At 37.9% G+C, this 72,089-nt stretch overlaps 3 protein-coding genes across 5 annotated transcripts in view; 1 reads left to right on the forward strand and 2 right to left on the reverse strand.

Moving 5' to 3' along the window:
• Positions 1-2,029: 2,029 nt before the first annotated feature.
• Positions 2,030-41,272, reverse strand: UEVLD (UEV and lactate/malate dehyrogenase domains). 3 transcript variants are annotated; one of them, XM_069469678.1, is made up of 12 exons: positions 41,212-41,272; positions 37,216-37,300; positions 34,069-34,134; positions 28,357-28,520; positions 24,514-24,649; positions 23,304-23,422; positions 19,789-19,891; positions 14,579-14,749; positions 13,422-13,595; positions 6,110-6,170; positions 3,968-4,091; positions 2,030-2,972 (listed from the first exon to the last, which is right to left on the reverse strand). In XM_069469678.1, exons 1-12 carry the CDS (start codon positions 41,251-41,253, stop codon positions 2,805-2,807), a joined length of 1,413 nt encoding a protein of 470 aa, XP_069325779.1. In that variant the 5' UTR covers positions 41,254-41,272; the 3' UTR covers positions 2,030-2,804. The 3 variants fall into 3 exon arrangements, with proteins under 3 accessions (XP_069325779.1, XP_069325780.1, XP_069325781.1); XM_069469679.1 differs by lacking the exon at positions 34,069-34,134; XM_069469680.1 differs by lacking the exons at positions 2,030-2,972; positions 3,968-4,091; positions 6,110-6,170; positions 13,422-13,595 and having other exon boundaries at positions 14,620-14,723.
• Positions 41,273-41,408: 136 nt separating this feature from the next.
• On the forward strand, positions 41,409-50,174 carry MISFA (mitochondrial sheath formation associated). The gene is made up of 6 exons (XM_069469681.1): positions 41,409-41,655; positions 45,518-45,600; positions 46,043-46,131; positions 46,511-46,599; positions 48,409-48,446; positions 49,129-50,174. Exons 3-5 carry the CDS (start codon positions 46,063-46,065, stop codon positions 48,428-48,430), a joined length of 180 nt encoding a protein of 59 aa, XP_069325782.1. The 5' UTR covers positions 41,409-41,655; positions 45,518-45,600; positions 46,043-46,062; the 3' UTR covers positions 48,431-48,446; positions 49,129-50,174.
• Positions 50,175-53,935: 3,761 nt separating this feature from the next.
• The window catches only part of SPTY2D1 (SPT2 chromatin protein domain containing 1), an 18,933-nt gene continuing 779 nt past the window's right edge, over positions 53,936-72,089 (reverse strand). The window contains exons 2-6 of the mRNA XM_069471193.1: positions 60,922-61,036; positions 58,641-60,176; positions 56,653-56,824; positions 55,460-55,537; positions 53,936-54,748 (exon numbers count right to left, since the gene is read on the reverse strand). Of these exons, the coding sequence (XP_069327294.1) occupies positions 54,655-54,748; positions 55,460-55,537; positions 56,653-56,824; positions 58,641-60,176; positions 60,922-61,036 (1,995 nt within the window). The 3' untranslated portion in view covers positions 53,936-54,654. The remainder of the gene's footprint in view (positions 54,749-55,459; positions 55,538-56,652; positions 56,825-58,640; positions 60,177-60,921; positions 61,037-72,089) is intronic.

The following is a 72,089-nucleotide window of genomic DNA, read 5'->3' on the forward strand; positions in this document are numbered from 1 at the left end:
AAGCCCCACTAAAAACCGTAACAAGAACAGGCACTACATGATTTTGGAAAAATGAAAATGTGAAAGTTAATAGAAGCATTGTGAATGTCAAATTGTCACCAAATCATAATGTGGTGGTTGTGGTGTGCTTAACTTATACATAGGACTTACAACATGATTGCTAATACTTAACACCCAAGGAAATATCGGATATAGGGAATTACTTCTATATGTGGCCTTCCAGAGGCCAAGGATGATCTTTGAATACTCAGATTCTAACACAATATGTGGAATAACAGTAGGTGCTCAATAAGTATTTATTATATTGACACGTTCCTTTTGTAATTAATGTAGTGAATTCTTGGTAGTTCTAGTACACAATATTTTCTGGTTATTGTTGAAGAGTATATTAAAAATGAGGTATTAGGTATTATCTAATTTCTAATTCATTATCAGACATAAGAAAAAGCTAGTTTAAAAAACACAATAAATTGTTCTTTCAGTTTTTTGGTTTTTTTTTTTTTTTTTGAGATGGAATCTCACTCTGTTGCCCTGGCTAGAGTGCAGTGGCGTCATCATAGCTCACTGCAACCTCAAACTCCTGGGCTCAAGCAGTCCTCCCAGAGTGCTAGGATTACAGGTGTAAACCATCACACCCATCCTGTTCTTTCAGTTTTGCTTTCTTATTTCATACAAAAGGACAGTAAGGATACAATGTTAGAGTAACACCACAATAATCTACCTATGTACTGAAATTACATAGAACTAATGCTAACTCTTCAAATGTCCAAAGTTTTTATCCAGTTAATTCTGGTGGGAATCTTTCCAAGCATATTAAAAACTGTTTATTATTTTTTTTTACAGTACTTTGAGTTGCTTTTTTATAAAAACTTTTCTACTTTCTTCAACATGGGATACTGAGTATAATTTGACCTTTATGACTAAAGTTCCTCATTATAAGCATCCGTTATTATACTAAATCAGCATTAATTTGACTATTTCCTCTCTACGTAGGACATATCTGCCCTTATAAACCATCTGCTTCCTATCTCCCTGACCAAGTTTGGATTCACCTGTTATATGCTTTCAAAGCACCTTGGACTTCTTCACAGTACTTATTACACTTGGAATTGTACATTTATTTGTGAGATTTGATTACTGTATCTCCCACAGTAGATTGTAAGGACCACGAGGGCTTGTATGTAGTACAGACTTGTTTACCATTAATGCCTGGTATATAATAGGCTCCTAACAACTAATAGCTGAATGGTTAAATAGATCCCTAACTCAGTGCGTATCCCCTCTACAACTTGCTGAGGGCAAGTCTTGGAATGCAGAGAATCAATCTTTCTAAAAACTATGTTAAAAAAAAAAAAAGGAAGCCCCTACAGGAGAATGGAAGTAATCCTTTCGTAGTGTACAGGACCCCAACTTTAGGGTTTTGTGATAACTATTTTGGTTGTTAGGCCTCTTCCCCCTTTTAATGCCTAGAAAAAGTAGAAATTGTATGGATAAGTGCCCCTTCATAGCCATGAGTTCTTGGGCACTAAACCTCAATTTCCTTTTATAAAATAATGATAATACTCCCTACCTCTATGGGTTGTTGTGAGGATTCAGTAAAATAATAAAGTGCTCATCACACTGCCTGGTATATAGGAAGTGTTGATGTTAGCTGTTACTATTACCATATTATTACTATTGTGACACACAACTCTCTTTCACATACGAAAATATTGCTCTTGAACCATCACCAAAGTGTATGTACTCAATCATTTCTTTAGGAGAGGTTAAAGGATTTGCTCAGAACCATCAGTTCATCCAGCCTCTCCCCCTTAAGACCAGTAGTTTTCATCAGTCTCATATTTTGGCTTTAAAGTAAACTGCTTGGCTTTCATTCATAATCTATTTCCACTAAAAATACACATTTCTCTGTGGTTCTACTAATATCACACTAAGTTCATGAGATGTTGGAGATTCTTATATAGTCCAAGAAAAGGTTACAGAAAATTTCAGAAAGGAAGTCCCACTGGAAATTAAAGTATACTTTTTCTACATATATTAAAAAAATTCCTTTCCCTTTTACCATTTTAAAGTGCAGATAAAATTTTTCTCCATTTTTTGGTAGCTAAGGAATTTGAAGAAGGAAAATAAAATGCTTTACCATTACTACCAACTATATTTTGTAAAAGAAACATTAATACTTTAAAAGCTTGGATCTTTGAGTATATACCTGACACAGATTTTGTAAATCCATATTGGGCCTTGAGATTATCATGTTTATTATAAAAGTCAAAGAGTAATTTTATTTTAAAGACGTATTACTTTCAAAATATTCCCAAGGTGCTAAAAGTTCTTTTTAGTTAAGGATATACTGTGTGTGTGTGTTTGTTTGTTTGTTTAAGAGACAGAGTCTTGCTCTGTTGCACCCAGGCTGGAGTGTAGTGGCACCATCATAGCTCACTATAACCAACTCTTGGGCTCAAGAGATCCTCCCACCTCAGCCTCCTGAGTATCTGGGACTACGGGCCATGCACCACCATGCCTGGCTAATTAGGATATACAATTTAAAATGATGCATGTTGCAGATGAATGTTTACCCTGCTGTAGGTTTAAAGAACTGTACAGATATCTCAAGAACACCAAAGAAAATTAGATTTTCCCCTCCTTATCCAACTCCTTAAGGATTGAAATCACAAAGCTAACCAAGAAACATCTACTTTAACCAAGCAGTTTGTAAGAATAAGTAGTAAGATACAGAGGTTCTCAAATCTATATATGTGGGCAAAATTAAATGACCTTTTCTTTCAGGCAAATGCACTTGAGAATCAAAGTTTTAACTGTTGTTGGAGACCATGGATTGAGGATGCACTGTTTTGGAGTTTCTCAGTCACTGTATCTTCTTTCACTGTGGTTTTGATGACTTCAGATACCCCATTGCTTCCCAGGATGCAAGGCAAACTTAGAAACACTTCATTATTTATATCATAATATCCCTGAAATGAGAAAAATATGGATTATAATAAAGATAAATCACTGAAAAGTTGATATCATAAAAATCCATATTTTCTTGCTTTTCTAGTTCTAGTACAAAGTAATACAAGTTGAATTTTTCAAAAAATTTGTTCATTTATTTTTGTAAACTGAAGTTATTGTTTCAGAAAATTTTTGAAAGATGAGAACTTGGTCAAAGATATGCCCTCTGTGGGGAGGTAAGCTAGCCCCCTGCAATATGGATAGCAGGTCGGGAGCTAAGAAAAAAGATGGTCAGAGTAGATTTCCTGGGGAGGGGCATAACATGGTCTCTGGGCACAAATACAGTAATTTCTGTTTCTTAAATTGATACATAATAACTATACGTATTTATGGGGTACATGTGATATTTTGATACATGCATATGATGCATAAGGATCAGATCAAGGTAATTGGGATATTGCCACCTCAAACACCATTCCTTTGTGTGAGAACATTCCAAATTGTCTCTTCTAGCTATTTTGAAATACACAATAACTTATTTATAACACTGGAACTCATTCCTTCTATCTAACTGTATTTTTGTATCCATTAACCAACCTCTCTTCATCCTCCACGCCCCCTTTCCAGCCTCTGGTAACCACCATTCTACTCTCTACCTCCATGAGATCAACTTTTTTTTTTTTAAGCTCCCACATATGAGTGAGAACATGCAGTATTTGTCTTTCTGGCACATCAGTCTGGGGTGACTTGGCTGGCTGAGGTGATAAATGACTACCAGAAGTAGTTTATGGCTATATAAACACTATTTGGAGATTCCCAAAAATCACGAGCGTGAGAAGGCAACCTGGTAGAAATCCAGACTTCCCACAGCCAAGCACAGTAGGGCTTAGACCAGATTGCCTATTCCCACGTTACTCTAAAAGCTGGTGACATTGAAAACACCTGGGGTTAGAGTGTGAACAGCAATTTTGCTGGTTTTGTATTTATAATATGTGAGAATGAGAAGAACAATTACCTTTGCTAAAATTGATACAGAATGCATTTTCTTTTTATTATTTACAATACTGTCAACCAGGTCAGCTACTGATAGTCCAACAGACCAGGATCTTTGGCCTTTTACCCTTAACAGTTCCATGGCTCTAGGTAACAAAAAAATATGATTTCAGAAAATGCACAAAATATGCACATTTAATTTTACATTCTGTTTAAGGTATTAATTGGATATTTTTATGACAGAAATAAGAGTTATACAGCAATTGTTAGGAAAGCCTACAGATAATCTAATGATTAAACTTTTCTTAAGATGTCAGGCAAGTTCACAGAGAGAAAATACAAATGGCCTAATAAACATATTAATTTTATTTAACTATTAATTAAAACAAAAACCAGTTTTGCCTATAAAAATTAGCAAAGATTAAAAAGACTGATAACTAATTTTGGAGAAACTATAAACAGGCATTCCCATAACTGCTGTTGAGAGTGTAAAATGATCTTCTAGGGAAAAGATATGCCAACATTTCATCTAGAAATTCCTCTTTTAGGAATTTATCCTATAGCAGTATGCTCAAGTATGCAGAGATAAACATAATAAGCATGTTTGCTGTATTTGGAAACAATTCATCAAATAGAGGAATGGTTAAATAAATCACTACCAAATGTAGTATCATGTAGCTCTTAAGAATAAGATAGATTTATGTACAATATAGAAAGATGTCCAAGATTTATCATTAAGGAAACAAATCAAGTTACAAGATAGTATGCATAGCATAAGTCTATTAGAAAAATAATAATGATACATTAGAAGCATTGAAATTTTATTAAAAGACAGGGTCTTGCTATGTTGCCCAGGCTGGCCTCAAACTTCTGGGCTCAAGCAATGCTCCTGCCTCAGCCTCCCTAGTAGGAAAAAAGATTTTTGGAAATATACATGTGGACACTGAACTGTTAACAGTGGTTATCTCTAGAAGATGGAATTATCTCCATTTTTTACTTTCTACTTTATAGATATCTGTAGTATTTGAAGTTTTATAATAAGCATATATTACTTTTGTAAAGAATTATATAAACATTTAAATTTCTTCCTGGCCGGGCGCGGTGGCTCACGCCTGTAATCCTAGCACTCTGGGAGGCCGAGGCGGGTGGATCGCTCAAGGTCAGGAGTTCGAGACCAGCCTGAGCAATGAGCGAGACCTCGTCTCTACTAAAAATAGAAAGAAATTATCTGGCCAACTAAAATATATATAGAAAAAAAAATTAGCCGGGCATGGTGGCGCATGCCTGTAGTCCCAGCTACTCGGGAGGCTGAGGCAGTAGGATTGCTTAAGCCCAGGCGTTTGAGGTTGCTGTGAGCCAGGCTGACGCCACGGCACTCACTCTAGCCTGGGCAACAAAGCGACACTCTGTCTCAAAAAAATAAATAAATAAATAAATTTCTTCCTTTTAAAAACTATAAATGCAAGATTATATAATCAGATTAGAATGAATTATACCACACACTACTCTTCTCGGTAAGAAAAAGAGTACTCTTTTTAGTTGGTATATTCCACAAACCATAAGCTGAAGGTTTAAAAAGCTAAAAATCACCACCACTCCGACTTCAAGAAGATCTGTTATTATGTGGTGGTGAAACAACAAATGACATGAAAATACATAATTTGTAGATTCCAACTTATGGGGCACAGTGCCCTGGAAAGCCTCTGAATAATACAAAGATCTCTTCATTACATTTTCCCCCCTGAACATATAATATGGCTTATCCATTCACATTAGACTGATTTCCAAATGTATTTATGTGTGATTAATACATACTCATTTTTAAGTGGTATGGACAAATTCTCTTCCACTTTAAGAAAACTGTTAATATCCTTACATGTTTAGATACAGGAGCAGTAAATCAAGTCTACAAATAAGGAACATGTTCTACCCTTTAAATGTCAACTATGTTATCTGAAAAAGTCTGCAAAGTGCTCTTAGATCTACCTTCAGATAAGAAATCAAAGAATATAAAACACTGCTCCCTTATACTTTTGGATCTGTCCATAATAGCTAGTTTTGTTTACAGAAGCCTGGTAAGTATTTGCTGCGTATGTAGCTATTACGTTAGCTATGAAATATATGATTTTTAGTTGGATAAATGCAAATTTACACTCAGTGTTACCTGTTGAATAGCTGCACCTGAGAGTTATGACTCATTACTTCTTGGCCACCCCATGTGGGCACTAAAAATTAAATGAAGAATTAGTTATATTTTGTGAATGACTCTGTTAGGATTAGGATGTGATAAATGGTCTTTAGCAGTCACGGGTGCTTTCTGGCAACAGTTATAGTTTTCCACTGAAGGTCCTGAAATGTGCTGTACCAATTGCCTTGGGTGAAAAAGACTTTCAAACCACAATCCCCAAAAAACATGATCCCTAAAGTCTACTTACAGCCTTTTTATCTGTTCTCTCTTGTCAATAACAATTCTATAAGGGCCATTTCACTGTTTAAACAGAAAGCTTTCTTTCCTTACCAGAGCACATGTAATGCAAGCACTTGGCCTTTGTTCTGCTGTGAACTGCACTGAGACTCATTTCAGGTGAGGAATAATTTGGTCACCTGTTTTGGGCTAGAATTTCCATAGCTCTGAGAGAGGCAGGATCCTGTCTTCTAAAAGCATCATCTGGGTTACCCATTTCCTCTCACCACACCATTTATTAAAAAAAAAAAAAAAAAAAAATTCAAAGCTGTATGCACAAACTGGATATCTGTACCACACTTAAATTGACGTTTCTCAATTTATGTGTTTGGGTAGCAAAGCAAAAATACATTTGGCTACATAAGAATATCTTATGTTTAAGATACAAGAATTCTATGCTACATTCAAAATCAGGCCATTTAGTGATGTGTCAGCAACAAAAGATATCATATGTATCCAGAAGCCTCCTCTCCCCAAACTGAGTACCAGCTTCCAGGGTGCAGGGACCATGTATTCTTTTGTGTCCTCTTGCACATATTCTGTACCATGGTGTTGGGTACACAGAAGATAATACAGAACTAACCTCACACACAATTTATAATTATATTTGGTAACAAAGAGAAAACATACAGCATTAAGTTGAAAACATAGGAAAGTTTTAAAAGTTTTTATGTTAAGTAAAAAAATAGCAAAATCAAAAACAGTTACATGAAAAATATAAATACATGTGGACAAATTGAGGATTTTTAAAATGTTTTATGTGGATAGAAGGGTGACACATAGATTAGTTTCTTTAAAAATCTGCTATTAGCATATTTACAATAAATAAAAAAACTGGGGGAAATGTCTGCTACTGAAATACAGCATTTATAGACCTTGGAAAGATGAATAAAAGCAAGGTTCGTATAAGAAAAGACAAAAGATGCCAAAAAATCTGATAATTATGAGTACTGCTGCCATTTTATACATATATATGTACATATATGGAGAGAGAGCACTCACATTATCTTTCCTCTATGAGTACTGACTTAAAAGAGCCATAAGAAAAGACTGTTCAGAGAAAGAGAGAGAAAGCTTCACTGTATTCAAATTTGTTTGTGACACAGTCATTAGAATTTTAATCCTCAAAACTTTTTTGCACTTTTATTTTTAATTGACATATAGTAGTTGTACATATATATGGGGTACAGTGTGATATTCCGATACATGTATACATTGTGTAATGATCAAATCAGGGTAATTAGCATATCCATCATCTCACTTATTTCTTTGTGTTGGAAACATTCAAAATCCACTCTTCCAACTACTTGAAAATATACAATAAATTGCTGTTAATTATAGTCACTGTACAGTGCTATAGAACACTAGGATAGAATTTTCAAAAAAGTTTAGATGGACTTAATTATTTCATTTTTTGTTTGTTTACTGCCCAGCCCTTCAAACTTGCTAAATGTATATCCATCTTACTTTAGCCATTTCAATATTATACCTAATCAATCCTGATCCTTGGTTTCACTAAATAACAGCAATCCTCTGGCCCCAAAAATTTTAATGAAAAATCCCATTTAATAGCTCTTTTCTACTACATATAATACCCCCCCACCCCCATGCCCAAAGCAGATGATCTAACACTCTGTTCTGAGGTCCAGCCCTTGGATTTCTAAAACACCTCTTGAAGGGGTTACCTGTAGTTTATATATGATTGCAGTATCACAGCTGAAAATAGCAACTTCAAAGCTTATGTTCTGCTAACCATCTAATTTGGTGTGGCATAATGAATGATCTTTGGTTACAACAAGATGGTGTCAGGATCATTTGTTCATGCCAAAACACATTTACTGAGGCCATTGCAAGCTCTAAGAGCTTACTGTCTGGTGGGGCAGACAGGTAATTATAACAGTGTAATAATGGTTATAACAGATGCATAAATTTGCTTAACCTGGAAAATTACGGAAGGCTTCCCAGGAAAGGTGGCACTCAAGCCCGGTCCTGAGAGTAAGCAGCAGTTAGCCAAGTGAATGAGTGTTCAGGAAAGGAAGCAACAGGTGCTAGGGCAAGGAAGCCTAAGAAGAGTACATAAACCATTCAGGAAACTGCAGATCAACCATCTGACTAACACAGGATGCCTGGTAGTATGGCAGAAGATGAAGCCGGGGTGGGAAGCAGGAAATAGATTCTAAAGGTGTTGGCCGGGCGCGGTGGCTCACGCCTGTAATCCTAGCACTCTGGAAGGCCGAGGTGGGTGGATCGCTGGAGGTCAGGAGTTCAAGACCAGCCTGAGCAAGAGCGAGACCCTGTCTCTACTAAAAATAGAAAGAAATTATCTGGCCAACTAAAAAAATATATAGAAAAAATTAGCTGGGCATGGTGGCGCATGCTTGTAGTCCCAGCTACTCGGGAGGCTGAGGCAGGAGGATCGCTTAAGCCCAGGAGTTTGAGGTTGCCGTGAGCTAGGCTGATGCCATGGCACTTACTCTAGCCTGGGCAACAAAGCGAGACTCTGTCTCAAAAAAAAAAAAAATCTTATATGCTATGTGATTCCTCCCCAGGCTGTAGTTGTCATTTGTCTCTGAAATACCTGAAGAGAGTAATTTCACATACACAACTGCTATTCTTATAACTGTTTCCAAATCCTAATGTTGCTTTACTTCAAAGCATAGTTTCACACGTCCTTCTGCCAATTTTCTATTCATCACCATCTTGCTGATCACTATAATAACAGCTACCATTTGCTGAATGTTTACTCTGTGTCAGACACTGTACTAAATGCCTTAGATAAATTAAGTGACAGCAAGAAAGAGCACAGATTTAGGGTTAGACCAACGTTCAAATCTCAATTCTGCCCTTATTAGATAGGTAACCTTGGGCAAATTACTTAATTTCATTGAGCCTTAAGTTCCCGTATCTATAAATTTGGAAAACTACCATCTCCCTCACAGGGTGTTTGTAAAATTTAAATGAGACATGCAAAGTATTTAATATATAGAGTAGGTGCTCAATAAAAAAATTATAATTACTGTGATGGTGTCACTTATGAAAAAATATAACCAGTTGGTGTCTACAATGAAACCAGCAGAGGGAGCTTATAATCCATTTCTGGTTTCAAGGCCAAGGTAAGTAAGTATACCTACCTAACCATGGATATAATTTGTCTTTGCAGCAAGAGTAGAAGACAGGATAAAAAGTAATCTGATGGTACCTCTAGATGGCAGACAGGGAGATGGACTGGGGGAAGTACATAGGTAGCTTCAGTGGTATTGAGAATGTTCTTGATTGAGTATGGATTCATGAATATTTGTCCAATTACTATGTTTTAAAACTTGCACACACATTACCTATGTCAAATATTACATAACAGTATAGTTAAGTGATCCCAGTTCACACGTACCTGCATCTCTCTATCTTTAGTGCCCGTTTCAGACCTCAAGACAAAATTACACATCTCTTCCCTGTGCTTTTATTCTACTTCCCTTGGACCTCTTTCATAATAAGATACTGTCTTCTAGTCATTTCCTATATCAAGTTTTTACACATCTATATAGTTCCAACAGCAGTCAGCACAGTGTTTATTGAACAAAGCAGGTGCCCAATTAATGTTTCTGAAAACAAATTCCTACATTTGAGATAAAAGGTCATTTAATCAAACACAAACTGCTTTTTGGTAGCTTTAAAAGTATTCCTGTCTGAAGAGCTCACAATTAAATGCTATCAAATTGTTTTCTTCCTTCACCCAGATATATACTAGGTTAGGGTAAGGGACATATTTATCAAGTCACACTATATTTTCTCTTTATGATTTGCAAAACAACCATATTTCAAAATGTTCCTATTCATTCAATATTTAGTATATATCAACTATTCCTCAAAATTTGTAACTTATTAGAGGGACTAGTTAAATAAATTATCGTATGTCCAGTAGTTAAAATGAATGAATGAAATCTGTATATATTATTATGCATTCATTTCCAAGTCAGAATGGTAAGTAAAAGGGAAGGTACATGATGTCTCTTTCACACATGCGCTTGCCTAGGCACAGAATATTTCTGGAAGATTATATTATACAAGAAACTGGTAACCGTGATTGCCCCTAGGGAAAGGGATAGAGCATCTGGCGTAGAAGGGAGACTTTTTTTTTTTGTACTATTTAATTTTTTTCAATGTGAAAGTACTACTTTTTCAGCTCAAAGAACAGCTTAATAATTTATACTTTCTTTTTTTTTTTTAGACAGAGTCTCACTCTGTTGCCCCGGCTAGAGTGAGTGCCGTGGTGTCAGCCTAGCTCACAGCAACCTCAAACTCCTGGGCTCAAGCGATCCTCCCACCTCAGCCTCCCGAGTAGCTGGGACTACAGGCATGCACCACCATGCCCGGCTAATTTTTTCTATATATATTTTTAGCTGTCCATATAATTTCTTTCTATTTTTAGTAGAGATGGGGTCTCGCTCTTGCTCAGGCTGGTCTCGAACTCCTGAGCTCAAACGATCCGCCCACCTCGGCCTCCCAGAGTGCTAGGATTACAGGCGTGAGCCACCGTGCCCGGCCTATACTTTCAATAAGGAGAAGGTGCACACACAAAAATCTGGTTGGGTATGAACAAGCAGCAGTACAACAAAAGAAAAAACAATATAAGACAGTATGTAGTTAATTATCATATAGATTGAAATAGCTTTTAGCCCAAAGAAATGAAGAAATCACTATGGAGTGATATGATCAGGAAAACCTTCATTGCATAAGGGGGCTTGACTTAGACCTTGAAGGATGAAATTTAAATATGATGGCAGAGAGGAGGAAGGGTATATAGGGGAGGTACATGCAGTGGGTAAAGGTCCCTGTGGGGTGAGCTTGGGAGGCACAAGATCTGGGTTCCAGTCCTCTTTGACCCTAAAAGCTATAGTCTCCTGCACAGGTCACTCTGACCATCCCTGCATCCACTGCTTGCTCCCTAAAGCAAAATGTAATAGATGGTCCTTTCCAGCTCTCTAATAACACAGCTACCTCCATAACCATAATGGAGAAGGAAGATCCAGGCTTTATTTTGGGGCTCCCTGAGTGCCAAGCAACGAAATTTCATGGTTTGGTCAGAGGAAGCTCCTGAAAGATTTTGAAAAGAGGAATACGTTTTAGGAAGATGGAGTTGATAAGTGAGAGCATACAGTAAACACTATGCAAGTTTTGGCTAATATTACTTTCACATCATTTACAAGGTAGACTAGAGGGGAAAGAGCAAACTGGGAGATTTACAATAACCAGGCAAGCAACAGATCAACATGGACCAGAGGGTTAGGTCCATGTTGGGTCTAGGGTTTGTTTAAAACCCTAGATATTCCTTACTCTAATATATCTGCTACAAGTTCTTGTTTTCTACCCTTGCCTAGGGTCCTATTAATTAGTGTTTAGTGTCAAGGAGCATTTGAAGACTGAAAAGTATTTCTGCTCAGTCACACTTTCAGGTTTTTTAAGGGTTTATACTATAGCTTGACTCATTCTAACACTTGAAATTTCTAGGTAGCCAGGGCAGATTTATACAGATTTAAAATACTGCTGTATTTTATTAAAATAATTTTCTTAAAAATTACATAAATACTACGTATTTTATATTACAAAGTACAAATTTTTAAGAACTACCTCTAATCCAGACATCACCACTATTATTAATATTTTGTTTGTTTTAATGGCATCAAAGCATATACAAAGCTTTAAATTCCAAGAAAATTGTTTTGAGAACACAATTTGCTTTGTGGCAGTATGGTGTGACATCTATTTAACTTTTTAATGTGCATGGTCTTTCTCCAATTCTCCAATTAAATTATCACCCCTATCACAGGCAGAGAGATTATTTTCTGCATCATGCTCTACCTCATAGCACTACATACTGAATAAAGTAATGTACTTCAAATGATGAAGTAGTGATTAATTTCTCCCAAATTACCCTTTCAACATATCATTCTCATGTTTCCCCTGTGCCTGAGAATCACTTTTCAACTCTTGGATCAGGTATTCAAGGGATCTCAAAAATGTGATTTCAATCAAGCTTATCTGGTTGAAACCCTTTGCAACAGCTAGTATATATTTTTTTATCCCATGAACATGCCATATTTAGCTATGTGCCTTTGCCTGTTTCTGATTTCCTATTCCTAGAATGTCTTTCCCACTCTTAACTATCTATTCAAATCCTATTCATTCTTCCAAATTCCAGTTCAAAGGTGGCCTTTATAGAATATTCTCTAGTCATTTCAACCCATGTTAAACGCTCACTCATAAATGTCTCAGTACTGTAATCTATAATACTCACTTTGGCACTTAAATAATATCCTATACCTTTATTGTAGATCATATATTAATACTTGTTTAAATGAACAAAAATGAATAAAATGAGGGTAAACAGCACTTTTATCACCTGACCAACCTGGCTTTATAGCAACGGAGAAACAAAGGAATAAAGGAAGAGATTCTCAAGTCAAATAGGGAAAGTATTCTTTTGAAACAGGAAAAGGAGCTTTCTAATACAGAGAACCAAATGCTTTTTGTGGTAGGAAGAGAGCAAGTGGCTGGTAAAAAAGGTCATAAAGAGAAACAAAGAGTGAAAATTCTGTTTAAATAGGTGAGAGACAGGAAGCATGTATCTAGGGAGAAAGTCTGAACTTAGGTTAGCAAGGTTGAAGGGCAGGGAGAGTAAAGGAGAGAGTTCTGTGTATGTTTTAGGGTTTAATTCAATGTTATTTTTCTGGAAAATTAAACTTTTCAATTAATCCTGGACTCTGAAATTCAATTAAAAAATATAAAACCTGACTAGGGGGTCTTGTCTAATCTTGAAATTTATAGAAAAATAATTGCAATGAAAATGACACTTATGAAGAATCTACTCACAATTTGGGACCTATTATATGGAAGGTACTCAAATGTGCAAAAAAGCCAACAGGGCCCACAATTCTGGAGTCCCCAGATATGTCTGAATGCCATGACCACTGTTGACTTAGGTTATCAATACAACTAATAGAAATGTAATTCTTACCTTTGTCTTCTCCCTGCTCACCAATAACCCATACTTCTTTGCCTGAAGTCTGTGCCTTCAAAACATTTGTAATAATATATTGTAATCTCTGTGAATCCAGATTGCATCCAATTCCAATCACTTGATTTACAGGAAATGCACTCAGCTTCCATGTCACATAGGTCATGATTTCCACTAAATATTGCATATAAGGTGAAAATGTAAAGATTAAAAAATATATTTCTAGCCCAGCTCACAAAATATTTATAATAAGTAAAGTACATTAGAGCTTCTATATACTTTTCTTAGGTCCTAAATGCACTGAAGCATAACATTTTTAATGTATATTAGCCAGGCTTCAACAAGATTTTATATAACTTCGTCAAATATAAATTGTTAGAGGTGGAAAATAGATAATTTTCTAGAATAGTTAAGCAAGAAGGATAAAACCTGGGTATAGAAGGCCAGAAAATAATTTCTTTTCATTGATCAAGTTCTCTTTTATATTTATCTTAAGCTAAATTTCTACCTTTAAATTAAAATATTGATTCATATACCACTATTATGCAGTACAGCATTATGAATGAAAACACGACGACTTTTTTCTTATATGCCAAAAGAACGTCAGGAATTAAAGAGACCAATGTTCCTCAACTAATTACTACAGAAAAAACAAATGAAATGCATACCATACTCCTATACTGGGAACATTTAAAAAAATCCGTTCACCAATTTGAGTTCAGTACCAACTAACTCTTTGAAAATATTTCTTTTCAAAGTAAAACAGTTCCAAAACAATTTGCAAATTACAAAATGTTAAAAATGTACTCACTAACATTTTATGATACTTCAGAGTTAACAAAATATATTTCATATAAGTCGTTGCATTTTTCTCTTAGGGGTTTAAACATTTTCTCACTGAGGAAGATATGGCTAACAACTTGGAACATAATATCACATTTCATAAAAAATTTTAAGTTGTAACCTTCTAGTTAATGCCAGTCATAAGAAGTAACTGGTTGAGAGGATATGGAGATGCTACATTGTTCATTATAAGGGCAATTTTACTGAATATTCTAGCCATCCTTTTATAATCTAAAGTTTTATGCCTTTTATCAATAATGGCAATTCTACTGATGCACCAGACCATCAAATTAATTTAAAATAAAGCCTTTTACCTGGTTGAGATGCAACGAGCAGGACACTGTGTTGACTATAATGTCCCAGAACTGGGACAAGGGCTCTGAACATATCCACATTGCTCTGTACTGCATCAAGGTAGGACTGAGAACTACCCAAAGAGTTGACTGTGAAGATCACCACCTTGGAATGAGCAGAGGCAGACAAATCTAATGAATAAAAAGAAACAGTCTGAGCTCAAGACGTAGGCTTTAATCAAGTTCTAGTTCACGTTATAAAGGTTTTTCTCTTCTACAAGGCTTTTAGACATACTTGCCCCTAGATCAATCCTATATGCACAAAAGTATACAAAAATTGCTGAGGTTTGCCTTTAGAAAGAGAGATAAGAGCAAGAGTGTATCCTAAGGGGGAAAGATAGCAATAAAGATAAAATAAATTACAAGAACCAGAACCTATAAACAAAAATTGAGTTTTTTAATATAATTCACAATTTTTTTTTTTTTTTTTTTTGAGACAGGGTCTTGCCCTGTCACCCAGGCTAGAGTACAGTGGCATCATCACAGCTCACTGCAACCTGAAACTCCTGGGCTCAAGCAATTCTCCTTCCTCAGCCTCCCAAGTAGCTGGGACTACAGGCAAACACCACTATGCCTGGCTAATTTAAAAAAAAATTTTTTTGTAGAGACAGAGGTCTCTCTGTGTTGTTCAGGCTGGTCTCAATCTCCTGGTCTCAAGTTATCTTCCCACCTGAGCCTCCCAAAGTGCTAGGATTATGGGCGTGAGCCACCGCGTCCGGCCTTCTTTTCCTCCTTTAGCTTCCTCTACTTTGAATGATAGAAATGCCCTCAACCTCAAGTTTCACTTAGGAGTAATCAGAGCAGTATATGTCTAATATGATTTCAAAAGTACAAGAAAGGCTTCCTACTCCATAAGATATTCCTATCAAGTTCCCAAGCCTTTTAATCTCTTCCTTTGAGTTTAGAAGCCAGTATGTCTTAATAGTCTCCTACATAAACCTGCAGCTCAAGCTGAATTGGTCTATATTCATTCCCTAGGATATTTTTCTCATTTTCTTGATACTGGCTCTTGCTCAAAGTCTTTCCATCTGTAATGTTTCTCACTGCACTTACCACATTTGATAAATAGCTGCTTAACTGTCTACTGCATCAAACATACTATGTGTTAGGTTTGTTCCAGGTGGGAACCCGAAAAGTATGTATAGGACAGAATGTGGTTAATGCAAAACTTAGGCTTGTAAAACAATAGCCCCAGGAGTCTGGAGCATCCCTGGAATTTGTCTAACAGACAGCTGCAGCTGGCATTCCTCTCCCCCTCCCTCCCTGATAGAGACAAGTTTATCCAATCCTAGCTATCCTGACAAGGACAAACGCCAGAGCTGAAGAATGGATGTGACTGGGGCAAGGGTCCTAGGAGCTGGTTGTTTGAAAAAGAATTAATTAAAAACAGCTGTTCTGGCCAACTTACTCCCCCCAGAAAAACCCTCTATAAAACCCAAGGCTCTCCCCTTTTCTCTCGTGGACACTTTTTCACCTCCACCCATCTGCACCCAGATGCTCAAAATAAACAACATTTTGCTACACATGAGCCTTCGTGTGTCTGTCTCTTGGCTCCGGACCTAACACTATGAGCTCCGTGAGAGCCAGGATTGTTTGTGCCTTACTCATCTTTCCACCTCTAAGATCTAGTCACTTAGCAATTGGTACATTTCCCCCACCTTTCTGCCAGTCCAAATTTCCCCAATCCCAAAAGATGCAGCATCTCAATCTTATTTGGCTAAAAGTATTCTATCTCCACTCAACTCCAAGACTCTTCACTGTCTGAACCATTCTCTTGGCAATTAATCATATACTTCTTCCTTACTCTCTGGTCATGAATTTTACTGTTCACATCTTGTGTGTGTGTCTTTTCATCTAAACTTTAAGCTGCTTGTGACCAAGTAGAGTCTTCTGTTTCTATCAATCCCCTGTAGCAGTTCTTAAATGCTAGACTGGGTACTTAAGGATAAAAGTGCAGATTATCCCCAGTTCAGAGATTTAATTTAAATAGATAACAGGAAATAGCTCCCAGAAGTGCAACCCCTCAGATAATTCTGATGCACAGCCAAGTTTGGTAAGCACTGCCCCACAGGTAACTAAGTTCTTTGTACCTGGAAGGCACTCAAAATTTTTATCTGACTCTTCCTTTTCAAGTCTTCCCTTAGAAGTTGGTGATTTAATAAAGGAAGAAGCTTATACAGTTATAAAGAGAATTAGGAAGAACCTTAAGCATGATTATGTGAAGTTATGGTATAAATTACAAGATTAAGGATCATAATAAAAGTTCATTCATTAATAATTCAATAAAACCCTACTAAAGTCCTGTTCATGTCACAGGTAATTGTGTTACGCCCTAAGAAATAAAAAATGAACAAGATATTGTCACTATCTTATATATTGCATAGTATAGTAAAAGGGTTAGAATTGAGGGCTTCAGAATGAGACTAGCTAGTTCAAATCTGAACTTCCCCACTTATTAGCATAGTAATGAAATGTTCTGGAAATTAGATAGTGGTGATGACTGCACAACACTGTGAATGTATTAAATATACACAGTACACTGTGAATTAGAACTTAAAGTCACTAATGGTAAATTTTATGTGTATTCGAGCACAATAAAAAAAGGATTTATATACACACACACACACACACACACACACACTATTGTGTATAAAAAACAAGTGCAGAACCAGTTGCCCAAGTCTGACTCCTGAAGCAACTACTGTTTCTTAGTATTTCTCCAGATCCAGTCTATTCATACACAAGCATAACTGTTCATGCATGCATGTATGTATATGTCTGTATATTTGCATGCTTATATGCATGTATGTATATCCCTACCCAAAATGTCATAGTAGCTATTTAAGAAAATTCAGATGGGGCAAAGTACAACTCTAGGATAATCAGTCAGCTGTAATCAGCTAGGCATGTCATGATGAGGCATTACAAAAATTTCCAAATAAGCTTTAATTCCCAAAATCATTAATGTACTTCTCCATATCACAGAATATATTTATGAGAAGTTAGTTAACATTATATTTAAGATTACTTCACGTAATAGTAATTAAATGCTATCAGAAATGTACAACCAAAATTAATAAGAGGTTAAAATAAAAATTTTTTAAAAATTAAAATTGAAAAAAATAAGGAGAACAAGAATGTTGCCCCAAGATAATACACACTCATTCAACATTCAGCAGATTATTACAGAGTCTCTACTTGGTGGCAAGCACCATGCACTATAAATCTATTTCAAGGATTCCATTCTTTCAATTATCTAAAGCAATAATTATTGATGGTTAATGAGGCACATAAGAAGAAATAATTTCCTCAGGTCCTAAATGGCCTCACAACCTCTAGGGTCCATGTACTAAAGAGTCTCCTAAAGTGATTTGGAAGATTTATGAGGTCCCTTAAGAACTTCAGTACCCGAAAATGACAGGCACAAGAGAATATCCAGTTCCCCAAGGAATCCTCTACAGGAGGCCTACAAAAGGTTTATTAAAGCAACTACGGTACTCTTTCCATAGAAGGAAAATGAACTCATGGTATCCTACAGGGATCCAGAGGCTTACTAAAACTATTATACCCAATTTGCGTAACTGATAGGTGTGATTTCAACTTTTCTGGCCACTGTTCCTTAGTACATTCAGGCTTGTGAGACTGTATGTCTTTATATATTATTTGGAAAATATGGTCAAGGAATACAGGGGACCTAAGGCAAAGGAGAGCCAAACAACTATAGCATGTTATAAATCTGACCTTACCTATAACCTGGTAAAAAGGCTTTAGAAAATATGTTTACTCTAGGTCAATGGCCTCCCATTTTGTTATTTTCTTGCATCATACATCCCTTGTAAAATATTTTTTATATTTAGATGGGGTCTTGCTCTGCCACCCAGGCTGGAGTACAGTGGCCCGATCATGGGTCACTGCAGCTTTGGACTCCTGGGCTCAAGCGATCCTCCTGCCTCAGCCTCCCAAGTAACTGAGACTACAGGCATGTGCCACTATATCCAGGTAGTCTCACCACGTGGCCCAGGCTGGTCTTGAACTTCTGGCCTCAAGTGATCCTCCTGCCTTGGCCTCCAAAAGCGCTGGGATTATAGGCATGAGCCACCACATCCGGCCAGCTGGTAAAATATTTTCAACCCTATATTCTCAAATATGGCATTTACCTACATAAATATGTCTACTAATATATTATGTATATTATAAAGTATATGTAAATTTTTTTTTTTTTTTTTTTTTTTTTGAGACAAAGTCTCGCTCTATTGCCCGGGCTAGAGTGAGTGCCATGGCGTCAGCCTAGCTCACGGCAACCTCAAACTCCTGGGCTTAAGCGATCCCACTGCCTCAGCCTCCCGAGTAGCTGGGACTACAGGCATGCGCCACCATGCCCGGCTAATTTTTTCTACATATACTTTTAGTTGGCCAGACAATTTCTTTCTATTTTTAGTAGAGACAGGGTCTCACTCTTGCTCAGGCTGGTCTTGAACTCCTGACCTCGAGCGATCCACCCGCCTTGCCCTCCCAGAGTGCCAGGATTACAGGCGTAAGCCACCACGCCCATCCTAAATTTTTAATTAAAATTGAGATAGAAAAATAACATTTCAAATTTTATTTATTGATATAAAAACCTTTTTGTTCTTATTAAAACTTATTTTAACAATATATTTTTAGTGAAATCAATGTGAATTGAATATATTTTTTTCTTAATCTTGGCTTAGCACTTTGCTATATACCAAGAGGTAGGTACTGTTCTCATTTTAGATGAGACAACTGAACTTTGAGACATTATATAATCTGACAAATGTCAGAGCTATAATGTGGCAGAGCTAAGATGCAAACTTCCATCTTTTGAACTCTGAAACCAGTGCTTTTAACCAATATATTCTGAGAAAGGAAGCAATCAGACAAAACAAATTTATCTTGAAGTGTCAATCAAAGACAAAGAATAACTTCTTCTGACCCATACATATGAATCTGAATGACATTTGCTTATTTAATCTCATTGATATAATCAGTTGCAATCTCTGTATGACTTTGGGAAAGTCATTTAACTTATTTGAATCTTAGTTTCCCAATACGTAAAATGAGGGACTTCAACTTCAGGGTGCTTTTCAGCATTAAAATTCTGGGACTCAAAAACAAGAGCAAATAAGGCAAACACCTAAGCAGAATAAGCAGACCTTTGCTGATCTCCACATTAGGCAGGTTGAAGATGTCAAGGTCCATCGTTCCTCCTTTAGTTCCTTCTGAAAGGTCTAAGAGGACCAGCCTGTCTGCTATTCCCTGTATAGTACAATAAGAAAAACAACAGCATTACACTGGGCATAGCCAGTTACTCAGTTTAAATTCATTAAAAAATGAGGGCTGAAGGAGAATACACAGGCCTCATGTGCTGTCTTAAGAAGGAAAAGTAACACAATAGAAACAAAGGTCACATGCAAGCAAGAAATTATTATGAACTTGAATAATGTGATCCTTTAGCCCTGACTACTGAAAACTGACATCTAATAGGGCTTAACTCAGAACTCACAGATTGCAGGTTTCTATTGATAGGATGACTAAGAAAGATGGCTTGGTGCACTCAGTAAATTTGCTATTGCTGTTAAGTTCATGTGTCCATTTTGATGTCATAATTTTCATTCTGAAAGAGTTTACAGTGATCTTTGGGTCTATCTTAGCACCTTATTTCTAGCATGGAAGTCAAAACTAATGCAGCTCTTTAAAAAAAAAAAAGGATACTATTATAGTTATAAATCTAAACACAAATCCTATTATCATGTGGGACCCTCCCCAGAGGTCTCATGAAAAATATTCTAAATGTCTACAAATGGCTCCCTGGGTGGCATGATGGGCTGACTGTAAATAGTATTAATAGCATGGAAACTCCTAACAGTCTGTTTTGCTTTGTGGAAAGTCTTTCTCCAAAGTAGTAGGAGAGCTAAGGATCTCTCTTAGGATGCAGGGGCAAAAGTACCCAGGGATCTATCAGATGATTGGGCAGAAATGGAAACAGCTAAGAAAACAACCCTGCTATACTATTTATTGGCTATGTAACACTGGGAAAGTCACTGAACTCAGCCTTATTTGATGTGGTTGGGAGGATTAATTAGGTGACACAGGGCTGGCGTATAGTCCTCTCTAAATCATAGCTAATAATTTTATTATTGTTAACCACACTCATAAGGAAAATACAAAGAAAACTATGAGTTATCACTTACATTTATAACACACAAAGATCCAAGAGTATAACAGTAGTTGTGGGGAAACAGGTATTCTCATACAATATGGGTGTGAGAATAAACTGGCATAATTGATATAAGGAATAATTTGATAATTTCTATCAAAATTTTAAAACATTATTAAATTTAAAAACTCCTTTAATCCAGTCTCGTTCATAAAAATTATCCTACATATTTATTAGTACATGGGTAAATTGATACAATATGTACAAGGATATTCATTAAAAATATTAAAATGACTAGAAATGCCAAAATGTTCATCAATAATAACAATAATAATTAGTATAACACAGTGGTTTAGAGCAGAACTTTCAAGCTTTAATGGATCACCACTTAATGGGTCAGTGAAGCATATGGATCACCAGAGATTTTATTAAAATCCATATTTTGCTTCAGTAGGTGTGGGATGAGGCCTGGAATTACGTATTGCTAACAAGATCTCAGGTGATGGCAATGCTGTTGATCTGAAGGCCACACTTTGAGGAGCACGGATCTACAATACAGACTCTGGTAAACACATTACCTGTCTTCAAATCCTGGCTTCACCATTTATTAACAGTGTGACTTTAGGCCAGCTGGGTAACTTCCCTATGCCTTGCTGGCTTCATTTGTAAAATGGCGATAATAAGAGTGCCTAAGCAACAGGGTTGTTGTAAAAATGAGTAAAGTGTTTAGACAAGGGCCTGGCACCTAGCAAGCATTCAGTAAAGGTTAGTTATTGCTGCTACTATCACCACCACTACTTTTACCACTATTATCACTGTTATTATTGTTGCATAATTTGAATACTGTACCTTTTATTAAAATATTAACGTTTAAAAAGAAAAATGTAAAAAATTTTCCACCCAGACAGTTCACAAATAATGACAGACTCGTCTAACAGTGACAGAACATGACTTTAAGGTGCCTTCCTGTGCTTACCAAAAATTGACAAATAATTATAAATAAAATTAATAAAACTCAGTACTGCTAGGGATGTCAAAAATCAGGTTGACGTGCCTGTTATTATTTTTCTTTTTTGAGATAGAGTCTCACTCTGTTGCCCAGGTTAGAGTGCCATGGCATCAGCCTAGCTCACAGCAACCTCAAACTCCTGGGCTCAAGCAGTCCTTCTGCCTCAGCCTCCCGAGTAACTGGGACTACAGGCATGTGCCACCAGGCCTGGCTAATTTTTTCTATATAGTTTTAGTTGTCCAGCTAATTTCTTTCTATTTTTAGTAGAGACGGGGTCTCGCTCTTGCTCAGGCTGGTCTTGAACTTCTGAGCTCAAATGATCCACCCACCTCGGCCTCCCAGAATGCTAGGATTACAGGCGTGAGCCAATGTGCCCAGCCTTGCATGTTATTATTGGCAGCATAAATGAGTTCTGCGTTTCTAAGGAGCAATCTAGCAATATGTAATAAGTACCATAAAAACCTTTCATGCCCTCTGACTCATTAGTACTATTTTTGAGATTATGTACAACTCCCCCAAAAACTTCAGATGAGAAAATAAGCAACTTATAAAGTAATATTATACTACCATTTTATTTAGTAACAAAAGAACTGAAAATAACTCAAATTCCAATTAAGAGGTAATAGTGTATTCAGATTGAGGGTGAAGAAAATAGAATTATAATATGCCAAAAGTTAGCATATAAAGTTCTAAACAGCCAGCTTTAAAAATTTTCTAGCTCCCTGGATATAATTTAATTATCTGCTGATGCAGAACCTACCTCTAAAATATACGTGAGTCTTCAATGGGAGAGGAAGAATTTGAATGGCAAAACAATCAAATTTAAATAGAAAAGAAAAACTAATACGAGCCACCAAATAAACTTACAGAGAGACAGCTATTCTATTCTGGGCTACATTTCTCAAATGATACAAGACATGCTGATACTGGGCTGTGGAGGGAGGTGGGCAGGTCTTTTGAACCTCTCTAGAAGGAGATTTAAGACTTTCTGTAAACAATTTATGTAGAGAAGATCTAGTAAAAAGGACAAAAAAAAATCCTAAACTAGTGTAAAATATCAACTCAGAAATTATGATCCTAAAAGAAAGTAATTATATAAGAAAAGTAATCCTTAAAATAAAAAGCTAATTTTAGAAGGAGCTAAAATTAAGTAATATATTAAATAAGAGTTTAATTAAAGTGGCGTGACTCAGAACACATAAAAGAATTCATTTGTGACTAAGTCAGATGAATGTAAAGTTGAGGTTTCCCTTGGATCAGCATGAGCTCATTGTTCAAATCACTTTTTCAAAGATTATTCCATGACTAACTACTAATTAAGAGGCAACATCACTGATGAGAGCTTTCAGCTATGTTTCTGTCAACTTGCTAAATATATTTTGAGGCAAAATGAGGTTTTCCTTAAACGACAAAATGAAGCCATTATTTATGTATGTTAAACACAAACTGCCTAAAAATGTAGCACTATGATAAATGTATTTATAACCACTATGGTTACGTACCTTTGCTGAAATTGCTAATGTGCAGGCAATACCCAACTCTCCACCTCCAACCACAGTAATTTTATTGACTGTTTTATTCTCATGATTTGCCCAGCTCTTTGAATTTATGTCAGAGACACCTAGAAAGAAAAGTGGATTATTCTGAGAACTAAAAATAATATCAAAAATCTTTTTAGCATCTTTTAAAAAATACACCAGGCTTCAATAGCTCAGATAGAAAACATGGTGCTAGTTCATAATGAGCCTCGAAAAATACTTATTGAACAAATGAATGCAAGAAAGACAGGAGTCTCATATTAAATATTCTACTAAATAGAGGTTATCCTTTTAAAAAGAAAGTATGTTTCCCAACATTTTAAAAGTATAAGACTCTAAAACAGTAGGATTTCCATAATTCTGAAAAACATTCTGACTCTTATTGCTGTGGTCTACAATACAAAAAAAAGTCTAACACCTCCCTAAACTTTTCCAAGCATGAGTATTTGGCTTTATCCTCAATGAGAAGCAATGAGAATCATAGACCTTCTAGTCCTATATACTGAATAAGCCAAAAAGCTAAATAAAGATATAATGAAAAAGGTTTGGGATCATTAAAACATATTAGGTGGTTTTGGAAAAACATAGGATTTTATCTGTCCCAGTAAAAGCCTAATTTTTTACATTTTAAGAAACCATATTTATGGGAACCATATGTAATACCTTATGATAAATGTATGGGAATTTTGTATTCAAAACATATATATACACACACACACACACACATATACATATATGTATATATACACACCCACACCCACTTTTTGTTGTTGTTGTTGAGACAGGGTCCCCTTCTGTCACCCAAGCTGGACTGCAGTGTCACTAATGTAGTAGCTCACTGTAACCTCAACCTCCCGGGCTTGAGCAATTCTCCCGCCTCAGCCTCCTGAGTAGCTGGAACTACAGGCATGTGCCACATGCCTGGCTTATTTTTTAAATCATTTTTTTTTGTTTTGTAGAGACAGAGTCTTGCTCTGTTGCCCAGGCCAGTCTCAAACCCTTGGCCTCAAGTGGTCCTCCTGCCTCAGTCTCTCAAAGTGCTGGGATTATAGGCATGAACCACCGTACCTGGCCAACACACACAATTTATAAAAATCAAGTAGCAGAGAGTAAGGATTTCAGTGAGAAATCGAAAACACATAACTCTCAAGGCAATCGGACAAAAAATACAAACCTTCAGTGATTTTTGCAATATAGGCTAGCAAGTCTACCTGCCGTGCCTCATCAGATGATGGCAGAGAATATAGAGGAAGTTCCTCTTGAAACTTGGCAATCATTTCTTTAATTAATCCAACAATGACAGATTTAGGCTGCAGAATTCACAGAAAAGGAAAAGTTACATCAATATTTTGCTAAAGAATACTAGCTTTTTAATCAATACAGTGTTATAGAATTAGCCAAAAGGAATACTCGATCATGTTATCATTTTTTGAAAACTACACTAAAAATTACATGATACTTTTAACTGAAAAATAAAGGGAGAAAAAATGCTAAATCAACACCTCTCAAAAGTAGGACAATAGCATGAACGTACTTAGTAGCAGAATACCTAGGTTTGGGAACTATCTCCTTTTTTTTTTTTTTTTAACTTTTAATTTTGAAATCATTTCAGACTTATAGAAAAGTTGCAAAAATAGTACATATACTTTTCATCCAGATTACTCAAATGTTAACATTTTGTAACATTTGCTTTTTTAGTTTCTTTCTATTTATAGCTTTTCTGAAACAATTGAGAATAAATTGCAGACATGATACCCCACTACCCCTAAATATTTTAGTGTATATTTCCTAAAAGAAAAAAAAAAAGACATTTCTCCTACATAGCTATTAATGTTATCAAATCAGAAAATTAACACTGATAAAATATGATCTAATCTAGTACTGCTTTCTTTAATTTAACTGGTTAAGCAACGTTGGTGAAATTCACTTAACCTTTCTGAGCTTCGGTGTCATCAGCAATACAATGTGAATAATGAATCCCAAATGGCTGGTATTTGAAACAAATGAGCTAATAATGCATGCAAACTTAAACTGAGTGTAAAATAGATTTTTATTAGGAATATTGAGTAGAATGCTCATTTAAAAAGTAATTAATTTCTCAGAGTCTGGGTTTCATTATTTATAAAGTAAGAAGATGAGGCCACTAGAGTCAAAAATTAAAATACCTTGAGGAACCAAGAGGATAACATTAACTGTGTGAAGCGTCTAAGTATAAGAAAATCTGGAGAGGTGGTTACTGTGGCAAATTGGAAAGAGCATGCCTATAAGGCATTCAAATTCATATTAAGAACAAAACAAAACAAAACAAAACAAGGTAAAACAAAATCGCTGTGCTGTTCAAAAAAAATTCTGTAGGCCTAATACAGCCCTCTGAACCTCTTGAGGAAATTACAATCCTTGGCCTGGATGACCTCTAGATTCCTTCTAGCTCCAAAATTCCATATAATTATACCACAAAATTATAATTCCAACTGCATGTGGAACTTAAAGGTACTGTGGCACTTTTAAATAGGGCAATTTAAATAATGTAGTGTCTTTTTAGAACTAGTTTTAGCTTTTAATAAAGACGCTCAGAATAATAAAATGAAATAAATACTGTCTAAACTGAAATCAAGCACAAATGCAACTAAATTATAAGACTATCTCTGAGCATTTATTAAACAAACAAACAAAATTATCAATTTGCCAATGAAAACCAGAGAGAAGAAACAGGATACATGAATTCCCATAACAGGGCACAGATGTCAAAATACTGCTTGAGGATAAAGAAAAAAAAGGTAACAATGGCTGAAGGAGATAAACAGACAATTCAAAAAGGAAGAAATATACATGATTGATAAATATATGAAAAAGATTTCAATTTCTCAACCAAAATGAAAATTAAGAGTAAGACACCATTTTTGTCCTTTTCAATTGACAAATTTTTATTATGTCCCTTTATCACATTTAACTGGCAATCTTATTTAAATTATCAAGTTATGAAAATAATGCACAAGTTAATAAAGTAAAAATTCAACCCCCACTACTGACAATTTGGTGTGTGTCTCTTATTTTTTTATTTCCTTTTTTCTTCTTTTTAAAGATTTTATATATGAAAAATATAGAAAATCATAAAAGCAAAGCAAAATGCATTCATAATTACACATTTTTATGAGATTCTATAAAGAAGTGATAATCCTAATTGCATCCTTTACTCCAACCTCACTCAACTCTGATATATCCGTGTCCTTCAGTCTTATAATCTTCTGGGCACATATACATATATTACAAATTATTGTTTAATAAAGTTTTTAATTAGTTACAAAAATGAGAGCATACTGTATATTTGTCTAAGTCAAATGTATAAGCAAAATGTGTAAGCAAAGGTTTGTTTTGTTTTAATGATACTACATTCAATTAGAGCAAGGGTATTGTAAAACACATACCCTATGACACTGATTTCTTTTCTTTCTTTTTTTTTTTTTTTTTTTGAGACAGAGTCTCGCTCTGTTGCCCAGGCTAGAGTGAGTGCCGTGGCGTCAGCCTAGCTCACAGCAACCTCAAACTCCTGGGCTTAAGCGATCCTACTGCCTCAGCCTCCCAAGTAGCTGGGACTACAGGCATGCGCCACCATGCCCGGCTCATTTTTTCTATATATATTTTTAGTTGTCCATATAATTTCTTTCTATTTTTAGTAGAGACAGGGGTCTCGCTCTTGCTCAGGCTGGTCTCGAACTCCTGACCTCCAGCGATCCACCCGCCTCACCCTCCCAGAGTGCTAGGATTACAGGCGTGAGCCACCACGCCCGGCCTGATTTCTTTTCTTTTTGAGACAGAGTCTCACTCTGTCTCACTCTGTTGCCAGGGCTGTAGTGTGCTGCAGCATCAGCCTAGCTCACAGCAACCTCAAACTCCTGGGCTCAAGCAATCCAACTGCCTCAGCCTCTCGAGCAGCCGGGACTACAGGCGCACGCTACCATGCCCAACTAATTTTTTCTGTTTTTTTAGTCACCCAGCTAATTTTTTCTATTTTTAGTATAAATAGGGTCTCACTCTTGCTCAGGCTGGTCTCAAACTCCTGAGCTCAAGGGATCCTCCCACCTCAGCCTCCTAGACTGCTAGGATTGATTTCTATTGATGGTAGAAATACAACATTTTGTCGACCTTTTTAGAGGCCAATTTGACAATATATAAGAAAACTTTTAAAATTTTGAAAATCTTTGATCTAAGCGTTCTATTTCTAGAGATTTATTATTAGGATATTATTATTAGGATATTGTTAAAGATACATAAGATATACACAAACATTTACATTTAAAGATGTTCATCATTAAATTTTTTATAATAGAGCAATTTGTAAATACATTATGTAATATCCTTAGGCTGGATCATCAGGCAACCATTAAAAACTACATATTTTGAAAACAGTTTAACATGGAGAAGTGCTCAATATAATGGCAGATGAAAAATGCAGGATATAAAATTGTACAACGTGAGGACTCATAAAACAAACTATTGTTATATACATCAATGTAGATGAATTTTAAAAACTTAATGTCAGTTAAAATAAAGCATGTCACAGAAGATTACATACAGTATGATTCAACTTACATAAAGGCCAAAAACAGCTAACACTACTATATATATACATTATTTTAGTATTTTTATATATATATGCATATATAAAAATGAAACATAGGAATCTTTAGTAGGGAGGGACTAAGAAATAATGCCCTTATCTCTTGTTAGTAGCTTTTCATGTACTTTCTCAAGCACCAGGTGACTATAAAAAGAGAGCAAGGAAACAAGAGTTGGCTCCCAAATCTGGAAAAAGCAGCTTTGTACAGGCTGTTGTCATTAGGGTTCTGGGACCCGGATGACCCTAGAGAGCTCAATTTCAAATTATTTTCAAAGACCATATGAAGAGTATCATTGAAAGAAAATGCAGTATTATACTTATTTGTACCATCAGAATCAAAGATAAATATTCAGAAAAATACAGTAAAAGCTTTTTGAAGAAAATTGAAATTGGTCTTACATGGCTCCAGTTTTGGAGATAGGGCAAGTATATTCTGCCTTGAGCATCCACATGTTTTCCAACCGAGATTCCCATATTTGCAGTCGGCTTCAAGAAGCAAATGGGGGGAGCAAAAGGGTGAGAATCCAAAATCCAGAAACGAATTGGTATGTTGTATGTATTACCTATGTGAGATAAAATAAACACATCTTCAAACAATAATGAAGGATATAAATTGTATTTATGATATGGCTTGGTGGCATTTTAAGAAACATGTAGTCAAGTTTATATGTAAAGGATTGATGTAAAACAAAGCCTATTTCTCCCATTTCATCCATACTGACATTGGAAATATGTTCCTATTAGAGTATCAGTAAAACACTTAAGTAAGGTTAATTAAGACAATCACCAACGTATCCAATTCAATTCAATATATATTTACAGTATCTACTGTGCCAGAAGTTTGGGACACAGCATTTTCTCTATGTAGTTTTTTTGCCCTACACAAGCAATGTACCTTCCTTGAAAGGTAGTTGATACCTACATTTTTTTTACTTACTCTACACTGAAGTTATGTTCTTACAGATCTATTTTCCTTTTAACACTGTAAACTTCTAGATAGGATTATGTCTAATTCATTTCTATATCCCCAGCATCAAGTATAGTGCCTAACATACTAGGTGCTTAATAAACATTTCTTATATAAATAAGAAGGAGCAAACAAATGAAAAATGAGAGAATGAACAAAACTGAGTTTTATACCTGCCCTAAAGAAGATCAATAATTACAGATACTATAACACACAGAGACACTGAACTTAGAGCTGAAAATAACCTTAACAATCACCTGTCCAGTGATTCTTAAATTTTAGTGTATATCAGAATTACCTGAAGAACCTAAACATATGCCGATCCTGAGACTCATCTCCAGAGATTGAGACTTAGTAGATGTTGGATGGGGCCCAAAAATTTGCATTTTAAACAATCTTACACATACCTACACCCACACATACACACTCCAAAAGATTTTAGTGCAAATGATCTATATATCCTTTTAAACACTAAAAGAAACACCACTTTCTAGAAGCACTCAGTATCCTCATTTTATAGAAAAGGAAGTAGGCTCTGCACATGATAACTTCAAGGTCAAAAAACTATTACACTTAAGAACAGAGCTAAGATAGGAACTTGAGTGCATGCTCCTTCAATTGTAACCATGTATGTCATGCCTACCAGAGCCAAAATCTTTGACTGCCGCGGTTGCCAGGAAGCCCAAAGCTAAACCTAATATAAACCTAGGGGCCCGGTGCAGTGGCTCACACCTGTAATCCTAGCACTTTGGGAGGCCAAGGGGGAAGGATCGCTTGAGGCCAGGAGTTTGAGACCAGCCTGAACAACACAGCAAGACCCCGTCTCTATGAAAAATAGAAAAAATAACCAGGCATGGTGGTACCCTTGTAGTTCCAGCTACTTGGGAGGCTGAGGCAGGAGGATCTCTTGAACCCAAGAACTCAAGGATGCAGTGAGCTATGATGACCCCCACTGCACTTTAGCCTGGGTGACAGAGCGAGGCCCTGTCTTAAAAAGAAATAAATTAAAAAACCTAAACAAATAAAGAAACAAAAACACCTAACCTTAAACTAGAAATATGATAGGTTATCTTAGCTGTTCTATTATAGCTCTTGATATTTATTCCTGCTTTCATAGTCTTATTGCATGTCTTTCACTGTGCTTAAGGACATGGCTGCTCAGGAGCAAGAATGCCCAGGTTCAAATCCCAGTTCCACACATTGCCAGCTATATGACTTTGGGCAAGTTACTTACCTACCCTGTGCCTCAATTCCTTCCATTATAAAATGAGGATAATAGTTCCTAATCTCATATAGTTGTGATGAAATTAATGTATATAAAATGCTTGGAACAGTGCAAGACATGGTAAGTACATACTACAAAGGGTAATTTTTATCTCACACCTATTTTGGAAATAAGCCAGATATAAAAAATAAATAGTTCTCCTTTTCACTACAGTCCTTTTCTTACGGATTTCTTAAGGAAATCCTGTTTCCACTGACAGCTACTTTTTTCATCTTGGCTTTGTCTTCCCCTAAGCACGACAGCTGTGTCTGCACATTAGAAATACTTAAGGAACTTCATACATCAATATCCTGGCCACACCCCCGAAACTTCAATGGGATGGAGTCTGGACATTTTTAAAAAATTTCCTATGTAATGCTAATAATGTACAACCAGGACTGAAAATTAATATATTATTTAGCACCTAGAAGTGTCTCTAATACCTATGGGTCTACTGATTTTATACTGGCCATTCTCAGAACCACACCCCTCTTCTGCTTTTGTCTAAGTATTTACAATATGGTTATGGGCACACCCATATCTGCTGATCCACAGATAACCCTATGACTACAAAGTCATGTGAACACAGCACCACAAGGTGACCAACAGGTACCAAGACACTCCATGACATTCCTCCAGAAATTATTGTCTAATATGTGGTGTACTCTAAACTAGTGTTTTTCAACTGTTAGTCACAATAAATGGGCCATGAAATTAGTTTAATGGGCCACAAACAACATTTTTAAATGGAATTAAACAAAAAATAGAAAGCATGACAGGTAGTATGGTATTTCAGTTACATATATACACACACATATATATGCCAGCTAACAATATAAAAGTATTTATTGTTGTGGGTCACAGTTGAGACATTTGAAAGTCACTGTTCTAGGCCATATAAAAACATTTTTTAAATGTTTACTAATATTGCTGGAGTGGTAGCCCAAACCCTGATGGGCCACTACTTCTATTAATTATTACACATTAAAGAAAAGGAGAGAAATATCTACTGACAGTATCCCCCTGACCCCTCCCCAGCCGTGTTCATGTACTTTAACAGCCCATGCCTGGTGAAGCACCTGGCGACCCTGATGCCCGTGCCTAACTGGTAAGATTTCACCACTGGTATTCTCTAGTCTCTTCTTCCTTCCCTCCTTCCCATCAGCAAATGCCCTTCCTCCCAACGTGCCCATCTAAGTTTTAGTAATTCAGTGCTAGAGAGTTAGAACTCCTGATGCAGAGTCCTCAGATTTAAAGTAATCATATCATAAGAATGTAATTTAAGTTAGATGTAAATAAAATTTAGATAAGGGTGATCTCATTAAGATGATATATATCTCTAAAGAATGAGTGTATGAGGAAAAAATGTCATCATGACTTTAACATAATCTGGATGGGTAAGAAACAATACAGAAAGTTTTGACAGGTATTCATAAGGAAATATTAACAGAAGTTTCACCTGGGAAATAGGACTGGGTGGGAGGTTAGATACAGGCTTAACCTCATCCCTTCCCAACTGTTTAAAATTTTTAGCATGAGGATATACTATCATTACACTAATAAAACTAGTTAAAGAGAGTAAGAAAGGCAGGCAAATAATAGCCAACATTTACTGAGTATTTACTATGTGCCAGGCACTATGCCAAGAGCTTTACTTACTGTAATTCATTTATACTTCACAACTCTCAGGTAGGCTCTATTATTGGCCCATTTTACAGATGAGAAAGTTAATACATTCTGACCTTCTGATCAGCAGGAAATAACTAGTGTGCATTCACAATGAGTTGATATAATTCTAGTCAAAAGTAAAGGAAAAAAAGAAAAAGAAAAGTATACTGCAAAAAAAAGGCACTGCAGTCAGTATTACTACCTTGGGGAAGGCCTGAGCATAAGAATCAATGATGTAGCTCAATGCAGGACAGGCAGAGTGCCAACAAAGGGCATCTAACTGATTGTATTAAGATAACCTTTCTGGCCGGGCGCGGTGGCTCACGCCTGTAATCCTAGCACTCTGGGAGGCCGAGGCGGGTGGATCGCTCGAGGTCAGGAGTTCGAGACCAGCCTGAGCAAGAGCGAGACCCCGTCTCTACTAAAAATAGAAAGACATTATACAGACAACTAAAAATCTATATAGAAAAAATTAGCCGGGCATAGTGGCGCATGCCTGTAGTCCCAGCTACTCGGGAGGCTGAGGCAGTAGGATCGCTTAAGCCGAGGAGTCTGAGGTTGCTGTGAGCTAAGCTGATGCCACGGCACTCACTCTAGCCTGGGCAACAAAGTGAGACTCTGTCTCAACAACAACAAAAAAAAAAGATAACCTTTCTGCCCTGATGTTATCTCACCACACTGCTCCAGAAACTGAAATGCTACTAAGCAGTAATTCATTTAAATTCATAAGCTCCTCTGTTAATATGCGACTACCCTTGAAATTATCAGGGTGGGTGAGAATTGTCCTTCATACCTCAGAATGAATTACCTTAATCAGTTTCCTTTCCTCTTCCTTTACCTTTCTTTCTAACATCTAACCAAGATAAATGCAAAATACAAGTGATGGGGAAACAGGTCTGAGTAAAGTTCTCTAGGCAGCCAGAAAGCAGTCTGAGAATTTGGTTGGGGAGGAACAAGGAAGGAAAAGAAAAATCCACTCTATCCCTGTTCTGCCCACCTCATTCCATAATCTCTACATGGAACCCATGGCTAGCTGCTTTCATCTCCAACCAGGTTTCTATGCATAAAAACAATCTGAATTTCTAAGCATTTCCTGAGTGCCTACCATTGCCAAAAGAAGTGTCATGTGGGTAATACACAGAGGCAGAACAAAGCGTGAGTGCACCTCTGGCAACAAGTCATCATTTGGAGGGAAGGGGGAAAATTAGGGAGGCTAGGTGATGATCTAGGAGCTACCATAAAGAAGCACCTGGCTGAGCGCGATGGCTCACGCCTATAATCCTAGCACTCTGGGAGGCCAAGGCGGCAGATCATTTGAGCTCAGGAGTTTGAGACCAGCCTGAGCAAGAGCGAGACCCTGTCTCTACTAAAAATAGAAAGAAATTATATGGACAAGTAAAAATATATACAGAAAAAATTAGCTGGGCACGGTGGCTCACGCCTGTAGTCCCAGCTACTCGGGAGGCTGAGGCAGGAGGATCCCTTGAGCCCAGGAGTTTGAGGTTGCTGTGAGCTAGGCTGACACCATGGCACTCTAGCCCAGGCAACAGAGTGAGACTCTGTCTCAAAAAAAAAAAAAGAAGCACCTATTATACTTAGAAAGAAGTTCCCCAAAATACAGCTTCCCAGTGTCTTTTGGGCAGTGTATTCCCACCATACAAGCTAAACCCTTTCTAAGAGACAGCAAGCTCCACTGTTCTCTCCCTATTTGGTTTCCAGATCCAGATCCTTCTCAACCCTCTTTTCAGTATACCTCCTCTTTCCAATGCTCATTTATTCCTAAGCCGTTCAGTCAGTAATCAAATAAACTAACTCAATCATTCAACAAATATTTACTGAAAATTTCCCACAAGCACAGCACTGTATATTAATGATTTTGGATATTATTGTCCCTGGGATTATTTGCATGTTAAAAGAATGAATTTCCAATACTAATGGTAGAATTTCGAGCACCACTTCAGAGAAATATTTTGGAACCAAAGAGTCACTGGTGTTCTTTAAATCTTACCATATATAAGCAACCTTCTATGATACCTATCTGAAATGTTCGTCCTTGACTCGAACACCCTCCTGTCAGATCAAGTTAGGTTCTGTATGGATCGTATATATGTGAATACACTTTGAGAATGTTATAGCTTAAACAAATGTAAGTTCTTATTAAATGAACTGCTCTTTTAGAAAACTCCCACATTTTTTCAACTTCCACACTTACCCTGATACATCACAGGAATAGTGCCAGTAAAATTCAGCAGGTCTTTCTGGGAACTATCCTTAAAAACTGGAAGGAGAAAAAAGCCCCAAAATGTGCAATTAGAAGTAGAAAGAATTATAGTAACATATGTAAATGTGCACATGTGTGCATGAATACACATATGTACACACACATAATCTCTAAATAACATAATCTAGAAATCAGTAAATCTGTCAACAAGGGGAATATCACTAGCTGCCGTTTACTTAAAAAGCAGTGAGGGTAGCTGAAAGAACACAGGACTTGGATACTGAAATCCCTAGTTCTAGGCCCACCTTCCCCACTTAGAGGCATGTGACTTTTGGTTACTTTAATCTCTTTAATCTTCAGTTACATCATCTATAAAATATAGTACGACTGCTTTACAGAGCTGTCATAAAGATCAAATGAGATAATGTGAAAATCCTTAAGAAGTTTAATACTATAAAATGTGGAGATATTAAATAGCTGTCACATGTAACACACCAGTTATAATCACTTTTATAATCAGAAGAAAAACTGTTAGCTTTTTTGTTTTGTTTTGTTTTAAACACCAAGTGGCACCAGGAGATTAGCTTTATTTTTTGAAGCAACCTTTTAGAAAGATCAACAATTATCTTGTTTGGTTTCTCTAACTCCACTATTCTCAACCTTTTTTCAACATTTATATCCCTGAAATTTCAATTTGCCTATGAATAACTGGGACACAAGGTGGAAAATCAATGCCCTAATCTCAGGACTAAATACAGAAATCACTACCTCTGGTTTCAAACAATCAAACTACTTTGGAATGTAGTCCATTAGTATCTTAGTAACTATGCTATTTAAGCAGAGGAAGAAAAAATTCTAAATAGATTTGATAACCTGTTAGAAAGGGGGAAAGAAGAAGAGGCTGTCTTAGTCTATTTAGCCTGTTATAACAAAATACCATAGACTGAGTGGTTTATAAACAATAGAAATTTATTTCTCACAGTTCTGGAGGTTGGGAAGTCTAAGATCAAGGTGCTAGCAGATTTGGTGTCTGGTGAGGACCCATTTCCTGGCTCACAAATAGCCATCTTTTCATTGTATCCTCACATGGTGGAAGGAGCAAGGCCCTCTTTAATAAGGGCAATCTCTTTCATGAGGGCTGTGAGAAAGAGCCTCCTAAAGTCCCCACGTCCTAATATCATTGCTGTGAGTTAGGATTTCAACATATGAATTTAGGGGGACACAAAAATTCAGACTATAGCACAGGCTGACATAGAAAACCCAAGGGCCAAGAGTGTACATAAGTATAAACTATATGAGCGAAAGGTAACAATGGGTTAAGGGACCACTCTGTGGCAAAAACCAAGATAGAAAAAGGAGTGGAAATGGGATTGTTCCTCAGGGATAGAGAATAACCCAGAAATGTGGTTAAGAAACTGTAAGTGCGAATATGCAGTATCCAATCAAATTATCCAATCAAATTATCAAATCAAAGCCAAAATAGAAGTGATTACGATGCATGACTATCATTATCTCCAATAAAAAATGTACATAGCCAATATTAATTCTATAGTTTGAGGGTTTAATGGCACCAGAACTTTCTCTAGACAGGGGGAAATGAGAATAAGAATTAATTGGTACAATAAAAGCATCAAATCTGTATGATGAGGACAAACATTGTATGAGAGTAAGCAGTATTCAGAGTGCAAGACAGACATGGGTATTAACCCCTACTCCATCCCTCTCTAGCTATGTGATCTTGAGCAAGTTAATTAAATTCTCTGAGTCTCAATTTATCTGTAAAATGAAGACAATAATACAAAATAGCTTTGGTTGTAAAAAATATGTAATATAATGTAGACAAAATATTTGGAAGCATATCTGCCACTGAACAAACAGCAGCTATTATATCCACCATTCTAGGTATTTATGTAGCACCAAATATCTAGGTGCTAATCAAAAGAGGCCAGTTGCATACGAATCAGAATCTGATAAATTCTCCCACATATACAATTAGCAATAGTTCAATAACTCTTCAAGATGTCCACTATATAAATCTGAATTAGATACATTTTCTTAACCCAAAATAATTCAAATTTAAAACATATACATGTCTAACAAAGTTTCTCAAAACTGTGAGTTTTGACTAATTCTTGGGTCCTAAAATCTATTTGGTAAGTCTCAACTAGCATTTGTTTTTAAATGGAGTGGAACTAGATAGAATAAAAGAGAAAAAATGCCAGAGTGGTCATAGTATTTTAGTTATATGCATATGGGATAATGATATAAAATATATTTCTAACTGCCAAGTTGTAGTCAGAAACTTTTGAAAGATAATAAAGTCTTTCTTAGATAACCAGATCCTCTCTATTAAGTGAATACGATAACTAGAACTGTGTTATCAATAATTTAGAATCAACCATCTATGCGGTAGGCAGAATAAAGGTCCTCCAAGTATGTACATACTCTAATCCTTGGAACCTGTGAATATGTCACTTTACTTGGCAAAGGGACTTTTTAGATGTGATTAAATTAAGGGCCCTGAGATGGGGAAATTATCCTACATTGTTGGGGTGTGTCTAATCACATTGGTTCTTAAAATCAGAGAACCTTTCCCAGCTGTAGTCAGAGGGAGCTCTAACAATAGAAAGAACCTTAGAGATACCCACAACAGCTGGCCTTGAAGACAGAGAAAGACCAATAGCCAAGCAATGTGGGTGACCTCTAGAAACTGAAAGAGGCAAGGAAACAGATTATCCCCTAGAGCCTCCGGAAACAAAGACCTGTTGACATCTTGATTTTAGCCAAGCCGAATTTCTCACTTGATCTTAGCCAAAAGGCCAAGAAGGAATTAGCCAAGTTGAATTTCCAGTTAAACTTCTAAGCTACAGAAATTTGTGTTAGACTTCTAGTCTACAAAACTGTAACATGGTAAATTTTTTTTTTAAGCCACTAAGTTTGTGGTAATTTGTTACACAGCAATAGAAAACTAATACAATCTATATTGTATTAACTTAAATTTCCTCAGAAATCCCAAGTCACAAAGTATAGCTCAAAATTAGAGGATAAAGGAGAGAAATAAGAAAGTATGATTTTGCAGCTCTCTAGACTAATTACGGTTCAAATAATGCAGCAAAAACTAGAAGATATGGTTCTTACCATAGGTGTCCATGGAATATCTAAAATGCGGGAAAAATATATTTACATTCTTTAGTTCTTCCACAGTTAGATCCCTGAACTTGTACTGAAAAGAGAAAAATGAGCAATGTTATAAGAATAAAGCTATGAGCAACAGATAACACTTAAGTGAACATTTATTGTTAGGCTCTGAGCTTTACAAACATGAATACTTGATTTAATCTTTTGAACAACCCTATGAGGCAAGGAGGGCTTACAACTGCTCTACTTTGCAGAAGAAAACAAAAGCTAGAGAATCAAAGTAACTTGTTCAGTCAGTTAGCAAGTTAAATAGCAAAGCAAGAGCCCAAACCCAGGACCTAGACCTTTAATCACTAAATCAAACTGCCTCCAAATACCTCCTGAAGGCTTAAGAAATACCGTAGAATGAATGACCCCTCTCACATCATCTTGAATAGCTTATTCACTTGAGACACCTTGATTTTCCTCTCCCACCTTCCTGGTACTGCATCCTGGGTCAGGTTGAGTAAACTGCCCCCTCATTTATCCAGATGTCCTCCCAGAAATACTAACTTGGCTGTCTTGTGGGCAAAATCATTTAAATTCTTTGAACTTATTTTCTCATCTGCAAAAAGAAACAATACCCACCTCTCAGACTTGTGGTGAAGATTACACGAAAGGGAAAAAAGTGTATTAAGAGTCTACTATGAAAATAAAATTCAGAAAACAATTGCATTTACAATAGCATCAAAAAGAATAAAATAGGACACGCATGGTGGCTCACGCCTGTAATCCGAGCACTCTGGGAGGCCGAGGCAGGAGGATCGCTCTAGGTCAGGAGTTCGAGACCAGCCTGAGCAAGAGTGAGACCCCGTCTCTACTAAAAATAGAAAGAAATAAGCTGGACAACTAAAAATATATAGAAAAAATTAGCCGGACATGGTGGCACATGCCTGTAGTTCCAGATACTTGGGAGGCTGAGGCAGAAGGATTGCTTGAGCCCAGGAGTTTGAGGTTGCTGTGAGCTAGGCTGACGCCACGGCACTCTAGCCCGGGCAACAGAGTGAGACTCTGTCTCAAAAAAAAAAAAAAGAAGAAGAAGAAAATGCACAGAAACAAATTCAACAAGGCACAAAACTTAGACTCTGAAAACTATAAAACATTGTTGAAAGAATAAAACAGACATAAAGCCAACCTAATGAGGGAAAATGATGTTGAACATGTCTTAATTTCCTTTTCCATGATTACTAATGGATAGAACAAACTTTCATATTTTTTCTTTTTTTTAAATGCTTATTCATGTATTTTGCCCAATTTTCTATTTATTGGTTTTAATATTGATTTGTAGGCATGCTTTTATATATTCTGGATACCAATACTTTGTCAGTTATGTGTGTTTCAGATATCCTAAGTCTGTATCTTGTCTCTCCACTCTCATCATGGTGTCTCTTGACATACAAAAGTTCTTAATTTTAATGTAATTGAGTTTATCAGTCTCTTCTTTATGTCTTGTTTAAAAATGTTTGCATATTCTGAGTCCATAACATTTATCTCTATAAGTCTTAAAGTTGTCTTTTGCATTTAGGTCTATAGTCAACTGGGAATTTTTATGTTTGGTGTAAGGTAAGGATACAATTTCATTGTTTTTCCATATGGATAATAATCTGTCTCTGTATTCTCCTTTCCATAGTCATTTGCAATATTTCTATTTTACATTGTGTTTCCAAACATGTATGAATATGATTCTAGGCCCTTTTGGTTAGAATCATTGGTTAATTTGTCTATCCTATACGAGAATCACACTAAACCTTAATTACTATAGACTTTTTTTTTTTTTTTTTTTTTTTTAGAGACAGGGTCTCCCGGGGTTGCCCAGGCTGGTCTCAAACTCCTAGGCTCAAGCAATTTTTCCCCCCTCAGCCTCCTGAGTAGCTGGAACTACAGGTGTGAGTTGCCTCACCTGGCTAGTATTGACACTTGGTAGAGCAAGCCCCACATCTATTCTTTTTCTGTAATAATGTCAAGATTATCCTTGGTCTTCTGCCCTTCTAAATGAATTTTGCAATCAGTTTGAAAAGTTTCCAAAAGAACCTGTTAGAATTTTGATTGGAATTGCATTGACCCTATAGATCAATCTGGGGAGAAGAGACATCTTCATATCCATGAAGTTGGGATATCTATTTATTTAGGTTTTGGTTTCTTTTCTTTTCTTTTTTTTGAGACAGAGTCTCCTCTGTTGCCCAGGCTAGAGTGCCATGGCCTCAGCCTCGCTCACAGCAACCTCAAACTCCTGGGCTCAAGCAATCCTTCTGCCTCAGCCTCCCAAGTATCTGGGACTACAGGCATGTGCCACCATGCCCAGCTAATTTTTTTCTATATATATTTTTAGCTGTCCAGCTAATTTCTTTCTATTTTTAATAGAGACGGGGGTCTCGCTCTTGCTCACACTGGTCTCGAACTCCTGACCTCGAGTGATCCTCCTGCCTCGGCCTCCCAGAGTGCTAGGATTACAGGCATGAGCCACTGCGCCTGGCCATAGGTTTTGTTTTCAGTAAGATTTTTCACTTTCTCCATATAGTTGCTTGATTTTTCAAAGTCCTATTTACTTCTCCACAGGATTTTCTGCACTAAAATTATTTCTAGAAGTTAAGCTATTACATTATGACCTCAGAAATATTTGCTGGACTTGTTTCTGGTTGGTTTTAATTTATACATCCAGCAAATACTTATTAAGCAACTCTGTCCCAGACTCTATGCTATGCACTGATAATGAAAAAAACATTCCTCTACTAGTCTACTCTCACCCTTGAGAAAACTATTTGTCTCGCTTCTTTTTCCTTCATCCCAGTTCCACCAAAATGATGTTGTAGTCCTTTTTCTACTAGCGACTTTAGCAATTTTTCCTATTGGATAATCCATCATCCTCCCCACATTTAAACTTGATAGAATGGTTCTTTTAATTTCCTGTTCTCTGAAGAGGAGACAGAAATGGTAGTAATCCTGCACATGATGATACTTCTCTTCCTACAAGATCTACACCTGTCACAGTAGATAAAATCATTCAAGTCAATCACATAAACAACTTCAATCTTGGGGCTTTAAAACCTCCCTAGGTGTGCAAGCTGTCCCAACAAAGATAGACACAGCCAAGTCCAACAAAAATGGCAGAAACTATGGTTTCCGCATGAAATCTTAAAAAGTATTAAGAGTCGCCTGACTAGAAAACTGGTGAAAAGGGGGATTTCCTCAGACCGTACACTGGTGGAGAATCCCCTTCTAACCTGGAAACCCGCACTGGTTAGGACTCAGAAAGGTCGGTCAGATTTCTGGGTCAGCCCTCCCACTCTTCAACCTTTCAACATTAAGAGGATGTCTCCTGGGCCTTCAAGCTGCCTTCATTCCTAACCCTACTCGGGTCTTTCATTCACTGCACAAGTTATTGAGCACCTACGTTGTTGCCAAGCACAGTGCTAGGAAGGTGAAGGAATATAAAAGCAGTCTCTGCGGTCAAAGGGTTCACAGCAGGAAGTTTGTGCATAAATAATTACAGTGTGATAACTGGTATTTCTGAAAACAGAACGGAGTGATTCAATCTTCCAGGGAGTGACTCTGAGCTGGGTCTTACACAGGATGAGCTCTGCAATTCAAGGGGGAAAAAAGGAGGGGGCGGGGGTAGGCCATGTCAGCAGAGAGAAAGGCGTGGTTACAGGGACAGCGTATGCTGGGACCTGTTTGAGGTCAGTGAAACCGGCGGTGTGAGAAGGAATCACACAGGGTGGAAGCTGGGGGACCTCGGAGTTGCAGGCGGAGCTAGAGCCCAGGCCCTCCACAAGCAGGACGTGGTCTGCGACCCCGCGGCTTCCCGGGGGCCAGTGGTCACTGCCGGGTTCATATCAGCCAGACCCCGCTCCAAGCCCCAAGACTCCGGTAAACGCAAAAAGGAGGCAGCCCGGCCAGGGGCGGAGACACCCCCCCAGACCCCACGACTCCAGACCCTCCCCAGCTGGCTGCCCGCACCTTGCCAAGCAGCCGTCTCAGACTCTCGCAGTCGAACTCCATCTCCAGCCAGGTCCCACGACCGCACCCACTGGACCTTCTTCCGGAACGGCTGCAGGATGGAAGCCGCCGAGGACCAAACTTCCTAGCGCTCCAAGGCCCCGCCCTTTCCCATGCTCGAAATTCGGCCCCAGGCTCAGCCTCAGCTCCTTCGCGGTCAGGCGGCCCCAGCAGCGCGAACCCGGAGCAGGCGAGCGACGAGAGCGCGGCCAGACCCCGCTTGCTGGAAGGAAACTTGGGAATATATGTAAAGAGAACAGGAAAGACCAGAGTAGAAGCAGTAAAGGAGGTAGAAGCAACACGCGCTATATTCTTGAAAAGAGTTGCTGGAAAGATGTGTTAAATTCAGCGGAATATCAGAAAAGATCAAGATCGAAAATTGTAGTTGGATTTAGGAGGAAGGAGGTAATGGGACCTCAAAAGCAAAATTTCAGGGAGTAGAAAGGGAAAACAAGTCGGGAGGAGCCTCATCAGAGAACAGGACAGCCGCATCAGGATGGCGCGGCACAGGGGGAGGAGTTGCACTTTTTCTTTTCTTTTTTTTTTTTTCAACCATGTTGGTGGTTGAAAGAGGGAAAAGTCAGGTGAAAAACAGAGTTCGAAACGAGAGGAAGGAGACTGATGGATAAGGTCATCTGGAGAAGGAAGGCGGAGAACAGATGGAGGATACAGTAATTTTCTGGTGGTGTTTGGTCTCTTTGACTTGTGAGTTACTTACCTGCTCTGTATCCCAGGTTTGAGCACAGAAGCTGAAAAGTCGCAGGAGCTGGGTATTGAAATTGCCAAGAGGCTGGGCGGCAAGGAGGGTGATTGTGTTTATAGGAAGATCCAAAGGCGGGGCTGCTGTGACACAGTTGAAGAAAGCGAAAGGCTGGAAGGAGCGTTTATTGCATTCACAAAAGTTTTGCTGAGCATCTACAATTTGCTAGCTATTATTCTAGGTCTGAGGATACAGCAGTGAATAAAATAGACAAAATTAACTGCTGTCTTAAGGTTTTCACTCTTTTATTAGTAGAGAGAGAACAAAACAATGTAATAAACAAGTAATTTATACAGCTGTTAGAAGGGCATTGGGACGGCACAGTAAGAGACTATTAGAAAGAGCCTATTAAAGATTTGGGCAATTTGGGGGAGGGCTTACGGAAGCCAGGCTTCAGTTTGGATTGGGTGCTGTCATAGAGCAGGACATTTTTCTGTGACTGGGTATCTCAATAAGTATAATCTCTAAGATGAACAAACTCGAGTGAGGATAAAGCTATAATTGGTAAAGAAGCAGCAGTCACTCCTAATAGCAGAGAGGGATGTCTGGTATTTCATGGCTTGTACAGTGACCTTATTCTTACCTCTGCTCAGATGAAGTTATGAAGTGGCCTTGTTGCATCTCACCTTTTTATCGTCTGAGTGACCTTGTCTGATGATGGTTTTCTATGAGATTGTTTGTGTCCAGCAGAATAACCTGGCCTAGCTGTGAGCACCAGGCCAGGCTCTAATAACACTGAGGCCTCGCTGTGTCAGACCGGTTCCCAGATGTCAGGGCCTGCCTTTTTCTTTCTCAGGCTTTTACTCTGAGAGAAAGAAGAAGCCACTGGGAGGTTTCAAACAGAGGAGTAATGTGATCTGAGTTTTAAAAGAACAACTCTGTTGCATTGTGAGGAGACAGTAGTGTGGGGGCAAGAGTGGAAGCTGGAAGACAAAGTTGAGAAAGATTACAGAGAGAAGCTGAAGGATGAGGGGCCTGTTTAGTGTACCTCAGCCAGATCTAACAAAACTTGGAAACAGTGGAACTTCCAGGAGCTGCAAGGTCTGACAGATCCTGCCAGAAATCTATTAAACGAGGAAAAGATATCAGGTTAGCAGCAAGGTTCTTCAACCTTTTATGAAGGAGCCTTTTACGGAACAGGCCTTTCAACCAAACCGCCAATTCTCTTCTGGTCCAGTCACTGTGAATATTTTACACCAGAGCATGCATGTGTGTTCAGCATTTCCTATGTGGAAGGTTCATTGCCAAGAGTTTTATGTGTTTTCTCTCTGTTAATCTGCACAAAACCCTATGACCTGGGTAGAATTATTATCTCCATTTTACTGAAGAGGAACTGAGGTTTAGTGTTGTATTACTTATTTCCTTGTTCCTGAGATTCTTTATGAATAAGAGCCTGTATTAATGACAGGTTTTGGGGGGAGAAAAAGACTACAAAATTAAACATACTTAATAATTTTAACACTATACGTATTTCAGAAGAGCCTAAATGTGAAAAAGTGTATACCTTAAAATAGAGGCTATGTGGTTCCATAATTGGTTCCATTTTACAGATAGGGAAACCAAAGACAGAGAAAGGTTAAATTATTGCAGAAGGTAATGTGAAAGACCATGTTCCTAATCTGTGCATTATACTGCCTCTCACTGCGTGTGATACTGCGATGAAACTTTGTGACTAGAGATAATCTAGGAAATCAGAATTCTGTGCCTATTGGTATTTACAAGAGGAAGGCTGTGTAGTAAACATTAGCTTTTTTTAAGCCTCCCTCCTGACTTCCAGACTGGCTATTCTCATCTCATGAAGCTGGTGCTATTAGATCCTATAATCTAACCAGGCTGAAACATTGACTCTTCCCCAAGCACATTGTGTTCTTCCTTGCCTCATACCTGAGTGCTTGCCGGAGGGGGGTATTTTGTTGTACTGGTATACCTGACTGTATTCATCTCCACCCCTCTTTCTGACCCCAAAGACTGAGGCCTAGGTGGACAGAGGTTGAATTTCATTCATCTCTGTATTTTCTGTGCTTGAATTTATGCATGTATTAGTTCTATTAATATTTAGTAAACCAGATATAAAGAGGCTTTCAATAGAAAGTTTGCAGAATGAATGTGAAAGGTGACCAAAGCCTTAGAGACAAAATGTAGTGTACTAGTTTTCAGCCTTATCTGGGTTTCAGACTTTTTTAAAAAATCTATTGAAAGATATATACCTGCCCCAAGAAAATGTACATGCCCACATATGCAGTCTGTTTGGTGTCCAATTTTAGGAATGTTTGTGGATTTTACTGAAGTCCACTGGACCTCGGCTTAAGAAATTCAAGTGTAGTTGGTGGGAGTATAATTTGCTACAACCTTTGGGCAAAGTAATCTGATATACCTTTGACCCTATAATGCCCCTTTTGAGAATCTGTCTTACAGAAATAAAAGTATCCAGCATATATGTACAAAGCTGTTAATTTTGTTAAAAGGAGAAAATATGTCCCAAACTGAGAAATGGGAAAGTATATATTCTGCATCTCTGCAGCTTTAAAAAAAACCACAAGAATGCTTGTTTAACATTAGAACTTGTTTCTGGCTGGGTACGGTGGCTCACCCCTGTAATTCTAGCACTCTAGGAGGCTGAGGTGGAGGATTGCATAAGGTCAGGAGTTTGAGACCAGCCTTCCACATAGGAAATGGGCAGTAACAAGACTCCATCTCTACTAAAAATAGAAAAAATTAGCCAGACGTGGTGGCACACACCTGTAGTTCTAGCTACTCGGGAGGCTGAGGCAGGAGGATCACTTGAGCTCAGGAGTTTGAGGTTGCAGTGAACTATGAGGATGCCACTGCACTCTAGCCAGGGCCACAGAGTGAGACTCTTGTTTCAAAAAAAATAAAAACCAAAAGAACAAACAAACAAAAACCTTGTTTCTTAGTGCTCTGCTTCTAATCTCTGTTTATACCCTTTGTTGCTTTCATAATTATTGGCCCCATCAGACATATTGTTAGGGGATGAAACCTTCTTATTGCAAATATCAGACAGTCCTCAACAAAATACTAGGCCAGGTGCGGTGGCTCACGTCTGTAATCCTAGCACTCTGGGAGCCGAGGCGGGCGGATCGTTTGAGCTCAGGAGTTCGAGACCAGCCTGAACAAGAGTGAGACCCCTGTCTCTACCAAAAAAATAGAAAGAAACTATCTGGACAACTAAAAAATATATATATATATAATTAGCCAGGCATGGTGGCACATGCCTGTTGTCCCAGCTACTTGGGAGGCTGAGGCAGGAGGATTGCTTGAGCCCAGGAGTTTGAGGTTGCTGTGAGCGAGGCTGACGCTACGGCACTCTAGCCAGGGCAACAGAGTGAGACTGTCTCAAAATAAAAAAAAAGAGAGATGTAAATTGGAAAGAAAGGCTTTGAGTGTGGATCACTTGTTTAGGAAATTTGGTCATAAAAAGAAATTAAGAAAGAGGACAGATAGGGAGGGAGCCACAGCATCAGTTGGAGGTTTTTTTTTTTTTTTGAGGAAAGGACAAGGGTACCTGTGTATTCATGATGGCCAAGAAAAGAGAACCAGTGGAGAGGAACTGACCCAAAGTGTTGCAGAATGTAAGTATACAGTGGAGGTAAGAAAGCGTTTGAGATGGGAGGGGAGGCCCTATGTCTTGGCCCTGAGCTGGAGTATCAGCTGTATGCCCTGGTGCTGGTCACTCAGGCTTGCTAAACCCCAGTTTTCTCATTAGTAAAATGGGGTTAGTAATAGTACCTAGCTCATAGTGTTGCTGTAAGATAATGTATAAAAAGAGCTTTGTTTGCTGCTCAGCTACTGGTCTGGAAGCAGAGTCTCTGGTGTGTCGTGAGTCTGGGCCACATGAGCCAGTGATGTCATAATGACCTGGTGGACTCCAGCTTCTCCACTAGGGAGTTGCGGATCCTTGGGAACCAAGGACTCGAACTAACATGCGAGACTTCTACCAACTGGGGGTTTCGTGAGCACACTCTTTTGCGAAGATCTTGGTGAATAGTCTCTCACTGTGCACTTATATCTTAGAAATTGTTTTACTTTTGATCATGATTGTGCTTGGCTGGATGCTTTTTGTTGGACTTGCATGTTACCTGGGCACGTTTCCAGAGTTGATGGTAAGTAGGGGCCCTGCCTGTAAATCCCTAGTCGTCAGTCCTGGTGCCGACTCACCCTCTCATCTGGGGTTTCTGACCGCATTGGAAAGGTAGTTGAGGTCTCACCACTAATTGGAAGTCAGGATGTGATGGGAACAAAGTTAATTTCCAGGCTACTTCCTATCCCATTGGGGACATCCTCCTTTTATGTCTTTTTTTTCCCCCTCCCTCCTACGGGAGATAGTACCTGGCTTGTGGTTTTCAGGCCAACTGGGTCAGTGGTTATTGGTAGGAAGAACTTTGGGGAATGGTGGGGCCTTCCAGTCACCATACAGGGGCAGCTACCTATCGGGCCAATGAGTAGAGCTATCTCTGCCCTTAAATTTTCTTTCTGACTCAGCCTCCAACTCTGAAGTGGAAAGAGAGGTGGCCTGTTCAGGAGAGCAAGGCACAACTGAGGAGCGAGGCTTTGGATGAAGATCTGCCACAGTGAGTAGGTGGTCAGGTCTGTTGGGCTAGATTCCTCCATTTCCAGAAAACTTGGTAGGACCCTGAAATCTCAGTGGAGAGTTCTTATTCTTTTGGGAAATATAATAAACTGTGGGAGGGGAAGTAATATGGGGGACTGCTAGAGACAACAGGCCAGAGTTCTCTGTTAATAACCATGTCTCTCAGGTATTCTTTTTGAAGACTGTCCCCATCTATTAATTTATGTTCTCGCAATCACTATAATATTTTGGACCAGCATTTTTAATGCCCCTTTTGGCAGATCCTGAAACTGTAGTCAACATGAACTTGAGTTCAGGTCCTGACTTTGCAACTGACTAGCATTGCAACCTTGAGAAAGTTCAATTAATTTCTCTGAACCTGTTTCTTCTTCTGTACCATGGGAGATATCTGAGTATCTTACCATTTTTGTGATGATTACATTTGGGAATTCATGTAAAGTATTTAATGCAAAGCTTGACAGTTAGAATTTAGTGAAATAGTAACTCAACAACTAAGCAAAATAATGAACCAGTCAACAAAGATTTACTGGTGACAGTGACTGGTGACTGTTTACCCAAGCCCACGCGAGCTAGTTCATTGGTGAAGGTGCGATGCAAGCACACGTCTCTACTTCTGGACTTAGTAGCCTCTCACATTCATTCTACTAGACCGGCCTGCCTACAGGAAACATTAACGGCAATATACCTTTTAGCAAACCATCTCCTGGGTTTCTTACAACCCACCCCATTTCATTCAGACCTGTTGAACTCTTCCCTTTGTTAGAGAAACTTAATTCGGACTTTTAATAAAGGCTTACCCTTTTGGAGGCAGCTACTCCAGAAGGTAGGGGTGTCAAGCCCCAGGCCCCGGTATACTCAGGAACAGGACATGATGGTTGGTTTTTTGTGCTCCATCCCTCCCAGGAGGTCCACGAAAGCATTGGCCCAAAGCAGTCAGACCTTTCTGAGGGTGGGGATGGGGATGGAGGCACTGGGCCCTTGAGCTGAGCCACAGCCACGCTGTGTGAGGGTGACCACATGACTTACACTATTCTGTGCCTCAGTTTCTCCAGCTATGAAATGAGTAAAGCAAACAGCCCATCTTCCTTCTCTTCCCTTCTAAGGAAAGTTGTAAGGGGGCTTACCATGTATGATGAGGGTTTAACTGTGCCATTTTATAAAATGTAAGATTTTTATTTCTTGAATAGCCTAACAAGAGCATATAAAGTTAATTGTTCATAGCGTGCCTAGCCAGCTAATTCTCTCAATTAATCCAGGCTGGGTTTTGTGTTTGTTTGTTTGTTGTTTTTTTTTTTTTTTTGGTGCTGGTGGTGATGTTTGTTTTTTTGCATAGCAACATTTTTCACATCTGCTTGCATAAAGCCAATGGGTAAACGTTTTCGCAGGTGCTGTGATGCCAGCTAGGTCCTAACCACATGGAGTCCCTAGAGAACAGGGCCCTTTTGATGAACTTTCTTTAGCCCCAACACACCTACCTAACCAGCCCTTATCTGCACACTCTGGCTGGGTCTCCAAGGTCACAGGAGCTGATGTCACAATTGACGTCTGAGCTCTGCCCCCCAGAATAGTGACAGGTAGCCATTTCAGTTTAGACTAGACCACGGAGCTCCTCAACCAGAGCTGCCATGCTGGGCCATCCACCATCTGGTCTCTAAGGAAGACAGCTCAGCTCCCAGGAACCAAGGAATAGAACACACCTTCCACAACCACCCATCTCTCCCTGTGCACACTACCAGCTGAGCAAGAAGCCCCACAATGATTGTTGTCTTATGGATGGTTCTCATTGCAGGAACAATGTGGAAGGGATATAAATATCCCCCAGGAGGGGTAAGTGTACTTTCAGCTTTGTTCTCCATTCCTACTTTGAAATGTATTCCCCTAGAGAAACAAACCAAGCATGAAAATCCAACTCTACTAACTTTAGAAACAAATACTCTTTTCTTTATTTAAAAAAAAAAAAGTTACTGTACCTTATCTACTTCTATTATTTACATTCACACTCTACTTAAAGTTGGGAGAGTTCCCACTTTCTTTCATATGATCTTTTATACCTATTTTCTTAAGAGTCTTTATTCTTTTTAAGTTCTTCAGTTTGGAAGCAGAGAAAAGGATATTTTCAGGCCCAGAGTCAAAGCTTTCTGACTTGGGTGAGCTAGTCCCTGTTGTGCTAATAGGACATATCTATTGTATGCTCAGCTTTCAGTACCATTTCCTAAATCAGCCCACTTCAGCAACCCAAACTTTTCTCTTTGGCAAGTAAACACTGCTCTGTAAAAGACTTCTTGTAGCAGATGTCTTTCTTAGAGCTTAGCCTGTCAGACCTGGGAATGTTTCTTTTCTCTGCCTCTTGTTAGTTTCCACACTGCTAAGCCTCCCTGCAGCTGGGATCAGAGGCATTAGGTGAGACAGAATTGGACAGGGCCACCTCTGCCCAACCTTGGCAAGGCCAATTTTCTCAGTTCCACACTAGCAATCACTAGACCCACCTGACACAGTTTTTTCTCCCCAGACCCCAGTGGAAGAAAGCAAAGATGATCCTGGTGAAGTAATGCAGCTCTGAAGCTCACCTGACCAGCTGTACAGTTCCTGATGTTGGTTTCGCATAAAGTAATTGCACATTATTTTGTCATATTTTATGTAAAAAGTTACCGCACTTTTGAAGATGAAGACTTGGTATTCTGTTAGCTCGTAACGGGGAGAGGGAGGGTGGGGAGGTAGTCAGGGTGGATGGGAAATGATTGTGCCCTTTCTGTTACGTAGTCTCTAAGACTGGCATTAAGATAAAGATAGCTAGTTCAATTTGTCCCCTGCTCTGTGTCCCTAAGGATAGAAATTCTCTGGAGCTCTTTAGATCTGTTTCCCATGTAACACCTTTCTCCTAGGTTCAGGTTCCGAAGGTGAAAAAAGTGTTACAGAAAAGCCTAGCAATAGCAGCAACTTTTAGCTTGTTCTTTGGGGTATTTCTTGTGGCCTTTTCACAAATATTACTAAGAACCCAAAGTTTACACCATATGGGGAAAGAATCTCATTTTGATATTGGGGTAGATACTAAAGTATACATTATTTTCAGCTTTACAATAACCTTTTAAAGCTGCCTATCGGCCTCATTTTACAAAATGGCAAAAATAAAGTCAAAGGGCCAATGCGCACAGCTCTGGGTTGCAGTCAAGATTAAGATCAGGCCTTCCCCTTTGCATGCTTTTATATATCAAGAAAAAGAGCCAAAGACTGTGGGATATCCGAGATCTTGCTGTTTAACACATTGACTGTCATGTGAGTTGTATTTAACGCAGCCTAGTTTTGAGCCCTGGGCCTCATGAAGCAAAACTCTGCAGTTGGTGAAAATCTTACTTGTTGATGTTCTTATTGTTACAATGAATATTGACAATTTAATTCTAAAACCATGGATTGCGTTGCATATAACTCACACACAGAATATAAAAAATAACAAATTAGACCGGGCGCGGTGGCTCACGCCTGTAATCACAGCACTCTGGGCGGCCAAGGCGGGAGGATCGCTCGAGGTCAGGAGTTCGAGACCAGCCTGAGCAAGAGCGAGACCCCGTCTCTACTAAAAATAGAAAGAAATTATATGGATAGCTAAAAATATATATAGAAAAAATTAGCCAGGCATGGTGGCACGTGCCTGTAGTCCCAGCTACTTGGGAGGCTGAGGCAGAAGGATTGCTTGAGCCCAGGAGTTTGAGGTTGCTGTGAGCTAGGCCGATGCCACGGCACTCTAGTCCAGGCAACAGAGTGAGACACTGTCTCAAAAAAAAAAAAAAAAAAAAAAACAAACAAAAAATAACAAATTAGAAAGGATCGTTTTAATAAAATGCCATGGCCCCAGGGGAAAAAAAAAATTTTCTAGTGTGGTAGTGTGTTAAATGTTTCCCTCACCTAAAAAGCCAAGTAGTTGCCTGATGATTCTTTTAGCAGTGACTACTGCTAATAAAGGTAGCACATGCAGAAACAAAAGCTAACTGCTCAGCCCTCAATATGACAGTTTGAGTTTATGAAACCAAAGATGGGAACCTAAGTATAAAACCTATGCATTTAATCTAGGTATCTGAGCCCTAGGATCTTCCTAATAAGCCCTCTAAAGGTGTTTTGGCACTTGTCAGACACACAGAGAGAAACCTAACAGGAGCAAACAAATTGTATGCAACTGTACCCATTCTGTGGATGCCTGATATAGTTCCATTAGTCAAGAGAAACGCACTCTTTCAGGCAAAGTAGATCTTTCAGTTATATAGAGAACATTTTGTTGATGGCTATTTAGCATGTTTACTAAACTGTGAGTGGCTCTTTTGCAGTGAATGGATAACCCTTTTTTATGGAAAGACAAATGAATTCAAAATCCATCAACAAAACTTTTTTAGTAATTTCTAAATCCAGGATACTAGCATCTCTTGTGATATTTCTTACACGACCCAGACTCAACACATTGCAGTGAGTTAAGTACCTACATTCTCTGGCTGCAAGGCTGTGCTCACTTGCCTCATATACATTTCTAAGGACTCATCTTCTCAGCCATCTCAAGCTTTTTATTATAGGGGATTGGAACCTGCTCATTTTGATAAGAGGAACTGTATACCCAGCTCTGCTTCTTCCCTCCATTTTGAGTATACCTCTAAAACTCAAGCCACGAAGCTAGATTCTATTGCTCTAACCTCCTAACTTGGCGTCTGAGAGCAGAACAGTTCTCTAAGCTGGTAAGGGGAGAGAAGAGATATCAGTGATAGGGGCTGAGCAGACATGAATGTGTAAGAGTGTGGACAGGCGGCAAACCCCATCTCTGAAGTCTGACGATTTTACTGAGGTTTCTAGCTGGAAAAATGTTTGGGGTGATGAAATAAAGAATATCTTAAAGTTGTGATCAATAAATGCAAACCAGTAAAAATATCAATAAAATATTTTTAATGCCTACAATTTCTTATATACATAAATTGTAAAACTTTCACCTGTATATGCAAAAGTATATTCTCTTGCAAGTCAACAGCACCAGAAAACAAGCTAAGTTTTTTTTAAAAAAAAACTTGATTTGTCCATTACGTAAAAGATATGATGGATTTAATAACTCCAAAAAAATCTATATCCCACTCTTAATTATACACTAAATGTCCGAATATTTCATCACATCCACTCAGAAAATAAATAGTAATCTAATATATTCAGCACATTGAAAATAAAACAACCAGTCTCTCTTCATATATTTATTCTCTTTCCAAACATGTTTTGGTCTCCTGCTATATCTCAGAAATGTACTAATAGCTGCTTTTAAGTTACAAAATACAAAACAATAATTTCTTGGAGAAAATCTTGGGGATTACATTAAAAGTGAAATTTTGAGTTCCCATAGACTTTCTTTTTTTATTAACAGTCTCTGAACCTTTTTACGGCACACATGTAAGGCTGCCTGTGACATGTGGTACCCTGGCCTCCAAATGGACATAACTGCATTTATAGTTTAGAGAAAATACAAAGTTCTGAAAGTAGCCTTTAAAAAGTGCCCCTTGCTTTGACATAGCAACATCAAAAGCAAGTGAGACTGTGCAATCAGAGCCAGGAGTTTTATGAAAACTACTTTCTTTTCACATCATTCGTGTTAGAGAATGCCACACCCATGATCATGTAACATTATTACAATCATGAAATAACATTACTACATTCGTGATTAACATTACCCAATAAAAGGCACATCGTCAAATACTGAATTAAGAAAATTTGAAAATCAACAGTAGAGGATATATTAAAAGAAAAGCACATAATTCATAAACCTGGATAAAATAATAGCCTATTCCAGTTTCTTCAAAAGTTTGTGAGCTTTTTGTAATAGTCAGGATATACAGAAGGACAAAGTGGAAGACAGGTTTGAAAACAAAGCCAAAATTTAAAAGACTCATAACTTTTTTTTTCAAATGAGCCACACAAGTGCCCTTTTATAATGTTGATGTAAATCAATATATATATTATAGAAGAAATGTACTCAGAAATGATAGACACACAAGGTTAAAACCTGACTCTTCCTACCAAGTTCTGGAAATTTATTTACCACAATAGGGCCTTTCTCTACAAGTGAACCATATGATTAAGTGCTAGTAAACTTTAAGCAACCAGAGAAATTTTGCAGCTGTGACAAGCACTTGATTATAATTACAGATTTCAGAGTCAATGTTGAAAACAAAAAGTCCAAGAAAAAACTTTTGAAGGGGGAGGGGGAAAAACACATAAATGATAGCAACATCATACTCTCCTTAAATAAATTTCATTGAAGGTATTTGAGATGGGTGAGAGGAAGTCAATAGGATTTTCTGCTACCAGCGTAACAGTTCTATGTGGAGAGCTGGGGTCTTATTCCTAGTGATGAAAACACCTTTCATGGGATTCAACTTCAAAATTAAATCCTTGCACTTTGAAAGTTTGAAACTCAATTAAAGATGAGTCGGTCTGAAAGGACTGGGTCACCTGGTCCCATTAAGGGAGGCTAACAATGGCAATCTATAATACCCAAACTTGAAGAATAAAGACGACTTTATGGATAAAAAGGAATGCACAAAAACATCTGGACCTGTTGAAGAGTAAAGATTCTTTGTAGGACAACCCCTCCTACTTCCTAATCCCTACTGTCCAATGGCTCAAGAACATTTATTATAGAATTGTCCTACAAGCTTATGTCTGACTTCCCCCAACCCTCCACATTTAAGAGTCAAGGACAAATGTTCTCTAGCATATCTCATTTTCTGTTGCTGACTGTCCATTAGACTTGGCTTCCTTCCACCCAGATCCTAAGTCAGCCTGATTGGAATTGCATGAACTTGAGACTTAAGTGATATCAAATCTACAGATATAATTTAAAGAAGGGTGAAAATGAAATTCCATAGCCCAGTAAAACACCAGTAACAAGAAATATCCTTTTTTACCTGGGGGAAAAAAAATCTCTTCACAGTGCATAGTTTGAAATAAAAGTGCAATATGGACAAAAAGGGAAGGTGGTGCTCTTGATAGACATAAATTTAGTTTTTGGTTTTTTGCCATTAATATTTGCTAACAAATTTAAGCTAAAAATGCAAAGTTATTAACATCAAGAGGTACAGGAGAACCTTGGGATTTCAAAATAGCTTTATCATGGGGAGGGGAATGGGGAGGAGGGGAGCCTCACATGTCACTTTCTTATTTTTTAAACTATTAATCTTTCAAATCTAATGTTTGAATAAAATATTTTCTTTAATATAAAAATGATTTTTTTTATGGTAAAAATCAATCAGCACAGTGACCTTGTCTATTTTACACTAAAGCCAAACTTAACAGTAAATCTGAAAGGAAAACTTGGAAAAGAATGTTATAATACTCACATAACCTGTACTTTAACTTGGAAAACTTTTCATTAATTGCCTAATCACCTAAATTAGTAAGAATGCTCAGCATCCAATCCATAAATAATATAGAATAGAATTTATTCTACTTTGTACTTCAAAGTCACAGGATGGCATCCATATGATAATTATAAAGCCTACTCTACATTTTTAAGTTCTCAATCCAAACATAGATCAGGACAAGTCACTTTTTGCTGGCAACATTCATGGGAGGGCCAGGTTCCTCATAAAAAGACAATTAAATTTGATTGGGAGCTAGGCACCTAGTGCCCTAGTCACATATCAGAAAAATTATAGAAGTCAAGGAACAATCTTTTTTCTCCTTTCAAAATAGCAAAGGAACAACAAAAGATTGGTTGACTGGTGAGCGGCCCCACATTAGAGTGCATAGCTCATCAGGATCAAGGCTGGCATCTGTGAACAGTTAACTTCATAAGAGCACACAGTGGGCATTATATTATCTGCATTACAGATTGCACCCTGGAAAATATTTGAAAATACTTAATGCTCAAATGACAGCCTGCAAATAATAATATGCATTCTTTTTCCTTGAGTACCCAAGTATAAATCTACAATGATAAGGGGGCATCTTCAAGCCTGAAGACAGGAAATTCTTGTAGCAGAATGTCTCTGGAAGTTCACAAAAATAAAAGCAGCAGCTAACGCCTCTTGAGCTTCTTGACCTTTCGACGTCGCATTTCTTCTTCTTCACGTCTCATTTCCTCCAAGTCCTCTTGCATACCTAGTCTTAGGCTGCCAAAAAATTTTTAAGAGGGTATTCATCAATATACACGATATTACCACTTTCTCTACAAAGCAAGAAAGAAATGTTAACTGGGAGCTCACATGGATTGTGCTGATGCACTCAAGATGCCTCAAGGCTCTACCACTGAAAACAGACTAGCAGGGATTCTTTTTCACCAGGGGTCATGGACCCAAACTGTAGTAGAAAAAGGATCTCTCAAACAACAAAAAATACCTTAACATCGCAAAAGCTTTTAAAAATAAAGAAGAAACATTTATTCATTAACATTCTAATTCCTTCCCAACACTTTAACTTGACATTTTATCTAGTTACAGGAGGGAAGACAAGAGGGAGAAAAAGGTTTAGTATTCTGAGTTGAGACTGGGTGAATTATTTACCTATAATTAATAGGTAATTATTATTAATAATAATTAATAGTATAAAGAATTACTTATTACCCCTGCCTGAGAAATTATCATTAGTTTACTATCAGATAGCCAAACAGGAATCAGACAGGGAATCTACTATACCTCCATCGGGTCCCTGAGGCTAGCAGTGTTACAGGTTAGCAAGATTGGTATGTGTCTGATGGAGAAAGAAAAGCAAGAATATGCTACAACAGGATTAGGGGAGGCCCCCTTTCCCAGTGGTGCAACTATAGCAACAACTAAAGAATTTTTAGGACATTTTAGCACAAACATCTTAAGTTCTATGCTCACCTCTTTGCTTCTTCCTTCTGCTGCTCTTTCCAGCTACTCTCCATGTAACGTAAGGCATAATCACTTTCATCTTTGTATCTGAAAAGAGGCAGTCAAAGTTACAAAAAAACAAAAATGCAATTTTCTAGAGGAACTATATCCTGTCATTTAAAAAATCAACAGCACTTTTATAACTAAATCAAACAGACATTTAGGATTATTCCTCCTTGCTCGGCAGACAGTGAGGGGGGTAGAAGATGAGTAGAAATGAGTTTCTGAAGTAAAGACAAATTAATTGAGCTCTTATTACTCTCAGAAGGCAACTATTCCTGAATCTAATGTTGATGAAGGTACCAATGCAACAATGCTTCCTCGATTCACTCACCAATATTTGATAATTTATATTAAAATTCTGAAAGCACAATACATATAAGAATTATTTTGTGTACATTAATCTCATTTGAGTTTCATGAGCATGAGGTAGGGAATGACTTTAGAACAGAAACTAAAGCATACAGGTTAATGGCTTGACCTGTCTATATAGCAACAGCAGTTAAGATTAGATTTTTAGATCTGATTTTTAATCTAGTTCTTCCTTCTACTCTACTGTCTTTAAGGAAAGAAAAAAAAAAAAAAAAAAGACCTCTTCTTAGGATGGCCTCTGCCATTTAGATTTAGATTCAGCAGGTCTGAGGTGGGGCCTGAGAGCCTGCATTTGTAACAAGCTCTTAGGTATGTTAATGCCGTGCAGCTGTCCAGTGCCCTTACTCTTCAGCAGCAAAGCTTTTTATACCAAACAAAAAAGCAGGTGTCAGATCAGACTGGTTTTCACAAGGCTTTGTGGATGACTGACTTGAAAGCTAATTTATTGCTACTACACTAAGCAGCTTCATTCTTATTAAATATATATCTAGTAAGGACAACATAATATAATAAAGGGGTATTCATTTTTTTTTAATTATTATTTTTAAAGGCAATAGACTACTTTTCCAAAAGAGGTATTTTTTGGTCTTCATGCAAGTAACTACACAAACTAATCTGAATTAATTCTATAATATTTAGTGCCAAAAGAGTAAATCTATTTAACAATCACTCAAGGGTTCCTAATTAGGAATTATATTCAGTGCCTTTACAATGTTTATTTCTCCTCCCCTAACATGAATTATTCAAAATAAAAAGTATGCCATATTTATCTACATCTTCTTTAGCCTTACTTTTTTCGGTCATAGCCAAAGATTTCTCGAATGTGCTTAGATATTTCTTCCTGAGATTCTCCTTCGTCTTCAATAAAATCTTCCATTTCAGAGTCATATTCATCATCCTCATCTTCCTCTTCATATTCTCGATGCCTTTTATAACCAACGGGGAAGGAAGGCCTTTGAGCACCTAAGAATAGAAACCATTATTATTTATAAGAACCGTAAAACTTAAAATAGGCCCCGAGTTCTATGTAAATTGAGACTGTGAGAAATACATTAAGATAGTAACCTTAAAAACCAGAGTGAGCAGGCTGGAGTCATTACTACATCATCCCTGCTGTGTCACGGTATCCAGAAAGAACAGAACTCCTGTTTATCCCAGGGCTTACTAGAAATTTACATTTTCTAGCTTAGTAGTGCCCATATTTCTGAATTTAAAAGATCAGTAAAATTCTAAAAAATAAATAACGTTTACAAACTGCCACAGAATCACTAACTTTTAATTTTGCCAAGACAGCAAAAGTAGCAATTATCATCTACTATCACATAATTTCATTTAAAACTTTTAAGTCCAATGAAGTATGAAAGATTCTCAGAATTACAGATAATTGTTCAAACTAAGTTTGACTACAAGAAAAACTCACTACAGTATTTTTTTGTCATTTTACCAAAAGACTGATAAAAACTTTGCAAAAGATAGGCATTGATCAATAGACCAGCATGTGGGACCAACTACTTTCTAGTCTTTGATTACAGACACTCCTTTTGTTCTTCTACAGTTGTTTTTCATATGCATGGCTTCTCTCCCCTAGCTCAGAGTTTCTCAGCCTTGGCACAATGACATTTTGGGTCAGTTAATTCTTTGGTGTGGGGGACTATCCTGTGCATTATTAGCAGCAACCCTGGCCTCTACCTACTAGATGCCATTGGCATCCCCCACCCCCAGTTGTGACAATCAAAACTGTCTCCAAGACCAGGCATGGTGGCTCATGCCTGTAATTCTAGAACTTTGGGAGGCTGAAGAGGGATGATCGCTTGAGGCCATGAGTTTGAGACCAGCCTGAGCAAGAGTGAGACCCTGTCTCTACAAAAAATAGAAAAATCAGCCAGGCACAGTGGCATGTACCTGTAGTCCCAGTTACTCAGGAGGCTGAGGCAGGAGGATCCCTTGAGCCCAGGAGGTTGAAGTCACAGTGAGCTATGATTATGCCACTGCACTCTAGCCCAGGTGACAGAGAGAGACCCTGTGCCCCCACCCCAAAAGTCTCTAGATGTTGCCAAATGTCCCTCTGGGGGCAAAACTGCCCTTGGTTGAGAATCAATAATCTAGTTGAATTAGGAATTTTAAAGCAAGGAATTTCATCATTGGTTTCTTTTTATATTCTCCATGGGCCTAACAAGTGCCTATTAGCATGAAGCAACTATGACTTAGCAGCTAGCAGATGCCACCAATGATCCTGTACCTTGGGACAGTAGATTCCTAAAGGATCAGTGGTTGGGACCTTGATACTACCCATTATAAGGAGCAGAAACACAAGGACAGTTTAAAACAGTTCCCGGCACATAATGGGAGCTTAACTTATGTTTGCTCAATACATATGCATTGAAAGGCTTCAAGCTTACAATTACACTCTGATCCTTGAAGACGGGTCTCTTTGGTCCTCAGAAGAAGGTAAAGATTAACTCATCCTGTAGACCATGTATGTAAAGCATGTACATTCACCCTGTCTCACAAATCACAAAGCTAAGTTTATTGCACTTGGGGGACAATGCATGGGTGAACAGAGGACCTTAGATAAGTCTTTCTAAAGACTTTTCCAAGCCACAATCATTAAAGAAACTCTCAGCCACAGGACAAACAACACATCAGGATTCTATCAACACCAGAGTACATTAAAGAGCACATGAAAGGGTTCCCAGGGTCAGGGTCACAGGTCATATAAAACAAAGTACTCTTGCAATTTCCCAGTGACAAATACTCTTTAGGGTGGGGGCAATTTTACCTTGGGCAGATCTGTAGCCAGGTAAGGGAGGCTTCATTCCATTCATCTGTCCATTGCTAGACCGGCTAATGATATTCTTGGAAGAAATTGTTTCTGAGACAACAGTGCACTTGGGCTTTATGAGGGGACCTGAACTACTAACTGTTCGCCCAGGTCCCAAGCTGCTCACTGGTCTTCCAGGGCCTGAACTACTGACAGTCCTTCCAGCTGGAACTGAGCCACTTATGGATCGCCCAGGGCCACTGACTGACCGCCCAAGGGGGCCTGAGCCACTCATTGGTCGTCGAAAGTCATGTGGACTGCTCACGGGCCGCCCAGGGCCTCCAGAGCTGCCCACAGGTCTCGAAGAACTACCTGAGCCACTGATGGGTCGCCCAGGGCCACTTGAGTTGCTTATTGGTCGTCCAGGGCCACTAGCACCACCGACTGCTCGCCCAGAGGAATTCGAGTCACTGGATGGCTTCTTGCTCCCACTGATGGATCGCTCAGGTCCTGAGCTGGAGCTGCCATTCTGCCGCCTGGGTGTAGGGCCAGAATTAACTGTCGGTCGAGCAGTTGCTATGCTGGGCCGACCAGGGGCTGAGTTGGAGCTGCTGCCTGGCTGCCTGGCACCTGCACTCTTAGCCTTATGGTGTGGAGGGACCACGGGCCCAGGCCTGGAATGGTTAGGATGGGAAGGAGATTTTTTGGCTTTGTGCTCAGCAACAGATTTCTGAGTCCCACTAGCAGAAGTCTTTGGGACACTTGGTGAATAGGTACTGGAATGGGGCTTTCCAGCCCCATTGAAAACAGGTCTGTTATGGCCCTCACGAAGTGAGGGTTGGGAGATATTGCCAGAGCCTGCCTTGGTCCTCTCTCCTGACATGCATTTGGATGAAGACAAAGCTGAGTGTTTCTCATTGGTTGTGCTGGCTCTGGATTTCTTCTCAACATGAGGAAGGGGCATTCCCTTGGAAGAAGGTTGCCTGTCTTCATAAACTTTGCTAAGTTTTGTGCCCATGCTTTCCTTCTGAGAGGGTGCCTTTTTGGACACAGTTGGAGGTAGTTTTACATCTGTCTCAGGCTTCTTTTTCCTACGCTTTCGTTCAAGGAATTCTCGCTCCCTAAGTTCTTCTGCAGTCATAGGCCGCTCTTCTGATTTTTTTACTACCTTGATCTCCACTGGTTCAAACTGCTTTTTCTCAGCCAGCCTGAGTAGATCAGTGAAGTTCATGGGTGGTGGGGCACTTTTAAGGGAGACCTTTGGTTTGCTTTCAACTTTGGGAGGTTCTTGCTCTTCCTCATACTCCTGCTCGGACTCTGCCTGATTGTATTCAAAGAATTCATCCTCTTCTTCCATCTCATACTCTTGGTCTGTTCCCTGGCTGGTGTGGCTTTCCATTGCCTGCCTCTTCTTTGACTTTTCCTCAATAGGAATCCCATCATAACCATGGAAATTATCCTTTGTCCTCTTGGCCATAGCTCTTGCTTTCTTGTCATGTTTGAGCTCAATTCGCTTTTTCACTAGTTCTTCTTTTCTCCTTTTCTCCTCTAAGGCTAAAAGAGACAAAACAAGAACACGTTATTATTTCAAGGTCTCAAGATAGCAGTATGCTCAACTGAAAACACAAACAATATTCAAGTTACAATTTGAAAACATCTAGGAATCAAATAAGGAAGTCATTTGAACAAGTATCAGTTGAGTCATCTTTATGTAATGAGTGGGACACATACAGGTTTTTCTATATGACTAAGCTAGTGGGAGACTTGGTTTTCAGCTTTAAATATAGAAAATAGTTCATACGAAATAAATATACCAAGTTAAGGCAACATTAGTATCCACTTAGCAGTTGTTATTAATTATGACTCAATGAATACTTAAACATATTGAATCAGTTTGTCATTTACATGAAGTAAAACTACTTGAGCTTAATGGTTTAAAAAATTATCCTTATTTTAACTTTTTAGATAGCACTCTTATTAATAAAAAAAATTAAAACACAAATAGGTAGAAACATTTTCAGAACAAAGGTTAAAGAATGAAGTTATTGGGAACTTCCAATTACAAGACATGGTCACTAACTCCAAAAAGCTTTTAATTTAAGGAGGAATAAAGGAAATCTTCTATACAAATGATCAACATAAGAACATATGTAAAGCCATAAATCCAGTTAATCCAGACAATACCCCACCCTCAAAATCTATCGGCCCTTTATGTTTTTACAAACATTCACTGGTTAAGTACAAGCTACATGTAAAGGTGGAAGACTTTAAAATCGAGAATAAGGCTACAGATGTGTACCTTTTTGTCTGAGTTCCTCTTGTTTCCTTTTAAGAAATGCTTGTACGGCTGCTGATTGAACACCTTTAACTTTTGGGTCTTTTTTTGGAGGCCCCACTGCCAAACTATACCTTTTCTAAAAATAAAAACAGAGTAAAAGTCAATTAGGTATAAGGCACTGTATCAAGCAATAGAGAGGTTTAAATGTTAACTGTAAAATCCATTCTGAATAATTAAGAGATCATATAACCTACATTAAAGCTTAGCTATAAAATTTCAGACTAAATATTGATTATACATGGCTATTTTTAGGTGCAGGGTTTCTATGTCACATCCCAAAAAAAAAAAAAAGCTTAAATGAACAATTCAAAGAAATTCTGTTTGGGGGCTATTTTCCAAAAAGGTATTTAATACCTGGACCTGGTGACTAAAAATAAATAAATAAATAAAAATCACCACTTAAAACAAACAGTTTGTGTTTTAAAATTCCAATAAAAAAAAATTAGCCTTCCTTAGAACAAAGCATTTTAAAGTCCAAGTTTTCAAAGAAACAGAAAAAACCTACTCCTCACAACTATTTTCTCTGCTGACTACCCTATTCCAGATGATTTTCTACTAGAGACTCATAGCTACATAGGTTATTTTGCTTAGGATATGGAAACACTGAGATTTTATTTTGGGCAAAGGCTAGGGGCAAACCATAGCTAAAAAGCATTTCAAAGAAAACTAAGAAGCAAGAAGGGTCTAGGTCTCCATAACTTTTCACTGTAGCTCTTATGTTCATTAAGTATTAATTTGCCACACAAACTCTCTTTTAGACAGGTTTCTCTATCACCCTAAAAAGTACTTATATTATCCTGGCACAGATGGTATTTCTCTGGACTTCAGTTTTGATGTAACTGCATCGGGAAATGACTAACACCAGAATAATGTTAATTTGAACTATGAAAGAAGAAATATTTCCATTTTATAAATATCTATTATGAGAAAAGTATGATAACAGAGCTAATAATTCAGACCAGGGATGATTCATCTCTAGGACCATTCCACGTTAAACTTATGGGCCAGGAAATAAGATTTTTAAAGTGTCCTCCCTCCTTTGTCATGTTAGGCAGATTCTATTCTTATCTACTGAACCTGTTGCTGTGGCTAGTAAAAAAAGAAACACCTCTGAGAACAAAGCGAGCAACTTAGGAACCAAAAAATTATTCCCAAGATGCGTATGAAATTCTTGGAGAAAAGCCAAAAGATGTGTGCTGACTATATGGGTGCAAAATACAAACCATCTCAAAACAGGGTGGAAATTCCAACTAAATTAGCCTACCAATGAAGCAGCTGGCCAGGGAAGCAGGCTCTAATCCAACCTGAAAATCCTGCACGATAGCACTGCTAAGAACTGACACATCCCTGTCAGAAATTCCAAAACACTATCCAAATTTCTTTCCCAGTCACCTTGGCTAGGTCACAGTGAGATCTTTTAATTAGTTCATATATTGGTAAATTTAGTTGTAGATGTTCCATGGTGGATAAGGGCTGTATATTTAAAGAAGAAAAAGGAGAGGGAAAGGAAAACTGAAGAGAAAGAGAATACTGCTAACCTAAGTAGATATATAAAATTGCCTCAAACACAGTTCTTATTCACAAGCAGCTCACATTTTCACTGCGGAAAGGACACCAAAAATATGAATTCAAGTTGACTGAAGACATACAAAAACTCATAAGCAGAAGCACGCATTCCACTCCATCCCATTGGCAGATTTGGAAGAGGAAGGTGGATTTTTGTCACCAAGACTTAAGATTTTCCTGTCCCTGTCAACTATACAATTCATAGATTCACCTGCCAAATCAAAGCCTATACAGGGTTTTCCCAAGAAAAATGCAAATATACACATTAGTGTTGCTTAATTAAAACAGGACTAGTTTGCTGTCTAGATGACTCAGCACTGAGCACTACCTAACATTATTTTGGGATAGACATCTTTTGTCCTAACCTGGGGACTCCAAGAGATAGAAAATTGGATATGTCTAGCCAAAAAGTTGCTCTTAACTGAATACTGGTACACAAAAGAAAAAAAAAAAATAGTGTCAATGGGCACAGTTTAATGCAATGTTTGCCAAACTTCAGTCATTCGTATACTACCTTCATGATTTTTGCCTTTTTAGTATATTACTTATAGTATTACTTACTAATTTAAGAACATACACAGACCTAACACCATGACCCATTATTACAGCTTTACTTCAGCAATAATATCCATGAAAATGACTAGCTTGAAAAGCTAGTTATATTTTTTCAATTCATATCAAAATATTTAACTACGAAAATAAAAAGATACTTGTATGCCACCTAAAATCATGGTATATCCAGGCCTATATGTATTGCCCTTTAAGAAACACCTACTTAGGGAACAAAAATAGAGGAAAGGGGCTGGGCTGACACAGTGGCTCCCACATGCAATTCCATCACCTTGGGAGGCCAAGGCAGGAAGATACTTGAAGCCAGGAGTTCAAGACCAGCCTGAGCAATGTAGTGAGACCCCATCTCTACAAAAAATAATAAAACTTTAGCCAGGTATGGTGGCAGTAGCTGGCAGTCCCAGCTACTCGGGAGGCTGAGACGGGACGATGCTTGAGCTCAGTTGTTTAAGGCTATAGTGAACTATGATCATGCTACTGCATTCCAGCCTGGGTGACAGAGCAAGACCCTTTCTCTTAAAAAAATAAAAATTAAAAAAATAATAATACAGGAATAGAGTGTTCAGAAACTCATATTTGCTCTGAAAAGAATTACAAAGGCTACCTCCTTTTTTTTAAAAAAAGGCTTTTTTCAAAGTATATACCTATTCCCATCAATTTATATGCTGATCTCAAATTCAGCTTTTTTTTAAACACCTCTAATCCTTAAGGATAGTTAAGCTGGTCTCACATTTAACCCAACAATTTTGCAGTATGTGTTATTCTGTCCCTACAATGCAGAAGAAATTCAATAAATCTATATAATGTCTATTTGGTGGATCTGCTAGGAAACAATTTTAAAAGCAAGCAGTAGGTCAGCACTATTCTGATAAGGCTTTATCTTTTTTACATGAACTGAGTCATAATTATAGTTTCTTATATGCTCTGTAGCTTGAAAATGTACTCAAAGGTACAAACAAGAAAATATTAAAACATTTTCTTAGGCAAAGTTTAGGTCATAACCTAGAAATCTAGGATAGAAAAAAGGACTGGGGTCACCATAATCATCTTTATTATTTTTAAAAATATCTTTCAGATATAATTCACACACTATAAAATTCATCCATTTAATATGTACAATTAAATGGTTTTTAGTAAACAGTTGACCCTTGAACAACACAGGGGTTAGGCATGCTGAAACCCTGCGCAGTTAAAAATCTGCATATACTTTTGACTCCCCCAAAACTTAATAGCCTACTGTTGACTGGAAACCTTACTAATAACACACAGTCAATTAACACATAAATAGACTAGAATCTACATATATTTTATACATCATGATATACCTTTTACTTTTTTCAATACTTCTAGGCTATACAAGTTCATGGACAAGTTTTTTCAAATTCTCACAAATTCTCTCCGAATTTTTCAATATATTTATTGAAATAAATCAATCTATAAGGGGACCCACACAGTTCAAACCCACGTGGTTCAAGGATCAATTGTATTCACAGAATTGTACAACCATCACCACCATCTGATTCCAGAACATTTTAATCATCCCCCAAAGAAATTCCTTACCCTCAGCAGTTACTTCATATTCCCCTCTCCCTCATTCCCTAACAACCACTAATCTACTAGGTTGGTGTAAAAGTAATTGTGGTTTTAATATTGTTGAAATTTGCTGTTTGATATTGGAATCTTAAATAAATGTGGTCATGTTATACATCATTTTAATGCACATTTCTCACTTTGTTAGACAAAAAGCAAATTCGAGCGATTTTCTTATTTGAGGTCAAAGTGGGTCGTAAAGCAGTGCAGATAACTTGAAACATCAACAACACATTTGGCCCAGGACTGCCAATGAATGTACAGAACAGCGGTGGTTCAAGTAGTTTTGCAAAGCAGATGAGACTCTTGAAGATGAGGAGCACAGTGGCTGGCCAGTGGAAGTTGACAACGGTCAGCTGAAAGCAATCATTGAAGCTGATCCTTTTACAACTACGCGAGAAGTTGCCAAAGACATGTCGACCATTCCACGGTCACTTGGCATTTGAAACAAATTGGAAAGGTGAAAAAGCTCAATAAGTGGATACCTCATGAGCTGACTGAAAATCAAAAAAATTGTTGTTTTGAACTGTAGTCTTATCTTCCGGTACTCAACAACAACAACAACAACCCATTTCTCGATTGGATTATGACGTGCAAAGAAAAGTGGATTTTATACGACAACCGGCAATGATCAGCTCAGTGGCTGGACTGAGAAGCAGCTCCAAAGCACTTCCCAAAGCCAAACTTGCACCAAAAAAAGGTCATGGTCACTGTTTGGTGGTCTGCTGCTGGTTTGATCCAATACAGCTTTTTGAATCCTGGTGAAACCATTACATCTGAGAAGTACGCTCAGCAAATTGATGAGATGCACTGAAAACTGCAATGCCTGCAGCCGGCCCTGGTTAACAGAAAGGGCCCAATTCTTCTACACGACAATGCCTGACCGCACGCATGTCATACAACCAACCTTCAAAAGTTGAATGAATTGGGCTACGAAGTTTTGCCTCATCTGCCATATTCACCTGACCTCTCACCAACCGACAACCACTTCTTCAAGCATCTTGATGACTTTTTGCAGGGAAAATGTTTCCACAACCAGCAGTATGCAGAAAATGCTTTCCAAGAGTTTGTCAAACCCTGAAGCACGGATTTTTATGCAACAGGAATAAACAAACTTATTTCTCATTGGCAAAAATGTGTTGACTGTAAAGCTTCCTATTTTGATTAATAAAGATGTGTTTGAGCCTAGTTATAATGATTTAAAATTCATAGTCCGAAACTGAAATTACTTTTGCACCAACCTATTATTTTTCTGTCCTTATGCATTTACCCATTCTGGACATTTCATATAAATGAAATCATACAGTATGTGACTATGATGATTAATTTTATGTGTCAACTTGGCTAGGCTATAGTACCCAGTCATTTAACCAAACACTAATCTAGGTATTGCTGTGAAGGTATTTTGTAGACATAATTAACATCTACAATCAGTTGACTTTAGGTAAAGATGATTACTCTCCATAATGTGGATAATCAGTTGAAGGCATAAGAGCCATAACTGAGGTTTCTCAAAAAAGGAATTCTACCTCAAGACTATCACATTAACTCCTGCCTGATTTTCCAGCCTGTTGGCCCACCCTACAAATTGCAGACTTGCCAGCCCCTATAATCAATTCCCTAAAATAAATCCTACTGGCCTGTTTCTCTGGAAAACACTGATACAAATGGCCTTTTGTATCTGGCTTCTTTCACTCAGCATCTTGTTTTTAAGGCTCATGTTGTAGCACGTATCAGTATTTCCTTTTCATGGCTGAACAATATTCCATTATATAGCTATACCACATAATTATTCATCAGTTGGACATTTGGATTGTCTCTATTTTTTGGCTAATTGTGAATAATACTGCTGTAAACATTTGTGTACTAGTTTTTACGTGGACACAGGTTTCAATTTCTCTTGGGTATATGACCATTTATCTTCTTAACAATGAGCTGGCTAGACCTTTCAAAAGTGGGCTGCAATCAGACCCTGGTATCAAAAGATGAGTTGTAATGCAATATTTTTAAAGACAGCTCCCCAACCTCACAGGTAGCCCAGTAGAAAATCATGTTTAAAAAGAAAAAAGCCTCTGGCTGGGATTACATTATATTCTATTTACTAAAGCAGAAGAACTATTTGGCACTTTCCTCTGCATCAGATGGTCACATCTAGCTCTAGCAGCAACACATCAAGATGCACCCATCAATTCTGAATCTGATTCAAGGCATCAGGCTGCTTCATTGTTTGAGCTCATGAAAAGCAACTGGACAAGAGTTTCTTTTATCGTAAGCATAACTATTTTATTACACTGCAAGCTAACTCAGTCATTCGGCTGGACCTCAATGAATGATCTACCACAGTGACGCTTATGCATAGTTAAAACACAACATACGAGATTTTGCCAAGATTTATAATTCTAAAGCCACAAGACCTAGAAAATAATAAGCCACTTTAAAACACACATATTCCTTGCATTGAAACTATACTGTCAGGGTCAGATTAATAAGGAGCTTTCAGTCTGGAAACGTGTTCACCAAATACTGTATGTAATGTTGGAATCAATAGTCAATCACTCCTTGAAAGCTATTCCTTACTTGGGAGATACCATATTGTTGTAATTGTAGACAATATAAATTTCCTGATAGTTTTACATAGAGATTTATAACTGGTCAGAATTAAGAGTTAAAAATCTTCAAAAAATACTATTAATACATCCTTAACTTCAGTAATAACCACACAATTTTTTTAAATATTCCCAAAACATCACAGTCAAGGAATGAATGTAGACCTGGAAAACTAATGGTTTGCATTAGGCTTGCTTAGCTGGGTGGCTAAGAATAAAAATAAAACATCCCCAAAGCATATTCACAATTGCTACAGGGTTAAATGTAAACTTTTACTGTGTTTATAAAAACATACCATATTACAAAAAGGAATATCAGAGGTACCTCAGAGTCTCTAGTCCAACCTCTATGTTAGAAATGGCTGGGCACAGAGGCTCACACCTGTAATCCTAGCACTCTGGGAGGCTGAGGCAGGAGGATCGCTTGAACTCAGGAGTTGAGACCAGCCTGAGCAAGAGTGAGATCCTGCCTCTACTACAAACAGAAAATTTAGCCCGGTATGGTGGTGCACACCTATAGTTCCACTACTTGGAAGGCTGAGGCAGAAGGATTGCTTGAGCCCAGGAGTTTGAGGTTGCTATGAACTAGGCTGATGCCATGGCACTCTAGCCCAGGCGACAGAGCTAGAGTCTGTCTCAAAAAAAAAAAAAAGAAAAGAAATGGTTCAGAAAGGACAACTGTGTATTTACTGGCAATCACATAGTTTGTAGCAGAATCCAAATTAGAATCTAGGTCTCCTAATTCAGGTCTCAAAGTGTTCTCACTACAACATACCTCACTTCTAATTTAACCCCAACACTTCATCTCTAGCTCTAACCTCAATCTTAAGTGACATTCTCTAATTTCCACCTACCTCTTGGATAATACCATTACCTCAAACAGGTCTGTAACTGACCTTCCTATGTTATCCTCCCTCACCTTCAGACTATTATTTCTGTTAATCATGCTGGCATTCTCCTAAACAGACTGTTAACTATCTTTTTATCTACCAGTTTCCAAATGCTGTTGGTTTAGCCTTTAAACTTCTCTCCCATCAGACTACTATATACTGAGAATGTCATCAAGAAACCAAAAGGACTAATGCCTAATGCTATATGGGAGCTGGATCGGTTCATGCTGTATAGATGACAACCTTCCTCAGCATACCATCTTTAATAGACTCCCCTCACTCAACACAGCATCACGATTAAGAGCAAGAACTCTAGAGATGGTCTGCCTGGATTAGATTCTCTGCTCTGCCAATGCTAGCTCTATTATTTATTAGCTGTGTGACCCCGGGCAAGTTTCTTCACTTCTCTAGGGCTCAGTTTCCTCATCTGTAAAACAACTCCCCTTATATGATTATTATAGTGATTAAAGTAATTAATATATAAAGTGCTTAGAAAAGTACCTGGCATAGAGTAAGCACTATAAATGTTACTATTATCATTATTATTCAGAAAGCGATTAGGTAGTGATGACGAAGGGAAATGACACAATTCCTGTGGGAATACTGTAGGCAGTAGTTTCCAAAACACCCTCTCCCTAAACACTGGTTGAGAGGTACTACTCTAGGACAGAAGTCCAATGCTGCTACAAAGACTGGACAAGTCATCTTCAGATCTGTGAAAGAAAGTGTATGTAGTCTGTTTATGTGGAGCTTCTAAAAGTTGTTAAGTCCTGAGGAAGGTTAACTTCAGGAACCAAGTTACACAGCTCGACCTCTTGACCTCTTAATTACTGACCTTTTGTTACAGATTAACTTCCTTCCTTGTTTTCTTGTACCTGGCTCAGACCAGATGGTGCCTGAGATGAAAGACCCCTTAACTATTGCATCCTTAATGTGGAATGTTAAATATACTCTTCCTAAAAAAGAAACACTGTCTATAACCAATCAAATTGCTGTGACTATGCATTAAATTTGTTTGGAAAAAAGTTGAAATCTCCTTAAGCTTCCCCAGACCCTGCCTATATAAAAGACCCTCAAACCTCTCCACTTCAGAGCACTGTCCTCATCTTTTTGCAATCTGTGTCCTCCCGGGTGGCCATCCTCAAACTTTGCACTCAAATAAACTCAAGATTTAATCATGTTGCCTGAATCTTGTTTTTAAGGTTAACAGATTCAAGAGTGGGGAGCAATCCAGTTATAACCCATTATAGATCAAATGTTACCTGCAGAAGCTTTTTTGTTGACTCATACTATTCTTTAAAAAGAAATATAACTACTATGCAGATTATAGGCTTCTTCTGAATACATGGAGCTTGGCGCCTTTCATTTTATATCCAGATTACTTCAAGAATTTACATTATCTACCCCGGCCCTGAAGACATCTGAATTTACCATCCCTGATAAAGTCCCTGGGCTCCATTTTCAGTACCTACAGTTCTGATCCCCAAGCAGCTATAGACCCCCAAATCCTTATGTATCTGGCACCACATGAAGGCTTGCCCTTTACCTTTTGGTTTGGGGGTCACACCAGAGCTTCAGTATCTTTTCTGGGATGATTTTCAGTATGACTAAGAGACCATATAATTTGTCTCATGCACTACAGGACACCAATTATAGCTATGTGAAACCTACAAGAATCCACATTCTGCCAGGTGCAGTGGCTCATGCCTGTAATCCCAACTACTTGAGAGACTGACTGAGGTGGGAGGATCCCTTAAGCCCAGGAGTTCAAGACCAGCCTGGGCAATATAGTGAGACCTCCCCACCCCTCTAAAAAAAAAAAAAAAAAAAAAATCCACATTCTAAGCTCTACTGTTCTATCAAAACAAGAAAACTACTTTGTTTTTTGCTACTGGAACCCAGGGAGAAAAAACAAATGCAAGGTTACCAAAAAATATCTTTTCTCTTTTAAATAGAAACAGAGCCAAAGACAATGACTGGTTACATCCCCTTGATCAGTTGTTATTCTGTATGAAGTTTTCCACTGGGAAACAATACTGTGCCTAATTTCTAGGCATGATGCAATTCTACCTTTGTTTTAACTACATTATAAAGATACGATTTCTCTGTAAAAGATACATTAGACACCTCTTAAAAAAATAAAGCTCTGCAAAGAGTCCAAAGTAGCTGTACAGGTGTTTGGATTTTAGGCTAATCATCACTAGTCATTGGCTTTCTTTTCTGTAGTAAAGGTCTGACCTGAGAATTCTAAAGACTTAAAATCTAAGTGTTAGCTCTGATAGGATCCAAATGGAATGTGGGAACAAATGATGGCTAAAAGGAAAATTGAACTAAGCACTAGAGAGGGATATGGTCTAGCTGTCAGTTACTGCAAAGCTTCTGTGGTTCTCAGACTATCAATCAATCAATAGTTTATGTCAAGCAGGGTGTATGTGGAGAGAGGGGCGTGGGTGTGTGTATGTATGTGTCTGTCTCGAAATGTTTCTTGACTTGGATGGTGGATAGGATACTTGCTTTGTAAAAATCTATTACACTATACGTCTGTTGTATTGCACCATTTAAAAAAGGAAATGGAGTTGGAGACTTCTGTTGTATCAACTAAGTTTTATTTCTTTTAAAAATATATGAAATACATATGGGAGAATGTTAACATATGTTAAATATGGGGTGTGGGCATATGGGGATGTGTTGACATGCAGTATGTTTGAAAGTGTCCAAATTACTTTGAACTGATAAAGAAAAGTAAATAGATGAATCAAGTTAAAGCAGCATCATGAATTAAATTTAGCTAATCTTGTTCTACTCAATAGTTTCTTTTGTGACTTTCATTCCATGTAAAAAGGCTTATAATGCTAACTAAAACTTCTAGGCTTACTAGCCTGGGGGGGCGGGGCAGAGTGGTCAGGAAAAAAAAGCATGATTCATAAAATACCTGTTACTCATCTATTAAATTTTAAATTACTTCACCAATTTACTTTTTTCCTTTTTACTTTCTGTTTTCCCAATCATAGATATACAATGCATGTGTTCTGAAATATACATATATCTTTAAATTTTCTGCTCTAGGATTATCTGTCTGCTTTTCTCCTAGCAATTATTGGCTTTTAGAATAAGAAGTGACTTAACTTGATTCTGATTTTTCCACAGAACCTTCCTGGGAATCAAAGCTAGTATTATCTTTCACCTCTACTTAAATTCAGCAATATCTAGAATGAAATATGGACCAAATTATGCAAAGATGAATAGATACCAGACCCACTGTTGACCTGTCTAGGAAATTTAGAGATACACAAAGTAATTCTGTTCTTCTAGGTTTCAAAAGTTTGAGCCTACAGCTTCAATAGGCAGAGCTTATGACTCTGCATATGGGATGGGGATGACTGTGTGTGTGTGTATACATAATATTTATATATAGTAAACTGATGGATATAGATTTTTTTTACTAGTTATTTCATTAACTCCATATGAGTATTTTCAGAAGGGTAAAAGAATGGGCCAGCCCCAGAAGTGGCAAATGAGAAAAAAACTAATATTGCAATATACAGAAATCTAGGAAATGCAGAACACTTAGGGGGAGCTCAATAAATTCCAGTTGAATTAACTTTAACAGAGAGCTGTTTGAATTCCACACTTCACTGCTCAAACCGCAGGTATCACAATGCAATTTATCGGTTTACAGCTGTGCTGTGGGTACCATCTGAGGATCCAGAAATGATTAGTTTATGCAAAACTGCTACAACCCCGCAAACCAGGCACTCTCCACCACTTTAGCATTTAGATTTTAAATGTTACACCGCTGTGCGAATATTAGTGAATTGGCAAACATCTACTGGGCAAATGGGACCTAGATTTCAAACAAAGACCGAAATCTGGAAGGCCACAAGTAAACGGAAGCTGAAACTAGCTC

The sequence above is a fragment of the Eulemur rufifrons genome, chromosome 6 (assembly GCF_041146395.1).
Source record: "Eulemur rufifrons isolate Redbay chromosome 6, OSU_ERuf_1, whole genome shotgun sequence".
Classification (NCBI taxonomy): domain Eukaryota; kingdom Metazoa; phylum Chordata; class Mammalia; order Primates; family Lemuridae; genus Eulemur; species Eulemur rufifrons.

Excerpts from the sequence above, each read along its gene's own strand:
- UEVLD (XM_069469678.1), bottom strand. The coding sequence starts at position 41,253 with ATGGAGTTCGACTGCGAGAGTCTGAGACGGCTGCTTGGCAAG. Across the intron at positions 37,301-41,211 it reads TGAGACGGCTGCTTGGCAAG|TACAAGTTCAGGGATCTAAC; the intron begins GTGCGGGCAGCC and ends TTCTCTTTTCAG. Across the intron at positions 34,135-37,215 it reads ATATTCCATGGACACCTATG|TTTTTAAGGATAGTTCCCAG; the intron begins GTAAGAACCATA and ends TTCTCCTTCCAG.
- MISFA (XM_069469681.1), top strand. The coding sequence starts at position 46,063 with ATGATTGTGCTTGGCTGGATGCTTTTTGTTGGACTTGCATGTTACCTG. Across the intron at positions 46,132-46,510 it reads GCACGTTTCCAGAGTTGATG|CCTCCAACTCTGAAGTGGAA; the intron begins GTAAGTAGGGGC and ends TTTCTGACTCAG. Across the intron at positions 46,600-48,408 it reads TTGGATGAAGATCTGCCACA|GAACAATGTGGAAGGGATAT; the intron begins GTGAGTAGGTGG and ends TTCTCATTGCAG.